The 72,089-nt window shown below is 48.5% G+C and overlaps 1 long non-coding RNA gene across 1 annotated transcript; it reads right to left on the bottom strand.

The window, feature by feature from the left end:
• Positions 1-51,586: 51,586 nt before the first annotated feature.
• On the bottom strand, positions 51,587-71,859 carry LOC119970699. The gene is made up of 4 exons (XR_005461661.1): positions 71,134-71,859; positions 61,625-61,663; positions 52,092-52,278; positions 51,587-51,711 (listed from the first exon to the last, which is right to left on the bottom strand). It is a non-coding gene; the product is annotated as an uncharacterized LOC119970699 (long non-coding RNA).
• Between the last annotated feature and the right edge of the window lie 230 nt (positions 71,860-72,089).

Raw genomic sequence — 72,089 nt, 5'->3', positions numbered from 1 at the left:
ACTATTGACTCTGGCTCGGCAAGTTCATGACTAACATAGCCTACTGTTCACTCGCTCTCTCTGCCTCACTGTGAATTGAAGGTATATCAATTTATTAGTCACCATGGAAGCCGCTCTAAAGCCAGACAGGCTTGAACTCAACGCCCGCCCGTCCGAAGCCAAGGAAATATTCGAACATTGGCTCCGATGCTTCGAGGCCTACCTTGACTCCTTCACAACGCCTCCCTCGGAGACTCTCAAGCTGCGACTCCTCCACGCCAGGGTGAGCCCCCTAAACTCAGTAATGATCGAGAAAGCGGCCACGTACGAGGCAGCGGTCGCAACTCTCAAGGCACACTTCGTGAAGCCCATGAATGAGGTGTTCGCCAGACACCTCCTCACTACTCGCCATCAATGTGCCGGAGAATCGCTGGATGAGTATCTCGAAACCCTGACCCTACTCGTGAGGAACTGCAGCTATCGAGATGTTATGGCGGAGGAACAGATGAACTCACAGATCCTGGACACCTAGTGGCGCTCGAACTAAATCAGACAACGCCTGCTGGAAAACGGCACATCCGACCTGCGGGTAATGGTAAAGCTAGCGACCTCGCTAGAAGTGGCCAACAGAACCTCAGCGCGTTCCCGGCAGGCCCGGCGAACCCCTCGTGGACACCCTCATCACGGCCACCGTTGTACCCGACTATGTCGCAGGCCTGTGCCGCGCGTCTGCCAGCCCAGCCCGGGAAACCGCAGTGCTACTTCTGCGGCCAGGGCCAACACCCCCGACAGCACTGCCCAGCCTGCACAGTGACATGTAGCGATTGTGGGAAAAAGGGGCACTTCGCTAGAGTCAGTCTGGGCCGGCCTAAGGCCCAAAAATCGAAAATACACCAGGCCCGACCCATCGACTCGCAGCCCCACAGACCCCGCAATGCGGCTGAGTGCCAGCCCGGAATGCCCCCATCAGATGCGTCATTGGCATTGTGTGACTGATGGGGGCGGCCATCTTGGCCAACGACCCCAGCACCGACCGACACGTGTGACCGATGGGGGCGGCCATCTTGGTCACCATCTTCGCCCCAGCCCGACACGACTCATGGGGTCCGCCACCTTGTGACTCCACCGACCACACAGACTACCCACAGCTGGGTCCGCTCATTTTAAGCTCTATGTCCTCCCCCACCTCTGTGCCCCCTACTGCTTGGATTGGACTTTCAATGTAACCACTGAAGCCTGACCCTACAGTTTGGTGGACCCTTGCCCCCCCCCTCACTCGACCTTCAAGGTCTCGCCCCCTTCACTCTTTGCGAATCTCACTCCTAACGGTAAGCCCATCGCCACCAGGAGCAGGCGGTACAGTTCGCTGGACATGACGTTTATCAAGTCAGAGGTCCAGCGACTGTTGAGTGAAGGGATCATCGAGGCCAGCAACAGCCCCTGGAGAGCGCAAGTGGAGGTCGTCCGGATTGGGGAAAAGAATCGGGTGGTTGTGGACTACAGCCAGACAATGAACCGATTCACGCAACTCAAAGCGCACCCCCTCCCCCGCATAGCGGAGATGGTCAACCAGATCGCGCAGTACCGTGTGTTCTCCACGATCGATCTGAAGTCGGCCTACCACCAGCTCCCAATCCGCCCGGAAGAGCGCCAGTACACTGCTTTCAAGGCAGCTGGCCGGCTCTTCCACTTCCTCAGAGTCCCCTTCGGCGTTGCGAACGGAGTCTCGGTCTTTCAGAGAACGATGGACCGAATGGTGGACCAGTACGGTTTGCGGGCTACATACCCGTACTTGGACAATGTGACCATCTGCGGACATGACCAGCAGGACCATGACGGCAACCTCAGATGTTCCTCCAAGCCGTCCAATCCCTCAACCTCACATACAACAAAGAAAAATCCGTCTTTCGTACTACCTGACTAGCCATCCTCGGATATGTCATAGAGAACGGAGTCCGAGGGCCCGACCCCGAGCATATGCGCCCCCTCACAGAACTCCCCCCTCCCCACAGTCCCAAGGCCCTAAAACGATGCCTGGGGCTGTTCTCCTACTACGCTCAGTGGATCCACAACTATGCGGACAAAGCCCGCCCACTTATTCAAACAACCACCTTTCCCCTGACGGATGAGGCTCGCTCGGCCTTCAGCCGCATCAAGGCCGACATCACCAAAGCCGCAATGCACGTGGTGAATGAGTCTATCCCTTTTCAGGTAGAGAGCGACGCGTCAGACGTCGCACTGGCTGCCACACTCAACCAGGCGGGCAGGCCAGTAGCATTCTTCTCTAGCACCCTCCACGCTTCTGAAATTCACACCCCTCGGTTGAGAAGGAAGCACAAGCCATAGTGGAAGCAGTACGGCGCTGGAGGCACTACCTAGCCGGTAGGAGGTTCACCCTCGTCGCCGACCAGCGATCGGTAGCCTTCATGTTTGACAACGCACAATGGGGCAAAATAAAAAATGACAAAATCTTGAGGTGGAGGATCGAATTCTCCACCTACAACTACGATATCAAGTATCGTCCTGGGAAGCTCAACAAGCCCCCAGATGCCCTGTCCCGCAGCACATGCACCAGCGCGCAAGGTGACTGACTTCAGGCTATCCACAATGACCTCTGCCTCCCGGGGGTCACCCGGCTTACCCACTTCATTAAGGCCCGCAATCTGCCCTTCTCCACCGAGGAGGTCAAGGCCATGACCAGGGACTGCCAAGTCTGCGCGGAGTGCAAACCGCACTTCTCCCAGCCAGACAACGCCCACCTGGTAAAGGCCTCCCGGCCCTTTGAGCACCTAAGCATTGACTTCAAAGGGCCCCTCCCCTCCACCAACCGGAATATATACTTTCTCACCTTCATTGATGAGTACTCCCGCTTCCCCTTCGCCATCCCCTGCCCTGACATGACCTCAGCCTCCGTAATTAAGGCACTGCACAGCATCTTCATACTGTTCGGTTTCCCTGCCTATGTCCACAGTGACCGGGGCACATCGTTCATGGCCGATGAGCTGCGTCAGTACCTGCTCAACAAAGGCATCGCCTCGTGCAGGTCTACGAGCTATAACCCATAGGGAAACAGGCAGGTGGAGAGGGAGAACGTGACGGTGTGGAAGGCCGTTCTTCTGGCCCTCAGGTCTAGAAGTCTCCCTTCCCCCACTGGCAGGAGGTTCTCCCTCATGCCCTCCACTCCATCAGATCGCTCCTCTGCACGGTCACGAACGAGACCCTACATGATCATTTGTTTATCTTCCCCAGGAAGTCCATCTCCGGCTTCTCGCTTCCGTCTTGGCTGAAAACTCTGGGACCAGTCCTTCTCTGGAGGCACATGAGGAGCCATAAGACCGACCCCCTGGTCGAGAGGGTCCAGCTGCTCCACACTAACCCCCAGTACGCCTACATCGCGCACCAGGACGGACGGCAAGATACGGTCTCCCTACGGGACCTGGCACCAGCTGTTTCCCTCACCAACGCCCCCCCCCCTACCTACATCCCCCCCTCCCCGCTGCCCGCCGCCACCCACAGCACCCCGTATGCTCCCCTGGGTTTCCTTTATTGTCCCGTGCTGACACTGCCGCCACCCATCACCCCCTCCCCTACCCGTGCACCCCAACCATCTCCGACACACCGGACTGAGGCTCAAGCTCCAGGCACAACGCCCCTGGAATCACCACCTGCGATAACTGTGCCTGCTGCACCGCCAGAGGTACAGAGGTCGAAGAGAACGATCCGGCCTCCAGATAGACTGAATATGTAATGCCCCCACGTCACCCCCGCTGGACTTGATTTTTTTAACAGGGGATGAATGTGGTGAATGTATTCACCATAATGCATTCATGATACCATAACCTGTGACCTATGACCCGGAAGTGGTGATATGAACTGCTTCCAGGTACTGTACTGTACTCCGCCCACACCAGGGCCATATATAGGCCGGCCTCTTGTGGGCGGCATTCATCTGTACTACTGACTCTGGGTAGGCAAGTTCATGACTAATAAAGCCTGTTCACTCGTTCTCTCTGCCTCACAGTGAATTGAAGGTATATCACACCATTGCAGCTGAATTCAGTTAATGGGAGAGACTACCGGTCCAATGGCCTCCCATGATTTAACCACCTCCCCAGCAAGTGGACATGCGGGCGCCGATTAGTACTCCTATTTAAAAACGTAAAGCTGGTGGAAGGGCTGTGAGTAGCCATCTTCACTCACAGGCGAAGAGGCCGGGGCACTGTGTTTGCTGCCCCAGTGCTCGGAAGGGGGTGGTGGAGGCACCAAGGGTCAGCCTCGGTTGGGGTAATCTGCCAATGGAGAGGTGCTCAGTTATGGAGCGGTGAGGGATGGCCGACCATGGCCTTGATTGAGGGGGGAGGGAGTGGCTGTTTCAGGGCCCACAGGCCAACACCTGGACTGCGTGATCCAGTTCCAGGGGCGACCCCACTCCCAGCGGCCCGTCCCACCGACCACTCATAATTCATATTGACAGTGGAAGCCTCTGGCCGCCCGGCTGAAGGCTATTACTAATTGGGAATGGGCAATTGTAGTTAAGTGAGCACCTCACATTTCTCAAGTGAATTCCCATGGGTAGATGTGCCATGTAGCATGTGGGGTTATTGCCTCGTGTCCAATCAAACCGTGATGCCTGGACACTGTACCTGAGCACTGCAGGAAACAACACTACGGACGAAGCAGCCAACACCCGAACACCCAGGGGCTGGGTCCCAGCACCGGGAATATTTCAGCAGCTGGAGGGTGGGTGAGTACACTGTGGAGGGGACCAGTGCCTGGTCCAAGTAGCTGGGGCTGGTTTAGCACAGGGCTGAAGAGCTGGCTTTTAAAGCAGACCAAGGCAGGCCAGCAGCACGGTTCAATTCCCGTGACAGCCTCCCCGAACAGGTGCTGGAATGTGGCGACTAGGGGCTTTTCACAGTAACTTCATTGAAGCCTATTCGTGACAATAAGCGATTTTCATTTCGAGTAATGTTACGTGCCGGTGTCTGGGGTACTGGGGTGAGGTCCGGTGACCAGGAGCCCTCGCTGCAATCGGGGTTGCATGGGCAGGGCGTGTCGGATGGTTGGGGGTGTGTGTGCGTGTGTGTGTCTGCGGGGGGGGGGGGGGGGGGGTGGCTGGATTGATAGGGGACATGGAAGGTCCTGCGGTGGAAGACACCACTGGTTGTCAGTCTCACACCCTCTACCAATTCCTTACAGATATTCCAATGTTTGGACAATATCTTGGACCCTGCGCAACTTGCCCTGGTGCTGCTACCAGACAGCCAGACGCCAAAGAAAGCGGTGGAAGCAGCGTCGACAGAGGCTTGAGGCGGCGGCCCATGTGCAGGGCCCTGCCCCACACTCTGTGACGACCCGGCCACCCACCAGGCCAGGGCGGTACGCAGAGAGGGAGGCGATGGCCTAAGATATACAGGCATCGCTGGTCTTTCGAACAAATGATGAACAGCATGTGCCGCAAGAGGCTCTGCCTCAACAAGCTGACGGTGCGTAAACTCAGGAACTTGGCATCACGTGGAGGAGGAGAATACCCGCTCCCGGTGGCCATTAAGGTCACCGCAGGCCTGAACCTCTATGCCTCAGAATCATTCGAGGGCTCGAGTGGGGACTTGTGTAGCATCTCGCAAGCTGCAGCCCACAAGTGCATCGTTAAATTATGAATATCCTGCTTGCAATGAAGTTACTGTGAAAAGCCCCTAGTCGCCACATTCTTTTTCACTCTGCTGTCAGCAAGATCTTCTTTACATTTAATTGAAAGGCACAAAGATTTGATTCTTTATGTGATCATCAAGATGGGGGATATTAATCGCTGAAGCAAATAAAATGATGGCAGATGCTGAAAATCTGAATTGAAAATTGAAAAGGTCACAGGCTTCGATTTTCTCAGCAGGGGACAAGTCCAGATTTTGGGGTCAAATGCAGACCCCGAGCTCCTGCAGCACCGCAGTGATAATTCCCCCTTAATTGGCTTCCTTTACGACTGTCTGCGTCTATACACTGCCAGCCCTAAACAGAGGGTTGGCCGTTCTGTCACCTTGGCAGTGCCACCTGGAGAAAACAGTGCGTTCCTCTGCCAGGGACAGACAGTCAAGCAGTCCCCCCCGCGGCATTTGGAAGGGGTTGTGTTGGGACCCCAGGAATGGAAATTGGTGATGGGGTGGGGGGGGGGGGGGGGGGGGGGGGTTAGCACCCTCCATCTGCATGGAACCTCTGATGCCCCCTCCGGCATGCCGCTGGGATGCCCTGTGACGGGGTGTGGCACCAGAATCAGCACAATACTGGCAGTCCGACAGGATGGCCTTAATTGGGCCTTTAACTTGCTTCATTGACTGCCTTGCATTTTACTGTCCCCTCACCCACCTGTCCCCCATGACCTTCTCTCCCCCCCCCCCCCCCCCCCCAACCCTCAACCCAGAGATGTGGCCTAATCGGCTGAGTACATCCAGTATTTTCTGTCATTACGGGGGATAAAATGCCAAGGCATGTAATGTCCTTCATTTCAAGCACCTACCATCTGCAGCAATCAGTTCCAGGGCAGAAACATCAACCAAGCGATAAAAGGTGAAGCTTTCTCTGCTCCGTCTGATAAATGCACCTCAGTCCCAGCGTGAGAAAAATGTTCTCTGCTGCACTTTTGTTTACAGGTTTCCCCATGAGCCACTCTCAGTAAGACAGCCAATTAAAGATGAATGAGAGACAGTTTTCGTTCCTGCTGGCTGCCCTCTGGGAACTGAACTAAATGCCACCCAAGACACAAATCGAGTTATGCTGTGTGACATTAGGAGGAAAAGGTTTTCATGCGTGAAATTCTTGGCTCTCCATTTTAAATGAAAATGCAATCTCACAGCACAATGCATTCTTTCGAATAGTAAAGAAATTTAACATGTGTGTGTATTCGTAATCATTACCACTGTCCCAAACTGCAACGTCAACTCAAAGTTATGATCATACTTAATGCTTTGTACAATTATAATGAAAGAATCAGAGAAAACTTTATACTGTATCAAACATGTGGTGTAAAGCAGGGGAGGCCGTAGCCTAGTAGTTTTGTTGCTGGACTAGTAATACAGAGACCCAGAGTAATGCACTAGGGACCCAGGTTCAAATCCTGCCAAGGCAGGTGGTGAAATTTGAATTCAATAATAAAAGCCTGGAATTAAAAGTCAAAAGGTGACTATGAAACCATCGTCAATTGTTACTAACATAAAGCCCATCTGCTTCACTAATGTCCCTTAGGGTTGGAAATCATAGAATTTACAGTGCAGAAGGAGGTCATTCAGCCCATTGCGTCTGCACTGGCCCTTGGAAAGAGCACCCTACCCAAGCCCACACCTCCACCCAACCCCCGTAACCCAGTAAACCCACCTCACCTTTTTGTACACGAAGGGCAATTTAGCATGGCCAATCCACCTAACCATAGCGGCCTCCCCGGACAGGTGTCGGAATGTGGCGACTAGGGGCTTTTCACAGTAACTTCATTGAAGCCTACTTGTGACAAAAAGCAATTATTATTATTATTATTATAACCTGCAGATCTTTGGACTGCGGGGGGGAAACCAGAGCACCCCGGAGGAAACCCACGCAGACATGGGGAGAACGTGCAGACTCCGCACAGACAGTGACCCAAGCCGGGAATCGAACCCGAGACCCTGGCGCTGTGAAGCGATCGTGCTAACCACTGTGCTACCGTGCTGCCCTCCTTACTGGCCTACAAGTGACTCAAGATTCGCAGAAATGCTCTCAAGGCTCTCAAAGATGGACAAATAATGTAGGTCCAACCAACAACAAACTTTTAAAAGTTTTAAATCATGCTACTTATTTATTTCTTACTTCCAATGCGGGGTGTTGGTTTAGCTCAGTTAGCCTGACAGCTGGTTCGTGATGCAGCGCGATGCAAACAACGGGGGCTCAATTGCCGTACCGGCTGAGGTTATTCATGAAGGCCCCGCCTTCACAACCTCGCCCCCTCGCCAGAGATGTGGTGATCCTCAGGTTAAACCGTCATCAGTCAGCGCTCCTCCTTTAAAGGGGAAAGCAGCTTACGGTCACCTGGGACTGTGGCGACATCACTTCCAATGCACATGCACAGCATTAGCAAAATGTCTAAGTTATTCAATGTTGTGGTGTTTTAGTCTTGAGGATTATGAGATACATTTCAGAATGAATAAAGTGTATGAAGATGGAAAACACATCACGATGCCGCATCAAATAAATACTTGTGGGACCGCAAAAAAAATGCAACCAGGAAATAGAAAGGGACAACAAAAAAGGAAAACACATAATGAAACAAACAGCCGAAGTAGGGGTCTGAAAACGCAACCTGCATGCTTCCGCATGAAGTCCTGTGGGGACTTCACATCCCATTTTTGTTTTTCCACACCGGAGTCCAGTTTGCAGTGCAGTTTGCTGTGTGAGAAGTTTGAGTCCAGAGACTGTCCAGTTGGAAGACCCACCTCGGCTCTGCAAAAGAGTAACCCAGCTCAAAATAGTGTTTACAGGCCCCTTTCTTCCCTCAAATTCCCCACCAAATCCTCATGGTAGACTATGCCCCTTCAGATCACGAATGCCACTCACCCAGTATGCACTATGCACATTCATCCGATTCCATGCACTTTTAAAACAATCATTTCCCTTGGGGAAAAGAATAAATCTCTCACCTTCAACAAAATTAAGCCTTCATATGAACGATATAGAGAAAATATGTAATTTGCCATGTGAAAAAATTAGGATTACAAATGTTACAGCTTGTGTCAACAAATAAGAAACAACATCAAAGGGACAATCTGTTATTCCAACTTATTGAAAGTGTCATTCATTCACAGATGAATGGAACACCGACTGTGCTGAAATCCATTAGCACCTGAAAGTCAGCCAAACATTGATAATGGTCACAGCCACAGACTTTCCTCTGGGAAGGAAAGAACAGCAGGTGCTCATTTCAATTCCAAAGCAGAGTGTATGTTAATCAATGTAAGGGGGCAGGTGGTTAGATATTTTTCATGTGTAACAGTTAGTTTTTAAAAAATCAGCCAAAGCCACTTAAACCACAATAGAAAAGATGACAGCAGAGGCTGACAGGATATTTTGTAACAATTTAAAAAAAAAAATGCTATTTATGTGGGCATCTCTGGCTAGGTCAGCATTTATTGTCCATTCCTAGTTGCCCATAAGATGATGGTGGCTGCCTTCTTAAATCGCTGAAGCCCATGAGGTGTAACTGCCTCCACAGTGCTGGTAGGGAGGGAGTTCCAGGATTTTGATCCAGTGAAAAAGGAATGGTGATATATTTCCAGGTCAGGATATTAAGTTGCTTGGCGGGGAACTTGCAGCTGGTGGTGATCCCAGGTATCCGATGTCCTTGTCCTTCTAAAAGGTAGAGATTGTGGGTTTAGAAGAAGCTGACTATGGAGCCTTGATGATTCCCTGAAATGCATCTTGTAGATAGGATACACTTCTGCTGCTGTTCATCAGTGGTGGAGTGAGTGAATATTTTGTGTCGGCTCTACCAACCATGCAGGCTGCTTTGTACTGGATTGTGTTGAACTTCTTGAGTGTTGTTGGAGCCACACTCATCCAGGCAAGTGAACAGTATTTCATTACACTCCTGACTTATGCCTTGTAGATAGTAGAGAGGCTTTGGGGAGACCAGAGGTGAGATACTCACTGCAGGATTTCTAGATTTTGACCTGCTCTTATAGTCACAGGTATTTATACAGAATCGCAGAATCATAGAATCACTACAATCCAGATGGAGGCCATTCAACCCATCAAATCTACACCAACCCTCCGAAGGAACACCCAACCAAGGCCCACTACCCCACACTATCCCCATAATCCAGTAATCTCAGATAAACATTTTTGGACACGAAGGGGCAATTCACCATGGTCAATCCACCTACACTGCACATCTTTGGACTGAGGGAGGAAATCGGAGCACCCAGAGGAAACCCATACAGTGACAGAGAGAAAGTGCAAACCCCACAGACAGTCACCCAAGGTTGCAATCAAATCCAGGTCCCTGGTTAATGGTAACCCCCAGGATGTTGATAGTAATGGATAAGATGGTAATGTCATTGAATGTCAAGAGGCGATGGTTAGATTCTCTCTTGTTGGGGATGGTCATCCCCTGGTACTTGTGTGGCACGAATGTTACTTGCCACTTTTCAGCCAAGCCCAGGTATTATTCAGGTCTTGCTGCATTTGAACATGGACTGCTTCATTATCGGAGGAGTCATGAATGGTGCTGGACATTGTACAATCTTCAGTGAATATCTTGACTTCTGACCTTATGATGGACGGAAGGTCAGAGAAGGACATTGAAGCAGCTGATGTTGGTTGGGCCTGGGACACTACCCTGAGGAAATCCTGCAGTAATGTCCTGGATCTGAGATGACTGACCCCAAACCACCAAAACCATCTTCCTTTGTGCCAGGTATAACTCTAACAGTGGAGGTTTTCCCACTGATTCCCATTGACTCCAGTTTAGCCAGGGCTCTTTGATGTCATCCTCGATCAAATAGAACATAGAACATAGAACATTACAGCGCAGTACGGGCCCTTCGGCCCTCGATGTTGCGCCGACCTGTGAAACCATCTGAAGCCTATCTGACCTACACTATTCCATTTTCATCCATATGTCTATCCAGTGACCACTTAAGTGCCCTTAAAGTTGGCGAGTCTACTACTGTTGCAGGCAGGGCGTTCCACACCCCTACTACTCTCTGAGTAAAGAAACTGCCTCCAACATCTGTCCTATATCTACCACCCCTCAATTTAAAGCTATGTCCCCTCGTGTTGGTCATCACCATCCGAGGAAAGAGACTCTCACTGTCCACCCTATCTAACCCTATGACTATCTTATATGTCTCTATTAAGTCACCTCTCAGCCTTCTCCTCTCTAACGAAAACAACCTCAAGTCCCTGAGCCTTTCCTCGTAAGGCATTCCCTGCATACCAGGCAACATCCTAGTAAATCTCCTCTGAACGCTTTCCAAAGCTTCCACATCCTTCCTATAATGTGGTGACCAGAATTGCACGAAGTACTCCAGGAGCGGCCGCACCAGAGTTATGTACAGCTGCAGCATGACCTTGTAGCTCCGAAACTCAATCCCCCTACTGATAAAGGCTAGCACACCATATGCCTTCATAACAGCCCTATTAACCTGGGTGGCAACTTTCAGGGATTTATGTACCTGGATGCCGAGATCATCTACACTACCAAGAATCTTGCCATTAGCCCAGTACTCTGCATTCCTATTACTCCTTCCAAAGTGAACCACCTCACACTTTTCCGCATTAAACTCCATCTGCCACCTCTCAGCCCAGCTCTGCAGCTTATCTATGTCCCTCTGTATCCTATAACATCCTTCAGCACTATCCACAACTCCACCGACCTTCGTGTCATCTGCAAATTTACTAACCCATCCTTCTACACCCTCTTCCAGGTCATTTATAAAAATGACAAACAGCAGTGACCCCAAAACAGATCCTTGCGGTACACCACTAGTAACTGAACTCCAGGATGAACATTTGCCATCAACCACCACCCTCTGTCTTCTTTCAGCTAGCCAATTACTGATCCAAACCGCTAAATCACCTTCAATCCCATACTTCCGTATTTTGTGCAATAGCCTACCGTGGGGAACCTTATCAAACACCTTACTGAAATCCATATACACCACATCAACCACTTTACCCTCATCCACCTGTTTGGTCACCTTCTCAAAAAACTCAATAAGGTTTGTGAGGCATGACCTACCCTTCACAAAACCGTGTTGACTATCGCTAATCAACTTGTTCTTTTCAAGATGATTATAAACCCTATCTCTTATAAACTTTTCCAACATTTTACCCACAACCGAAGTAAGGCTCACAGGTCTATAATTGCCAGGGTTGTCTCTACTCCCCTTCTTGAACAAGGGGACAACATTTGCTATCCTTGCTGTCAATGCTGCCTTGATGTCAAGGGCAGTCACTTACACCTCACCTCTGGATTTCTGCTCTTTTATCCATGTTTAAACAGAGACTGTAATGAGATCAGGAGGTGGCGGAACACAAACCGAGCAACAGTGAGCACATATTAGCAAGCAAGCATCACTAAATAGCATTGCTGATGACTCTGTTCGATCACTTTACTGGTGATCAAGAGTGGACATGTGGGCAGATGGTGTAACATCCCATCTGAAAGTCAGGAAATCAATAGGATTGAGAAAAAATTCAATGTCTCAGTGAACCACAGTCAGAAAGGAATGAAAGAATATCCACCACATTTTACACTCTCCAGTTTTGATTTTACGATCCTTTCGAAGAGCTAACATATCGCAACAGAAATACCAACAAGCGGAGGAGCAAAATGAGTTGCCGTTGATTCATTCTCCACCAATACACAAAGTTAATAAGGTTCACTGCTTTGTTTTAGTGGCTGAACTTTCCCTACATTGATAATTTTACTTTTATGACCTTGCAACAAACCACCAAGCTGGTCATAGTGGCTGGCAGGATCAACAGTGGAAAGCAAAGAAAAGCCAGCATTTACCAGGCTCCCGCTCTCCCGCAGCACATACATGTTGTGGGGGAATAGATACCGCCGTCCTAGTTCTGGCAGCGAATAAACAATTGAGATTATTTTCCTTTATTTTCTGCTCGCGTCCCATCCAATTTGGAGTGGGCTAGCACAGACTTTTTAATTAAAATTTATTTCACGAGATGTAAACGTCCCAGGTTACATCAGCAATGATCACCCATTTCTACTTACCTTTGAAACGGTGGTGGTGAGCTGCTTTTTTGAACTGTTGCAGTCCATGTGATGTAGGTGCACCCACACCGCTGTTAGAAGGAGCTTCCGGAATTTTGACCCGCCCACTGTTCAAGAACAGCAATATATCCCCAGGTTATGCTGGTGGCTCAGTGGGGAATTGGTGGTATTCCCAAGTATCTACTGCCCCTGTCTTTCTGAGTGGTAAAGGTCATGGGTTTGGAAGTTCCTGTCAAAGGAATGCAAAGAAGAAGGCCATTCCGACCACCAAGCCTATACTGGCTCTCTCTTAGAGGAAGTTAACTCATTCAATTCCCTCAACTTTGCCACGTAGCACTTTATTTTGTTTCCTTTTCATGAGCTTATCCAATTTCCTTTCAAAAGCTACAGTTGAATCTGTCTCCACCAACCCCTTAGGCAAGGCATTTCAAACCCTGACCACTTGCTGCCTGAAAGTAATTTTTACTCATGCTCCCCTTGTTTCTTTCGACAACCACTTTAAATCTGTGACCTCTGGTTCTCAAATCTTTCACTGATGGAAACAATTTCACTTCATCTACTCTTGTCTGGACTGTTCATGATTTTTAACACCTCTATCAAAGATTCACACAAACATTTCTGCTCTAAGGGGAACAATCTCAACTTCTCCAATGCAGTGATATAACTGTTGCCTGAAGTAAAAAACTCACCACTATTCTTAGAATTCCCCCTATATCAAAAAGGGTCAATAAGACATTCTAAATGGTGAACAGGGATTCTCACTCCCTGACTCCTATGCAGACTTAGGTGCATGCTATTCGGGTCAAACTATATTTTCAAGTTATCCCCCAGTATAACCCATATTTTCATAGAAGAATTTTATCTACGTACCACTTAGTAGCATCGATCCTGGGTCCCGCATTGCTAAGTAAGTAAAGTAGACTTTGTAATAACCACTGTTTCAGGTTAAAACTTCAAGTTATTTTATTATTATACTTTTTCTTTTAAAAGATGCAATCACTGTCTTTACAGAAAAGTACAAAGATCTTGCTTCTGGATTCGCCTGGTTGGTTGAAAGGACCTTCAGGTCCACCTTGACAATCTCTCTTCTTTAGCTTTTGGTCTTCCTCAGATGGATTCGCTGTTCTGTTCGGTTTCTGTGCTCTATCCTTCCCATGACCGAGGGCAGCTATGAGAGTTGACTCTGCTGGTTGTACCCTTTTTTAGGGTTTATATTCCCCTTCTAACAGTTATTAAGTTTATATGACATTATCATAAAGTTATTTTATTTTATCCTTGATTGTACAAGGTACCTTTAATCTGAATTATTTCTACACGACTATGTATTCATATTGAGCATGACTTCAGCACATCAAACTCTGATCATCAAACTCTAATGAAGTGCTTTGAGAGGCTGATCATGAAGCACATCACCTCCATACTCCCGGAACGCCTTGACCCACTTCAATTCGCATACCGTCGCAACCGGTCCACATCAGACGCCATTTCCCTGGCCCTACACTCATCCCTAGAGCATCTCGAAAACAAGGACTCCTACATCAGACTCTTATTTATTGACTACAGCTCCGCCTTCAACACCATAATCCCAGACAAGCTCATATCAAAGCTCCAAAACCTAGGACTTGGCTCCTCACTCTGCAACTGGATCCTTGACTTTCTGACCAACAGACCACAGTCAGTAAGAATGAACACCAACACCTCCTCCACAATAGTCCTCAACACCGGTGCCCCGCAAGGCTGCGTACTTAGCCCCCTACTCTACTCCCTGTACACACACGACTGCATGGCAAAACTTGGTTCCAACTCCATCTACAAGTTTGCTGACGATACGACCATAGTGGGCCGGATCTCGAACAACGACGAGTCTGAATACAGGAGGGAGATAGAGAACTTAGTGGAGTGGTGCAATGACAACAATCTCTCCCTTAATGCCAGCAAAACTAAAGAGCTGGTCATCGACTTCAGGAAGCATAGTACTGTACACACCCCTGTCAGCATCAACGGAGCCGAGGTAGAGATGGTGAGCAGTTTCAAATTCCTAGGGGTGCACATCACCAAAAATCTATCCTGGTCCACTCATGTCGACGCTATCACCAAGAAAGCACAACAGCACCTTTACTTCCTCAGGAAACTAAGGAAATTTGGCATGTCCACATTAACCCTTACCAACTTTTACAGATGCACTATAGAGAGCATCCTCTCGGGCTGCATCACAGCCTGGTATGGCAACTGCTCGGCCCAGGACCGCAAGGAACTTCAGAGAGTCGTGAATACCGCCCAGTCCATCACACCAACCTGCCTCCCATCCATTGATTCCATCTACACCTCCCGCTGCCGGGGGAAAGCAGGCAGCATAATCAAGGATCCCTCCCACCCGGCTTACTCACTTTTCCAACTTCTTCGATCGGGCAGGAGATTCAGAAGTCTGAGAACACGGACGAACAGACTCAAAAACAGCTTCTTCCCCACTGTCACCAGACTCCTAAATGACCCTTTTATGGACTGTCCTCATTAACACTACACCCTGTCTGCTTCATCCGATGCCAATACTTATGTAGTTACATTGTATATCTTGTGTTGCCCTATTATGTATTCTCATGTATTTTCTTGAATTCTGTTCAATTCCCTTTTCTTCCCATGTACTGAATGATCTGTTGAGCTGCTTGCAGAAAAATACTTTTCACTGTACCTCGGTACATGTGACAATAAACAAATCCAATCCAATCCAATCCAATGATTACATTGTTTCCTTTGTGATGTTCAAAGGTACTTTGATCCCAGAAGGGGTGTTACATTTGGTTTCTGTCATTTCAAAAGTTGCTTTATGACCAAATAGTGCCCCCAGCTCAGAACTTTGACTCCGATTTGGGGTTAACGTGTGTTCCTATTATCACTTTGTCTCCAGCTTCCCATATTCACCTGGTGTCAGCAGAATTTCACACTAAACATTTGTCACCCAATTCAATTGAAGATCCTAGCAATTCTTTTTTAGCTGCCTACTAAAATAACTAACTTCAAAGAAGGTGCAAAATATTGCTATTTTCCATATAACTAAAAGTTAAACCTGCATTGACTTAGAAGACATGCGTCAGTTTTACAGCTTGAATAGTCACAAGCTGTTTTCTTAACGCTTGTTTGATAAAGGCAATCTGCATTTCAAAACTTTCTTTTGCAGCTGCTGTTCACCCTTAATGGGATTTTTCCCTAAATTCGCTCATGTATTCTTCGATCAGGGATGCCAGACTTCCGTGTTTCAAATGGCATATTTTCCCATTTTTTTCATTTACAAGCCCCTAAGCCTGGGAATTGTCCTCAGAAATCTTTTCCGCACCCTCTACAAAGCTTCACATCTTTTCCAAAGTGTGGCACCCAGATGCAGAAACAAATTTCCAATTGAGACCGAATCAATGTTTTAAAAAACGTAATCACAATTTCCTTGCTTTTGTCCTAAGCTAATCATAGAATTTTGGACAATTTTTCATGGCCAATCCACCCAACCTGCACATTCCGGCGCCTGTTTGGGTACACAGAGTGTCCAAATTCAGAATGTCCAAATTACCTAACATGTCTTTTGGTATTTGTGGGAGGAAACCGGAGCACCCAGAGGAAACCCACGCAGACACAGGTAGAACGTGCAGACTCCACACAGACAGTGATCCAAGCCGGGAATCGAACCTGGGAACTTGGCACTGTGAAGCCACAGTGCCAACCACTGTGCTACCGTGCCACCCACTGCAGAAGGAATGAGTGGTTGATTTACAGCCAGGAGTACACTGAGGGTTGGAAGATTATTTTGTGATTGTGTTTAACTGAATTCAAAGCAATTGATGACAGTAAGCTAGTGGGTGGGTATCTCTCAATGGAGTAATGGTTAAGAAGGCCAGTGCCAGAAATCTAAAGGACAGCTAGTTAAGGAAACTAAAGAAATGAGCAGGAGTTTCCAAGAAGCCTGAAGTTAAAATAAAAGAAGAAGCTGGAACTAGAACAGCATGCTGTTCATTAATGCCACAGGCAGAGCTGGGACAGAGTTGGCTAATGAGAAGCCAGAAAGATATTTGAAGTGATTCTTAGGTTTGTGAGATCACTGTGTAATGATAGGTGAAATAATTGTGGAGCAATTGGTGGATGGGTCTCAGAGTTTGTGTAAAAGCATTTAAAACAAAAGAACACTGAAAGGAGAGTTGGAAAACCTGGAGGCAGAGCCTTGATGAAAATATCTGAGATGAAACATTGGTTTGGAAGAAAATCTTGAAAACTGTCTTTTTGAGAGCGGGATTTGGAAACAGTCGCATGACAATCACCTCGGAGGAATTTGAGAAGAAGTCGACGGCACGTCAATTGAGTGGCCTTTTGATTGCAGAATGGGGTGTTATCTGATCACAGTGAGCCTGTGCATTTAATGTGACTGTGTGTTGACTGAAAAAGGCATGGCTGAAGATATATTTTGTAGCCTTTGTTATCTTTAAGATCTGTGTACATTTGTGAAGGTAAGTGGGAGTGAAGACTAGTCCAACTTTTCATGTCTAATAATTTTTTTATAGTTGTTCAAAGCTCATTGGTAGTCCTGTAACTGTTACTCCATGCTTTCTAAAAACAAATGTAAAAGTTGTGATCTTTTGAGCCAGGGTTCCATTCTGGGAACTTCCCATCGAATAGTATCATCAACTGGGGTCATACACTCTGTTCTGTTTAGAATTGTATACAAATCCAATATAATTAATGGTCTTTGGAAATCAGGAGGAGTTGAATCATAGAATTTACAGTGCAGAAGGAGGCCATTTGGCCCATCGAGTCTGCACCGACCCTTGGAAAGAGCACCCCATTTAAGCCGACATTTCCAACCTACTCCCATAACCCAGTAACCCCACCTAACCTTTTTTAGACACTAAGAGCAATTTATCATGGCCAATCCAACCAACCTGCACATCTTTGGATTGTGGGAGGAAACCAGAGCATCTGGAGGAAACACATGCAGACACGGGGAGAAAATGTGCAGACTCCGCACAGACAGTGACCCAAGCCAGGAATTGAACCTGGGATCCTGGAGCTGCGAAGCAACTGTGGTAACTACTGTGCTACCGAGTGTTTGGTGTTGATTAGTGAGGCTCAAAGGGAAGAAGGACATACAGAAGATACTTACATAGATACAGAGAAGATAGGACCAGGAGGAGATCTTTTGTGCCTTCGAGCCTACTCCACCATTCATCATGATCATGGCTGATCATCCAACTCAATAGCCTAATCCTGCTTTCTCCCCATTGCCTTTGATCCCATTTCCACCAAGTGCTATATCCAGCCGCCTCTTGAATATATTCAAATTTGAGCATCAACTACTTCCTGTGGTAATGAATTCCATAGGCTCACTACTCTTTGTGTGAAGAAATCTCTCTTTATCTCTGTCCGAAATGGTTTGCCCTGAATCCTCAGACTGTGACCCCTGGTCCTGGACACACCCATCATTGGATCATTTTCCCTGCATCTACCCTGTCTAGTCCCGTTAAAATTTTATAAGTCTCTATGAGATCACCTCTCATTCTTTTGAACTCCAGCGAGGACAATCCAAACCTAGTCAATCTCTCCTCATATGACAGTCCCGCCAACCCAGGAATCAGTCTGGTAAACCTTCGCTGCACTCCCTCGAGAGCAAGAACATCCTTCCTCAGAAAAGGAGACCAAAACTGCACACACTACTCCAGGTGTGGCCTCACCAAGGCCCTGTATAATTGCAGCAACACATCCCTGCTTCTATATTCAAAATCTCCTTTATTTTCAATTAGTCGCAAAATCCAAAGTACAAATACAAATTATTTTGTACGTGTTTTTGGAAACGATCTGGCTGACAAACCAATGTCCCCAAAATTAATGTATGCACCTATCACAATTATTACTGACTACAGACACTGAAGCAGTTCCTTCCCAAATGCAGCAAAACCTGGACAAAGTCCATGCTTGGTCTGATATGCGGCTTGGTAATATTCACACCACACAAGTGCCAGGCAATGATAATCTCCAACAAGAGAGAATCAAACTATCGCCTCTTGACATTCAATAGCATTACCATCACTGAATCCCCCACTATCAACATCCTGTGGGTTATCATTTTCCACCATCTATTCAGCGCAGATCAAGAGTTTGATCTAATACTCTTCACTTGCCTGGATTTATGCAGCTCCAAGAGCTCGGAGAAACCAGCCCTCTGATTGCCATCTCATTATTCAATGATCAACATTCTCTTCTTCCAAAACTGATGCACAATAGCAAAAGGGTGTGCCCTCGATAAGGAGTACTGCAGCATCAAGGCACCTTCAACAGCACCTTCAAAACCTATGACTGTCACCGGTCAAAATCCTGGAACTCCCTCCCTCAGTACAGCGGACAAAGAAGGCAGCTCACTACCACCTTCTGAAGGGAAACCAGGAATGGGCAATAAATTCTGGCTTGGTCAGCGTCGCCCACATTTTAATATTAAAACATCGACCATCCAGAAAAGGACAGCAGGTACATAGGAACACCATCATCTGCAATTTCCCCTCCACACCACTTACCATGTGACTTGGGAATATATTGTCGTTCCTTCACTGTTGCTGTGTAAAATTCCTGGAACTCCCTCCTTAACTGCACTGTGATGTGTCTACACTATGTATACTGCAGCGAATCAAAAAAGCAGCTCACCTTCTCAAGGGCAGTTAGGGGTGGGATATAATTGCTGGCCTAGCCAGCGACACCCATATCCGATGAACAAACATTAAAAAGCACTTGTAGAATTTTGCTGCAACTTGTGAAGAGAGGATATTATTGGATGGGATTCTCCGGCCTCCAACTTGCGTGTTTCTCCGGGGCGCACAGTCTGCCAACGACAGGAGTCTCTGCTCCACTGCTGTCAATGGGAATTCCTATTGAGGCCACCCCACGTGCTGGAAAACCCACAGAATCGGGTGGGCTATTGGCAGAACCAGAGAATGGCTGGAGAATTCCGACCATTGACTCCCTCCTTCTACCCTCCCAAAGACATTGGGCGGCATTCTCCCTTCTGGGGACTAAGTCCCCACGCCGGTGGGAAAACCACTCCGGCGTCAACAGCCCCCGAAAGTGAGGAATTCTTGAAATCTTTGGCGGCGAGGTTGGCGCTGGAGTGATTGGTGACGCTCCAGATGGCGACGAATGGCTCACGACTGTGCGGACCGGTCGGCATATTTCCGCACATGCGCAGACTGGCCGGTGTATTTCCGCTCATGCGCGGGGGTTCTCTTCTCCGCGCTGGCCCCAGGGCAAAATGGCGGAGCCCTATAGAGCCCGGTGTGGAGGAAAGAAGGCCCCCACGGAAACAGCCCGCCCGCAGGATCGGTATGGTCCAGATCGAGTGCCAGGCCACCATGGGAAACCCCCCCCCCATCCCCCGAGGTCGGATTCCCCCACACAACCCCCCAGGACCACACCCGCACACTTACCTGTCAGGTCCTGTCGTGCGTGAGGTGAGCATTTCACACCGGCAGGACTGGCCAAAACTGGACAGCCACTTGTCCCATCGGGGCCCAGAGAATCGCCGGGGGGAGGGCCACTGTCAACGGCCCCTGACTGGCGTGGCGGGAATCCTGCCGGCCCCTGAAAACCAGCACCGGAGAATAGGGCATCTAGCATCGGGACAGGATTCACGCCTCCCCTGGGGATTCTCTGACCCGGCGCAGGGTCGGAGAATCCCGGCCATTGTAGCTTTCAAGTGGAGATTCAATGATATACATGAGGAGAAAGATTGATAGGTTAAAGTAGAATAAACACTGTTCACATTTTGGGTCTGGAAGTTGACTGAGATTGAGATTACAGAGAGACAGAACAAGTTCATAATTTTCTGGGTGACATTTTCATGGCCATGCTAAGGCCCTTGGCTTATGCATTCCTATTAAAATTTGCTCAACTAATCCTTTGATATCATGCTGAACTTTCATTCCTTCGCACATATGATTGACATGGAAAAGAAAATACAAGAGTCATAGTTCACTGAACAAACATTTACAATGACAGTTATCTATTGCCTGATCCTTAATGGTGTGGTTTCATTATTCCTGTCACAGAAAATCCCTTGACTTTTTAATCACTCATATCGCTTAATGTCTTACTTCCATGGAAATCTTCATTAGTCTCGAGGTCATTAGCAGCGACTGCGAATCATGTTGTCCTTAATAAATGTCTGTGAAAATACAGTGTTCCCACTTTGTTTCCTTATTTATTTCATTAATGTATTTATTGGTTAATTTATGTGCAATACCTGAGACCAATGCCTTAACCCTTCAGATTAAATTCACTTATAATGAAATTTTGCACCAGACTTTGGATTACTACCTTCATTCTTTACAACACAGCCCAATTTCAACCTTGTTGTGCTTGTGAAAAAGATCAATAAGCCTCAGGATGGATGGGCAAGGTTGTGCACAGAGTAGTAAGCTCATTGAATTGTCTTGAAGCAAGGGGGAGATGTGACTGCTTTTTAGTTCCTAAGATCACCGGTGGAACTCTCTGTTCCTGAGAGTAGGTGTCTATGTCAGAGCAGGATTCATGGAGCTCTACGACAGCCAAAGCTGGCACCGCACCTGGACCAATTCAACAGCCGTTGAAGAGCTGGTACCTGCGCCATGTGTGGAACACAATCGATTCCAATGACAAACGCTGCCGGTTCACCAGATTCACCGTTTACACTCAGGAAGCTGACAAGCTGCAGTCGCATATACACACTTCACTCCACACACACACCATCCCAGCTAACGAGATGACAGTGAGGAGAGCGGCACCCTGTTTTGCGGATGCTGAGCTCGAGACCTTGCTTGATACTGTGGAAGAGTGGCCAGCAATCCTTCATCCCAGCCCGGGATGGAGGCTGGCAGCCACCGTCTTTCGCCAGGCCTGGATGCAGATGGCAGAGGCTAAGTGCCGTCAGCAACATAACAATAACAATGATCTTTATTGTCACAAGAAGGCTTGCATTAACACTGCATTGAAGTTCCTGTGAAAAGCCCCCAGTTGCCACATTCTGCACCTGTTCTGGTGGACAGAGGGAGAATTTACAATGTTCAATTTACCAAACAGCACGTCTTTTGGAACTTGTGGGAGGAAACTGGAGCACCCGGAGGAAACCCATGCAAACACTGGGAGAACATGTAAACTGTGCACAGACAGTGACCCAAGTGGGAATCGAACCTGGGACCCTGGCGCTGTGAAGCAACAATGCTAACCACTGTGCTACCGTGCCACCCACCATGCTACTGTGCTGCCCATCCGGATCGGTGGACCAGAGCAGAAAGCAACTGCACAACCTTCCCAGGGCGGCCAGGGTGAGAAGGCAGCACTGTGCCCCTGGCACCAACCCCATCACACAAACCCGGAACCCCACCACCCACACCCAGAAGGCGGCTCAACCCCAACCTGCACCACATGCCGGAAACCATACCGGCCGCCATGGCTGGGTACCCAGGCCACTGACTTCACCAGCTACCCATCCCTTGAGTTGCATGCATCTTACTTTATAACACTGTTGTTTACCCAACCCCCCACCCCTGCCCCCACAGTAGAAGGACACCCATACCGCTGGGAGAAGAAGACCGGAGGTGGACTGTGGGACCTGCGGCCCTTCACCTCAGCAGATAGGTGGACCCTGATATGGTTGGTGGCCTGAGGAAAGGGTAGTTTCAGGGACGGAGATCAGTGCCGGGTGAGAAACTGGGGCCCCGCTGAGTTGCGGTTCCCCGTGACACGTATGTCAACCCTCCCCAACACTACGCCCACACTGCAATCACCCCCACACCACACTCACAGCACCCTCAACCCCATCCGTCACACCCACCAGCACCGTCACACCACCACACTCACACCACTCTCACACCCACCCCTCACACCCACCAGCACCCTGACACACACCCACACCCCCACTCCATCACCCCTACCAACACCTCTCCCCCTGGCCTGCGGTCTAATCATGTGTCTTGTCTTGTCTCTTGTAGGAGCTGCTGGTGATGGAGCAGGCCCTTCTAGTGTTCCCTGCCCCCAGCCACAGCCAGAGGCACATGTGCCATCCAGATGGGATTTGGGCTTCTGGAACAGACGGTCCCATCGATCGTGGAGGTGTAGTCACAGAGTCGGGGACTACATGAGGGGTTGTCGTCGAGCATCGAGCACCTGCAGGTACAGATGGAGGAGTCCAACCGCATGCAGTAGGAGGTGGTGCCGGACATGTATGTCACCCAGGCCAACACCGCACAGGTGACGTCCGTAGTGGAGGCCGTGGGGGGTAGGGTTTTGATCACAGATCAGCATGTCTGAGGCCCGGGCAATTTGTGCTGGCGGTGGCCGAGGCCCAGGACAAGGCTGCCCTCTCACAGGCAGCTGTGTGCCAGAAACACCTGCGCATTGCAGTGGTGCTCCTGAGCGTGGCCCAGTCACAGCGGGCCATGGCTGAGAGCGCCGACGGCATTCCCCAGGCGCTGGCCAACATGACACAGCCACAGAGGGAAGTGGCCCAGTCCCAGAAGGAGATGGCACAGTCACTAATTGATGTGGCACAGACCCAGAAGGTGGTGGCACCGGGGCTGGTTTAGCACAGTGGGCTAAACCGCTGCCTTGAAATGCAGTACAAGGCCAGCAGCATGGGTTCAATTCCTGTATCGGCCTCCCTGAACAAGGGCCGGAATGTGGCGACTAGGGGCTTTTCACAGTAACTTCATTGAAGCCTAATAATCATAAGCGACTTCATGATTATTATTGTTATGTGGCGCAGCTGTGATCCATGACCCCCCCTCTCTCCCTGAGCTGGCAGAACAGGCAGCACCATGCCAACTGGGACACTCCAGCTGCAGCCGGGCCAATCCAGGCCAGGTCACCCCACAAGTCACCCACCAAAAGGGATGGGTGGGTGTGGGATATGGTGTCCATGCCCTTGGTCAGTGCCCCCCATCCCAAGTCGGTGAATCTGGAGGAAATCAGAGTGGCCTCCCATGCCTGCCGCGCCCCATGTCCTGCCCATTCTCGCACTCCCTTAGATCCTTCCCGTCGGACGAGGTCTGGTGTTCATTTTCCTCCTCCAGTACGTCACCCCTCTACTGTGCAATTTTGCGGAGGATGCAAAATTGTGTCCCAGCCCCATACTCAAGGGCTTCTCCAGAGCGGTCCAGGTACCTGAACTGCATCTTCATATGCCGAAGCAGCACTCGATCAGGTTCCTGATCACTGCATGGGTGTTGTTGTAGTGGGTATCTGCGTCGGTCTGTGGCCTCCGGATAGGCAACATCAGCCACAACCTCAGTGGATGACCCTGTTGCCCAGGAGCCACTTGGCATCTGGAAAGAGCCCATGGCGTAGATTTTCAGGGTGACCTTTACAGCCACCAGATGCGAGTGTCCTCTGCCATTCACCTGCGGTGCCAGGTGTGCCATGATCTTGCAGATATGCTGCACTGTCCCCTGCTCGGCCGGAGTCTGCTACCGCATGCCCGTCCGGCAGGTTGGCGAATGACAGGTTTCTGCCGGTACACGCATGGTCTCATGCTGTGCATCCTTTGCACCTCCTCCACCTCAGCCTGTTTTGCAGCCGGCTCTCCATCCTCAGTGGCTGTCTCCTGTTCCTCCGGACCAGACCAGTGAGGTTCACCCCAGGCCCCCACCCCCCTATCCCACCCCCTTCCAGCCCCAGCAGTGCCCCCCCCCCCCCCCCCAGCCAGCCCGGCCAGTTTCAGGACTGGCAAGCCACGGGCGAGTCTCTCCTTTTCCTACCTCCTCTCTCTCAGTCATCAGCCAGGTCGCCTGTTTCACGACTTTTAAAAGCATAAATGAACCTCGCCTTTGGGAATTCTCCCCAGTGGAGGCGGAGAATCGCGGAGGCCCTGGCATGTCATTTTAAAATGGAATGTGTCCTTTCCAACTTTGTCCAGTTCATTTTTGTTCCACTGATAAGTTGCTGTAATTTACATTACACTATTTTCACCATGACAGATTGAGATGGAGGGCCTCCGCCGTGGTGCTAATCTGGGATAAAATAACTGCCCCCTTGTGTCTCTGACAGTGAAGTTGACTAAATGCTGAGCATTTCAACAATTTTCTGCTTTGATTTTGAATCTGCAGCATCCACAGAGTTTTGCTTTTGTGTTGAAGTTGACTGTGTGGCCATTTGGTGTACCACTTATTCATTTAGCAGCATGAGATGTGACCACAGGTAGGTCCCTGTGGCACAGGTTGTGTTCACAATGATACACAGGTGATTTCCCTAAGTGAATGAAATTGGGAGGGCAAGTCTACCTCTCACTAATAGGTATCAGGAGCAGTATCTAGAGAGATCTTTGAGCCTATTTTGGCTGTGGAATGTTACTTTTGATAATCTTAATGAGCAGCACAATATTAAAAAAGAACATTAATGGAGAACATTTTATTTTTATTCAGTGAGACTTCAAAGTGGTGCAAGGAGATACATTCCGGATAAACCATTGCTCAAGTTCAGACAATTGTACTTAGTTTGAAGGGAATTGATTAAGTGAACAAATCCATGGTATCGGCTGCATCTGATAAAAATGATCTGGTCATTTGATTTCAATGTGTAGGCACCTTTTAATTCAAAGATCCAAGAGCAAATTGAATGTGAAACACTTCAGGCCGGACAAAAATCTCGGAGGTCAGATTCTTGGAAAATGTGTCATTGGTTGATGTGGTGAATGTATTCACCATAATATAAGTTGTCTGTATAGTACTGTGGCCTATGGCCAGGGAATGCTAATATAATCTCCTTCCATATATTGTACTGGAACCCTGGTGGGCTTTGCCTCTAGCTCCACCCCCCGGGCGGTATATAGACCTGCCGCCTGTGGGTGGCGCTCATTGTTACAGCAGTCACAGGCAGGCAAGTTCTTGGATAATAAAGCCTATGTTCACTCATTCTCATCGTCTTGTAGTGAATTGATGGTACATCAGTTGAAAACCGGAAGGAGTTATTGTTAATGCATGATAAAGACCTGCAAGAGTTTTCAAAATCACAAAACGGTCCCATTTCTGGCATTACATAATTGATGGAATCATAGAATTTACAGTGCAGAAAGAGGCCATTTGGCCCATCGAGTCTGCATCGGCCCTTGGAAAGAGCACTGTACTTAAACCTATTACACCCTATCTTTGTAACCCAATAGGGGCTCGTCACAATAACTTCATTGAAGCCTACTTGTGACAATAAGCGATTTTCATTTCATTTCAGTAACCCCACCTACCCTTTTTGGACACTAAAGATAATTTAGCACGGCCAGTCCACCTAACCTGCACATCTGTGGACTGTGGGAGGAAAGTGGAGCATCCGGAGGTAACCCACGTAGACACCGGGAGAATGTGCAGACGCCGCACAGATAGGGACCCATGCCGGGAATCGAACCTGGGGCCCTGGAGCTGTGAAGAAACAGTGCTAACCACTGTGACACCATGCCGTCCCTTGACCATTAGATGTGGGAGCAGAAGTAAGCTATTCGGCCCATCAAACCCACTCCCCAATTCAATGCGGTCATGACTGATCTGATGCGGTAATCCTCAGCTCCACTTTTCCGCCTTGTGCAAATAACAATTTTACAGCCTATGAAACCTACAAAGCCTGCATAACTAACCATGGGCTTCGGGGTGCTTTCCCCCACAACTATCAGGGCATCCCTGCCTGCCCCCTCCCCCAACACAAGCATCAGTTTTTGAAACAAAAGGGTGGAAACCTCGTTACATTACCGGCGAGGGGCATGAAAAATAGGAAAATGGGAGCTTGCCGCCGGGATTCTTGTTTTCCGCGTCTCACGAGATTTTGGACCCATGTTGCCATTTACGCTGACATCTAATGCAGGCTCAAAATCGTCCCCCACAGTGAGCAGTGCAGAGAGAATTCAGCTCCACAAGACATCGGCATGGCAGGCTGGCCCTTGATAGCAAAAATGGAGGAGTGAGCAGAAATCCTGGCCTGCTGCTTCTTCCCAGGAAAAGCTACCAGAAGAAAATGGACACTGATTCAAATAAGGACATAGTAGGACAGGTGCAAGGTAGTTTTAAAGGAGTGCCCTGTAGGACAAGAGTGAGGTGGAGAGACAAGGTTAGCGAATGAATTCCAGAGGTTATGATCCAGGCTGTGAAAATCAGAATTGCGGCAATGCAATATTCCCGGAGGGGTGCAGGAGGTAAAAGAGATAGAGATTTGAACAGAAGAAAGAATATTTTCAAATCTGTTTTGATGGTCTGGGAACCAGTGTAGTTCAGTAATCACAGGGGGAACTTTGTAGGCAGGAAATAAATTATGGTCAGAGATATGTGGGTGAGCTCAAATTTAGCAAAACCCCAAAGAAATGCATCACTCGAAAAATAGTCGGGGAAAGATACCCTCATTTATTTGAAGGAAATATGATTTCACAGCATCAAACAGAGCCTTTTTCCGAAACATCTTCCTTGGTTAGATGGCCTCTCTGAAAAGAAAAGAGGGCAGGAGCTCAAAATAATTTGATTGTGACGACAGCCCAAAGCTATCGATAGTGCTGGCGCCACAAGTGATGGTTGAGCGACTGTAGAAATTAAATTGGCTCTTGGAAAAATAAAATACCTGACCTACAGTCAAACTGAAATTGAACTCCACCAGGAATTTTCAGTGCTGTTTCTGAAGGTGAGGAAATGGTCCTTCTTAAAGTTAAAGGCTCCCTGAGGACTATGGGTGTTGTAGCACCTGTGGCATCTACCCTGAATGAGAACACATTCCCATTGAACAATCCACATCTTTTCAACCTAAGATGAATTTGAACGCTTCATATGGATATAAAATTTGAAGGGCAACTTAACCTCAATGGAAGGCTAGCTGTGGGATGCATTAGATTGGTGTTTGTACTGCTATTTTGCAAGAAGCCTGAGGGGTAAGTGAGCAGATGCTTTGCCTTCCCATGAGGGAGGAACACATGGTTCGGACTATTTGTTACAAAGAATGTCACTGAGAAGCTTTCTGAATGTTACTGTGTTAGAACAATATTTGGGACAATCCTTAATGACTGTTGAACAATCAGAAGAAAAACTGGGTGAAATCGATAGATATCTGACATTCAAGTGTAGCTGCTAAATGTAAGCAATTTATTTTACCTTCTTCGGGTATTTGGTATTTGAAGTTGGATACGCTAAAAAATAACAAGGTAGATTTTCCCTTTGGCCCTGTGAATGCTCCGGAAATGTGTTCTATTTCCCTTACATCAGGATATAAGAACGTTAGAGATAGGAGTAGAAGCAGACCATTCAGCCTCTCGGCATGTGCTGCCATTCAATACGATCATGGCTGCTCTTCTACCTCAACCCGACATTCCTGCCTGCTGCCCATATCCCTTGATTCTCTGTGAGGTCAAAAACCCATCAATCTCAATCTTGAATTGGCCCAACAATCAAGAATGCACAACCCTCTGGGGTAGACAATTCCAAAGATCCTTCGTTGTGGCAGATATTTCCCATTTTGTCTGATTTGTCATTTATGGAACCTTACATTTCACAAGCCTCATTTCAGTTGCACAGTGGTTAATGCTGCTGCCTCACAGCATCAGGGACACGGTTTGATTCCGGCCTCGGGTAAACTTTGTACATTCTCCCCGTGTCTGCGTGGCTGCTCTGGTTTCCTCCCACAGTCCAAAGACATGCAGGTTTGGTGGATTGATCATGCTAAATTGCCCCTTAGTGTCCAAAGATTTGTTGGGGTTACGGTAATAGGGTGGAGGTGTGGGCCTAGGTCGAGTCTTCTTTTTTTAAAAAATAATTTTAATTCAAATTTTCAAATTTTCACAAAAAAGAAATCAATAACAGAAAATTCTAAGAACAAAAAGAACAGACCTCCCCCCCCCGTATATACAAAAGAGAAACAATAAATTAACGCCCGTCATTGGCAGAAAACAGATATTCAACCCAAAACAAAAACAAAGAGACAGCCCCCCTCCCCCCACCCCCTCCGGGTTGCTGCTGCTGCTGACCTTTTGTTTTTACCGTTCTGCCAGGAGATCTAGGAATGGTTGCCATCTCCTGAAAAACCCCTGCACTGACCCCCTTAGGGCAAATTTCACCCTCTCCAATTTAATAAACCCCGCCATATCGTTGACCCAGGCCTCCACGCTTGGGGGCCTCGCATCCTTCCACTGAAGAAGAATCCTCCGCCGGGCTACGAGGGACGCAAAGGCCAGAACACCGGCCTCTTTCGCCTCCTGCACTCCCGGCTCCACTGCAACGCCAAATATTGCGAGTCCCCAGCCTGGATTGACCCTGGATCCTACCACCCTCGATATCGTCCTTGCCACCCCCTTCCAAAATTCCCCCATCGCCGGGCATGCCCAGAACATGTGGTTTGCTGGGCTCCTTGAGCACCTAATACACCTGTCCTCGCTCCCAAAAAACCGGCTCATCCTTGTCCCGGTCATATGAGCCTAAGCCTCGCACAAGAAGAGGAGGAGTTCACCCTTTCTAGGGCATCCGCCCATGTCCCCTCCTCAATCTCCTCACCCAGCTCCTCCTCCCATTTACCTTTCAGCTCCTCCACCGAGGCCGCGTCTACCTCCTGCATCACCTGGTACGCTTCCGAGATCCTCCCCTCTCCATCCCATACCCCCGAGAGCACCCTGTCTTGAACCCCACGTGGCAGCAGAGGGAACCCTGCCACCTGCCGCCTGACAAACGCCCTTACTTGCATGTACCTAAAGGTGTTCCCCGGGGGGAGCCCAAACTTCCCCTCCAGCTCACCCAGGCTCGCAAACTTCCCGTCTATGAACAGGTCCCCCAGCCTCCTGACACCTGCCCTGTGCCAACTCAGGAACCCGCCAGCAATTCCCCCCGGAACAAACCGGTGGTTCCCCCGTATCGGGGACCCCATCGAGGCCCCCACCTCCCCCCTGTGCTGCCTCCATTGCCCCCAAATCTTGAGGGTAGCTGCCACCACCGGGCTCGTGGTATATCTCGTTGGAGGGAGCGGCAGCGGCGCCGTTACCAGCGCTTCCAGGCTCGTGCCCACACAGGATGCCATCTCCATCCTCTTCCATGCTGCCCCCTCCCCGTCCATTACCCACTTACGCACCATCGCTGCGTTGGCAGCCCAATAATACCCACAGAGGTTGGGCAACGCCAGCTCCCCCCCCCCCCCCATCCCTGCCCTGCTCCAAGAACACCCATCTCACCCTCGGGGTCCCGTGCGCCCACACAAACCCCGTAATGCTCCTGTTAACCTGCCTGAAAAAGGCCTACGGGATAAGGATGGGGAGGCACTGGAACAGGAACTGGAACCTCGGGAGCACCGTCATCTTGACTGACTGCACCCTACCCGCCAAAGACAGCGGCAGCATGTCCCACCTCTTAAACTCCTCTTCCATTTGCTCCACCAGCCTTGTGAGGTTTAGTTTATGCAAGGTCCCCCCAGCTCCTGGCCACCTGAACCCCCAAGTACCTGAAGCTCCTCTCCGCCCTTTTCAGTGGAAGCCTCCCAATCCCCCCCTCCTGATCCCCCGGGTGTCCCACAAACAGCTCGCTTTTCCCAAAGTTAAGCTTATACCCTGAGAAATCCCCAAATTCCCGGAGAACCCCCATCACCACCGGCATTCCCCCTACCAGGTCCGCCACATACAACAATAGGTCGTCCGCATAGAGCGACACTCGGTGCTCCTCCCCACCCCGGACCAGCGCCCTCCAATCCCCCGACTCCCTCGACGCCATAGCCAGGGGTTCAATTGCCAGCGCAAAAAGTAGGGGGGACAGGGGACACCACTGCCTCGTCCCTCGGTATAGTCGCAAATACTCCGACCTCATCTTATTCGTGGCCACACTCGCCATCGGGGCCTCATACAACAGCCTCACCCAACTAACAAATCCCTCCCCAAACCCAAACCTTTCCAACGCCTCCCACAAGTATCCCCACTCAACCCTATCAAAGGTCTTCTCCGCATCTAGCGCCACCACTATCTCCGCCTCCCCTTCTACCGCCGGCATCATAATAACGTTCAAGAGCCTCCGTATATTAGTGTTCAGCTGCCTCCCCTTCACAAACCCCGTTTGATCCTCGTGGATAACCTGCGGCACACAATCCTCTATCCTTGTGGCTAAGATCTTTGGCAACAACTTGGCGTCCACATTCAGGAGTGAGATCGGCCTGTATGACCCACACTGCAGGGGATCCTTGTCTCGCTTAAGAATCAAGGAGATCAGCGCCCGAGACATCATCAGGGGCGAAGCCCTCCCTCCCTCGCCTCGTTGAAGGTCCATCCAACATGGGGCCCAGCAGGTCTGCATATGCCTTGTAAAATTCAACCGGGAACCCATCCGGCCCCGGCGCCTTCCCCGACTGCATATTCCCTATCACTTTAACCAGCTCCTCAAGCTCACCTGCCGCCCCAGACCCTCCACCCGTCCCTCCTGCACCCTCGGGAATCTCAGCCGGTCCAAAAAACGCCCCATCCCCCCCTTCTCCGCCGGAGGTTCGGACCGATAGCCTCGGTAGTCTCGGTGCCTTCAGCACCTCCCAGACCATCCCCACTCGGACCTCCCCATTATCGTTGGCCTCTAGGTATCTCTCGATGCATCCTCGAACCCGCCCCCTCACATCCTCGTCTGCCAGCAGCCCCACCTCCAAGCACCACAACGGGCGCTGGTCCCTCTCCTCCCCCAGCTCGAGGTCCACCCAAAGTGGGGCATGGTCAGAAATGGATATCGTCGAGTACTCAGCGTCTACTACCCCCACAATAAGCGCCCTACTCAAAACAAAGAAATCAATCCGGGAGTAGGCCTTATGCACATGGGAGAAGTATGAAAATTCCCTGGCCCTCGCGAACCTCCAAGGATCCACCTCTCCTATCTGGTCCATAAACCCCCCCAGCACCTTAGCCGCCCCAGGCCTCCTACCCATCCTGGAACTGGATCGATCCAGTGGCGGATCCAGCACCGTGTTGAAATCCCCCCCCATTATCAGGCCCCCCACCTCCAAATCTGGAATCAGGCCCAACATGTGCCGCATGAAACACGCATCATCCCAATTCTGGGCATATACATTGACCAGCACCACCCGCTCCCCTTGCAGCTTGCCGCTCACCATCACGTACCTTCCGCCGCTGTCTGCCACCTCACTTGACGCCTCAAACGACACCCTCTTCCCCACCAGGATCGCCACCCCCCCCGGTTTTTTGCATCCAGCCCCGAATAAAACACTTGGCCCACCCACCCCTTCCTCAACCTAACCTGGTCCGCCACCTTCAGGTGCGTCTCCTGAAGCATAGCCACGTCCGCCTTCAGCCCCCTCAGGTGCGCGAACACGCGGGACCGTTTGACCGGCCCATTCAGTCCCCTCACATTCCAGGTGATCAGCCGGATCGGAGGGCCACCTGCCCCCCTCCCCCGTCGATTAGCCATCACCCTTCCGTAATCCGCCACGTGCCCGCGCCTCCCGCTCAGCCCGTTCCCCACAGCGACAGACCCCCATCCCGACCCCCTCTGCACGCTCCAGCTCCTTCTTGGCCATTCCAGCAGCAACCCGGTATCCCCCACCTCCCCCCCCCCCAAATCCCCCCCACCCCCACCCCCCCAAGCTAGGGCCCCCCTAGCTGCGTAACTCCGGTCATTGTCCTTCCGTAAGTCAGCCAACTCCTGCTGACCCCGGCTGCTCCCACCACCCCAATTACCCTCCCCAGTGTCACACAACCATTCCCCCAATGCCGACCCCGCCTCCTGCTTCTCCAGTGCGGGAGAGAAGCCCGCGCGCCCCATCACAAGCCCCACCCCCGACCCAAAACGCGGGAAGACAGGCACATAACCCAACAGGGCCGCGAACCCCACCCAAACCCGCAACCAGTGAAATAATAAAAATCCCAACATGATATGATAAAACACACAAGTAAACAGATAGCAGTCCCGAAAAGCAGAAAAGAAAAGGCAAGACAGCAAAAAAAAAAACGTTGTACAATAGAACCAAAAAGAGCGAAAGGATATCAAGGAGGACAAAGCCTCCGGCTGCGTACAACGTTCCCCAGCCCCCAGTCCTCATTTCAAGTCCAGCTTCTCTGCCTGGACAAAAGTCCAGGCCTCCACCGGGGAGTCAAAATAAAGTTGGCGGTCTTTATAAGTGACCCATAGGCGCGCCGGCTGTAACAGGCCAAACTTGACCCCCTTCTTGTGGAGCACTGCCTTCGCCCGGTTAAACCCAGCCCTTCTCTTCGCCACCTCCGCACTCCAGTCCTGGTAGATCCTGATCTCCGTCTTCTCCCGCTTCCTACTCCTCTCCCTCCTTGCCCAACGAAGCACACACTCACGGTCGACCAAGCGTTGAAAGCAGACCAGCACCGCCCTGGGCGGCTCGTTCTGCTCGGGCTTCCACAGCAGCACCCGATGGGAACTCTCCAGCTCCAGGGGTCCCCGGAACGACCCCGCGCCCATCAGTGAGTTCAGCATCAGGACCTCGTAGGCACCCAAATCCGAACCTTCCAGCCCCTCCGGGAGGCCCAAAATCTGCAGATTCTTGCGGCGGGAGCGGTTCTCCATATCCTCCATCCTTGCCAACCATTTCTTGTGAAGCGTCTCATGCGACTCCACCTTCACCGCCAGGCCGAAGAGTTTGTCCTCGTTCTCCAAAGCCTTCTGCTGCAGCTCCCGAATGTCCGCAGCCTGAGCTGTCTGAGTCGCCCCGAGTCTGCCCAGTGATGCCCTCAACAGCTCCAGGATCTCAGCTTTTAGTTCCTGGAAGGAGCGCAGCAGCATCTCCTGCTGCTCCCTCGCCCACTGCTGCCACGCTGCCAGTTCCACGCCCGTCGCCGTCTTGTCCTTTTTGCCTCGCACCTTCTTCTGCTGCAAAGTTGATTTTCTGGTCGCTCCACTTCTCGTCCAGCCCATCCACCTGCCGCCAAGCACAGAGGCTGCATTCCCACCCGGGGGAAAATCAGATCAGCGCCGTTGCGGGCCCTTAAAGAGCCCTTGGTGAGATCTTTTCACAGTTGTTTCCTCTGCTGCTAGAATTCAGCTTTCATTAAGGCCCTCAGGTCAGCTTGAGGCCTTTAAAGTCGCCCTTCCCCTGCCTGCATGCTGGAAGAGGCTTTTGTCTCTGCTGTAGCCCCAGCCAAATCTTTCACTGTTTCTGCAAGTCTGGTAACCAAGAAACATACCATTCCTGGGGGAAAATACTCCTCCAACATTCACCTATGCTTTTTCATCAAAATTCCATCCCATATTGCTTAAAAAAGAGCTCTTTTCTGTAACCTTGGGCAGGAGCTGCCTTTTGTGTGACCACTTACTCCATGGTGCACACCGGAAGTCCCTAGGTCGAGTCTTCTGAGGGATTGTGCAGACTTGATGGGGCAAATGGCCTTCTTCTGCACTGGAGGGATTATATGAGGACTCTATGGTTCATTTCCTACATTTGTGGTATTCGAGTCTCCGTCCCCTCCAAAATGGCACCATCGCATGGCGCGACACATGCCATTGGAACGGCGTTGGCACATCACCGGAAGGCTCTTCCCCGATGCTCCACCCTCGATGGGCCAAATTCCCAACTGGGCGGTGAACGTGTGGTCTCAGCAGTCGGGAACTCAGAGTGGCATCTGCGGAATGTGTCTAGCGTTCCATAGTTGGCCGGGAGCCATGCTGCCTGCCGGGTGTCTTCCGCGAGGGCTGGATGGACTGGTGGGGGATGGCCAGGGATAGCCAGTGATTGTCCTGTGGGGTTGTATTTGGTAGGTCATATCCATGCACGGCCGGCACCATGTTGTGTGGCGCAACCACTGTAGGTCATCGCCGCCCACATACGCAGCCATGGATCCGGCCATTCTCTGGCCGTTTTTGGCGCAGGAACCGGGAGTTTTACCCAGCGCTGCTGCTAGCCCCTCACCGTGGCAGAATCGGTGAGAGTTTGGCACCAATTTTTGCATCATAAATAGTCACAGTTCCCACGCTGGCAAAGGCACTTAGCCGCAAAAACGGAGAATCCAGCCCTATGTTCTATAATATAATAATCTTTACTGTCACAAGTAGGCTTACATTAACACTGCAATGAAGTTACTGTGAAAATCCCCTAGTCGCCGCAGTCCGGAGCCTGTTCGGGGACACAGAGGGAGAAATCAGAATGTCCAATTCACCTAACAGCACGGGCGTGATTCTCCGCACTCACGACGGGTCGGAGAATAGCGGGCGGCGCAAATTTTTACGGCGACGCTGGTCCGACGCCCTCCCGCTATTCTCCGAACCCCGCAAAAACTCGGAGTCGCCATTCCCGGCAAACGCCTCCATTACGCCCCCGACACGACCAGAATCGCTACAAGTTGCCCCCCCCGCTATTCACCGGCCCGGATGGGCCGAAGTCCCGACTTAATCGCGCACTGTTTACACGGCGTGAAACACACCTGCTATTTAAGTTCGTCAACCAGTCGTGCTGGCTGACGACTGCTTCCAGGAGGTTAGCGCACCGCTCAGCGCACCGCTCGAGTCTGGCCACAATGGGGAAGGCATCCCTGAGAATGGGAGGGGGGGAGTGGGGGAGACGGAGTGGGGGGAGTGGGGGAGATGGAGAGGGCAGTGGGGGAGATGGAGGGGGGGAGTGGGAGTGGGAGTGGGGGGGGGGGTTAGGTAGAGAGTGAGCGAGTGAGCCGTCCAACCCCGTAACAAAATGTCTGCCAGCATGCCATGGCGTGCCGGTCACGAGGACACGGCCGCTGGTTGCCCTGTGGCTTACGGCCACAGGCCACTGACACACCGGTGAGGAGGACATAGTTTACTGGCCGTTGGATGCAGAAAGTGACCAGGGGTTAGGCTGCCTGCGTGTCAGCTGCGCGACCAGGCCACCGGGACACACAGGTATCCCGTGGCTGGCGGCTGCCGAGTTGTCGACTAACCTCCGTCTAACATGTCCCGTTTCTCTGCCCCCCCACCACCCTTCTGTAGGTTAGCTCAATGTCTGTGAACAGAACGGCTATGTTCTGCGCAGTGGCTGGGGCCGCTGCACTGCATTTGGCGATGCAGCAGCATCCACACCCACAACCCGCAGTGGATGCAGGGCCAGCTGCAGCAGCAGAGGGAAGGACCGAGGAGTTGCCAGTCGTCGAGCAGCATGGGGGGAGGAGGAGGAGGGGGAGGAGGAGAGAGTGAGGGTGCAGCCACGGCGCCAGAGGCGACAACCAAGGCCGAGGGTGTACCATGTCCGGGTCTCTTTCCTAACAATGACGGACATCACCTGCAGGAGGAGACTCCGGCTGAGTAGGCAGACGGTGATACATATCTGTCACCTCGTGGCGCACCTCGCCCCACGTGGAACGGGGGGAGGACACGCGATCCCGGTTGCCATCAAGGTGATGGTCGCTCTTAACTTCTATGCTACCGGCTCCTTCCAGTCTCCGAGCGGGGACGTCTCCGGGATCTCCCAGTCATCGGTGCACAGGTGCATCCGGGATGTGACCGACGCCCTCTATGCCATCGCGTACCGCTACATCATCTTTCCCGAGGACCAAGCAAGTCAAGACTCACGAGCTCGTGGATTTGCCAGCGTGGCCGGGATACCGAGGTTGCAGGGGGCAATCGATTGTGTTCACGTCCCCATGCGCCCGCCTGCAGGGGACAGGGACGTGTTCACAAACAGAAGGGGGACATACTCCATGAATATCCAGGTGGTATGCGACCCCAACATGAGGATCATGTGCAAGGTTCCCAGGGAGTGTGCATGACTCCTACATACTGGCGCAGTCGTTCATCCCTGCGATGTTTGAGGGACGTCCCCCCCGGCTGAGGGGCTGATTGCTAGGCGACAGGGGTTATCCGCTGAGGTCTTGGCTGATGACGCCTATACGGAGGCCTCAGACCAATGCAGAAACACGATACAACGAGGCCCATGCAGCAACCAGGGGTGTGGTGGAGCGCTGCCTTGGCCTCCTGAAGATGAGATTCAGGTGCCTGGACCGCTCCGGAGGGGCCCTGCAGTACCAGGCCGACAGGGTCGCTCGCATTGTTGTGGTCTGCTGTGCGCTGCACAACATCGCGATGCAGAGGGGAGATGATCTGCTGCAGGAGGCGGAGGGAGAAGCCAGTGGCAGTGGTGCCAGCACAGAGGAGGAGGAGGAGGAGGAGGAGGAGAGGGAGGAGGAGGAGGAGGAGGCTGGTGGAGTGGCAGGCGCAGCACGCAGACACGACCCAGGTGCTGGTGATGTCCAGGAGGCGGCACGACAGACCCGGCGAGGACGGCGGGCACGCAACGCCTTGGTGGCAGCACGGTTCTCGCGTCGCATGTGACGTCCCCGCTGAACACCAAACCACCACCTGCATCGCTAGTCGTGCAGAGGGTCAACACACAACTTCTACCACCACAACCCCCCCCCCCCAACCCCCTCTCAGTGTACACTGCTCCACTTAGACATCACCCTTACCACTGGGTCCAGATGGTATGGCACAACATTGATGGCTGTGTCAGCGGGTGTGATCAGTGCCATGTGGAATGATGACAGCCCGCTCTGCGAAGAGCTGTGAGCTCAGAATCGTTAGAGAGAGTCTGACCCATGGCAATAGCTGAACCATCCACCTTGGTGGCCGCTGAGATCGTCACGGACACTCCATCACGTGCCCGCGTGGGCTAGCTGTGGGAGGGGGTGGGGAGAGGGGCAGGGACTGCACACCCGGCACCGAAGTTTCACCGCTCGTCAACCCCAGCGACACTCGGTCACCATTACGATTCCTGTGGCTGTGGAACAATCACACGGTATTACAAGTAAGGTGGAACAGTGCGTTTAATGTTAACAATTATTTACAGGTGCCCTAGCCCCGACAACTAAACTGTGCCCTTCACCCGTGCCAACTTACTCAGTGTCTATCTTAGTTGCCTTACGGGCCCTAACACTACGTCTACGTGAGTCCGCAGATGATACAGCAGGAGTAGAGGAGGACTGCTGCGACTCGCCCCCCTCGACTCGTTTCTCCTTGGCCAAGCGTTTCCTGGGGCGACCCGGCCTTGTTGGGCCAGCCTGCTCTGCGGGCGTCTCGGGTGACGTTGTGCCACCCTGCTCTGCCTGCTGCCCACCCGATGCACCAGGGATGGGACGGGGGGAGGCCATGAATTCCAGGACGTCCCGTGATGGACTTAATGGGACGGGCCCCGAAACCTCCTCCTCCCTCGGGGAACCCGGTGGCCCCCGGGCCTCACTTTGGGACAGAGGTGCGAGCGGGGAGGTGCCCCGTCGCACCACCGACACCTGGCGCTGCCAGTCCTGGAGGCCTGCAACGGTATCGACCAGGATCCGAAGGTTTGCAGACACGGAGTCCAGGGAGTTAGACATTCCCGCCAGGGACTGTGCGACCTCAACCTGTGTGTGCACGCCATCCAGCACATGTGTCAGGCGGTTGATGCTCTCGGTGACTGACTGCTGCGACTGGGCCATGACCTGGTGAGACTGGGCCAAGGCCTGCAGGGCGCCGGCAATGTCGTTTTGCCTCTGGCACATTGCTGCCTGTGAGAGGGCAGCCCTGTCCAGGGCCGAGGATGACGTGTGCACATTAACCCCAATGCCTTGCATAACCTGACCCATTGCCTCCACCGCGGATGCCATCCGTGCGGTGTCGGATTGGGTCTCTGCCAAGAGCGGCACCACTCCCTGCTCATGGACGCGTTTCGACTCCTCTAACAGCGTCTGCAGAGTCTGGAAGACAGCCCTCATCCCGTCATTGTCTCCCTGGGTTTCTTGAGGCATCGGCTGTGCGGGTGGGTTGAGAAACTCCAGGAACTCCGAAAACATCTGGGAGCCAGCTGCATGCTGGGCCTGGTCTGGCCTCCGTGCGTCCGGGCCCTCGGTTGCTCCGACTTCCACCTGCTGTACCTGCTCAGCTGTGATGTGCGAACCAGACTGTGACCCAGGAGACTCATCACTAAATAGGCCCGCCGGGGTGAGTGTCTCTGGGATGATGGATGTTGTGGGAGATAGCAGTGCCGCAAGCCCGATGTTGTCGCAATTTAGCGCCTCCTCAATGTTGTCGGGCCGCTCAGAGTCCGGAGGGTTATCGCTGGCCATTTCCGTGGCTTGTGGTATCGCCACCCTCTGGGTGTCCTGATCTGCAGATTGGGTTGGGGAGGATGGGACTCCCCGCTGATCTGGCACCCTCTGTCGTGCGGCTCCGGGTGAGGTGGGGGCAGATGCCTGTGTCCGTCTGCAGCCTGACGGCCTGGTCGTTCGGCATCACGTCCTAGGGAAGGGAATGAGACGGGTTATTTAGATTTGCTCGGCAGGCCGCTGGACGGTCCCAGTGGGCAGCGTGTGAAGGGACAGAGGATGGGGAGGTATCCCAGTGGGCAGGGTGTGTGAAGGGACAGAGGATGGGGGAGGTATCCCAGTGGGCAGGGTGTGTGAAGGGACAGAGGATGGGGGAGGTATCCCAGTGGGCAGGGTGTGTGAAGGGACAGAGGATGGGGGAGGGGTGGGCGTTTGTCAAGGAGGGTTGTCTCACTTGTTGCAGCTCCACCAACCTCGCATAGCGCGACATCCCGGGTGGCAGACCCCCCCAACAAGTTCCAGTGCCCTCTGCTCAAAGGTGGTGAGAGGGTGCAGGTTGGGCGAACACTCTCTGGTGCCGCTCACGGGTGTTGTGAGCGGACTTGGCCTGTTGGGGGAGGATACATAGGTAGATCATTACAATACGGCAGGTATCAGCAGTCCGTTCAGATACTGGCACAGTTTGGGGGTCAAGTTGTCATAAGACGATTGCATCTCTCCATGTGGCCAGAGCGCTGGGTCTGTGACAACTTTGTGAACCACCCTCAAATAACTCTGCCCCAATCCCCCTCCACCCCCCCATGCCAGGGGGGAAGGTGGGTGATTAAGTAAAGGGGGGGGGAGGGATGGTTGTGACCAGGGGGCACCTTCTTGGCACTTACCCTGGCAGCCCTGGTGAGGTCGTGAAGCTTTTTTCGACACTGCTCTGCTGAGCGAGGGGTCTGCCCCACAGCACTGACGGCAGCACCCACCTCACGCCAGGCCTGGCGTACCGCGCTGGCAGGTTGGCGATGCCCTCTCCGCGGGCAGATGATGCCCCTCCTCTGCTCGACAGCATCGAGCAGCGTCTCGACATCGGCCTCCACAAAACGAGGTGCAGCTCTCCTGGGCTCCGACATCATGGCCTACAGATTCTGTGCTCGCCCGCGCCTTTTTACTGCGTCGGGCGGCGTCACGTGGGCGTGATCTTGTCGTCGCCGCGTTCCGTCATCATCGCGCACGTGATTGACGCGGCCGCGTTCCTAGCCCATTTCCCGGACGTGAATACGTCGGGAAATGGATCCTTCCTGACCGTCGTAAAACGCGCCCGTTTTTTACGACAATTTCGCGATTTTTTGCGGGTGCGGAGAATTCCGCCCCACGTCTTTCAGACTTGTCGGAGGAAACCGGAGCACCCGGAGGAAACCCACGCAGACACAGGGAGAACGTGCAGACTCCACACAGACTGTGACCCAAGCCGGGAATCGAACCTGGGGCCCTGGCACTGTGAAACAACAGTGCTAACCACTGTGCTACCCTGCTGCCCCCTCACCGATGCTGTGGCCGGAAAACAGGATGCAATTCCATATTCCATGCCATGCAAATTGAACCATGGCATGGAGTAAGAGGGGATTCCTGCGGGAATCCTAATATCAGGCCGCCATCTTGAGCTGCCAGCTCAAAAGCGGAGTCCCGGCACCACTCATCCACGCAGCTACATTGGTCACGCAGCTCCAACCACCCCCCCCCCCCCCCCCAGCACCACAAAGTAGCTCTGACCCTTCCCGTACTTTAAATTGGCCCTGACCACCCACCACCACACAGCAGCACCCCCCCCCTTTGGATTGCCTAGGTACCCCCTCCTACCCCCAAGTACGGCAGTGACCCACCCGCAAACCCACAGGTCCCTTGTACAAAGGACACCTCCCTGAGGGACCCTCTGCCTAAAAGAACCCCTTCACAGACACCCCCTCCACACAGACCTTACCCCCACCCCCCCCACCCACACCTTAACAAAGCCTCCCTCCCCTGAGAAAAGAGATTCCTGTCTGAAAACTAGAGTACAGTCCAGACAGGGGCAGTGTTAGCGTTATAGTTGTAATACTTAGTTTGCAGCTGGTTCCCACAGATTCACTGTCTGCAATCCATTCATGGCCTTCATGGTTTGTGATTGAAAGCCTGTAATATCCTAACCATCTGCCGCTTTGACCCTTTCATATCCCTTCACGCTTCAGTGGCCTAAGTGGTGAAACCCCAATGTTTGTCAACATTGCCCACATCAACGAGATGCCAGTGCAGTGAAATTACACTTTTAGTGCAACTGCAGCTCTGTTCTGACCAGTGACTGGGGTTCTGCTCCCAGGGCTCTGTGCAAACTCCCTGGGCGGGATTTCCCTGTCTTCAAACTGCATGTTTCTCGGCGGCGCGAGACGACGTGTCGTTCACTGGTGGCGGGATTCTCCGCTCCCACCACTGTCAATGAGAGTTCCCATTGAAGCCACCTCATACCGTCGGGAAATCTACAGGCAGGGGTGCATTGCTGGTGGGACAAAAGACCTTGGCGCCAACGAGCGGCTGAAGAATTTTGGCTCCTATTAGGCCGGGGTTCATGCACTCCCACGTGATTAGCGCCGAGCCAGTCACATGGTCCATCAAGCCCACCCCCTTAAAGGGTCATGGGACCACAGCTTCTCAACTACCTTATTAACCTGTCCTGCAATCTTCAGGGATATGTGGACATTCACTCCAAGGTCTGTCACTTCCTTTATACCTCTCAGTATCCTCTTATTTATTATGTATTCCTTTGTCTTGTTTGACTTCCCCAAAAGCAGACCAAGGCAGGCCAGCAGCACGGTTCGATTCCCGTACCAGCCTCCCCAGACAGGCGCCGGAATGTGGTGAGTAGGGGCTTTTCACAGTAACTTCATTGAAGCCTACTCGTGACAATAAGCGATTTTCATTTCATTTCATTTCATGCATCACCTTATGGTTTTCTGCGTTGAATTCTTTTGTGACTTTTCTGACAACCTGACCAGCCCATTGATCTCTTCCTGCAGTCTACTGCCATCCTCATCATGATCATCCAGGCAGCCAATTATTATGCCATCTGCAAACCTGTTGATCATTCCCTGATATTTACATCCAAATCATTAATATGTACCACAACAAGCAGAGCACCTAGCACTGAGATCTGCAGAATTCCACTGGAAAGAGTTTTCCAGTCACAAAAATATCCATTGACAATTACCCTTTGATTCCTGCTACCCAATTTTGTATCCAGCTTGCTACATTCCCCTGGATGCCATGAGATGTTATTTTTTTTAACTAATCTGCCATATGGAATTTTATCAAAAGCCTTGTTAAAATCCATGTAGAACACATCAACTGTATTCATCAATCCTCCTTGTTACTTCTTCAAAAATGTCAATGATGTTGGGCCTCACGGTAGCATGGTGGTTAGCATCAATGCTTCACAGCTCCAGGGTCCCAGGTTCGATTCCCGGCTGGGTCACTGTCTGTGTGGAGTCTGCACATCCTCCCTGTGTGTGCGTGGGTTTCCTCCGGGTGCTCCGGTTTCCTCCCACAGTCCAAAGATGTGCGGGTTAGGTGGATTGGCCATGCTAAATTGCCCGTAGTGTAAGGTTAATGGGGGGATTGTTGGGTTACGGGTATACGGGTTACGTGGGTTTAAAGTAGGGTGATCATTGTTCGGCACAACATCGAGGGCCGAAGGGCCTGTTCTGTGCTGTACTGTTCTATGTTCTATGTTAGTTAGACACAAACAAATCCATAGAACATAGAACATTACAGAGCATTACAGACCCTTCTGCCCTCGATGTTGCGCCGACCTGTGAAACTGTGATCATCCATTCTGATGATCTTTGATTAATACATGCCTTTTTCAGTCACAGTTTATCCTGTCACTCAGAAGTGACCCCAATAACTTTCCTTATACACTGGTTAGATTGACTGGCGGGCTCAATTTCTCCCTCACTCCCTTTGTAAACATATGTGCAACATTTTTAGGCATCCAATTCTCCAACACCTTGTGGTAGTCACCACTGCTCTCCTGAACCTCACGTACAACAAGTGCGTGTTCCGCAACAACCGCTTAGCCATCCTTGGCTATGTTGTGGAAAATGGAGTTCTAGGGCCCGACCCCTCATGGAACTCCCACTCCCCCACTGCCCCAAATCTCTGAAACAAGGGTTTTTTCTCCCAGTGGGTCCTGAACTATGCGGCAAGGCCCGCCCACTCATTCACTCCACAGTTTTCCCCCTGACGGCTGTGGCCCGCTAGGCCTTCAACCACATCAAGGCTGACATCGCCAAGGCCACGATACATGCGGTCAACGAGACCCTCCCTTTTCAGGTCGAGAGCGATGCATCGGGCGTTGCTCTTGCCACCACCCTCAATCAGGAAGGCAGACCTGTGGCATTCTTTTCCAGCACCCCCCATGCCTCCGAAATTTGGCACTCCTCTGTCGAAAAGGAGGCCCAAGCCATCGTAGAAGCTGTGCGGCATTGGAGACATTACCTGGCTGGCAGGAGATTCACTCTCCTCACTGACCAACGGTCGGTTGCCTTCATGTTTGATAATACACAGCGGGGCAAGATCAAAAATGATAACATTTTGAGGTGGAGGATCGAGCTCTCCACCTACAATTACAAGATTTTGTATCGCCCCAGGAAGTTCAACGAGCCACCTGATGCACTATCCCGAGGTTCATGTGCCAGCGTACAAGTGGACCGACTCCAGGCCCGACACGATGGCCTCTGTCACCCAGGGGTCACCCGGTTCTTTCACTTCTTAAAGACCCGCATCCTGCCCTACTCCATTGCGGAGGTCAGGGCTTATCACCAGAAACTGCCAGGTCTGTGCTGAGTGCAAGCCGCACTTCTACCGTCCAGACCAAGCGCACCTGGTGAACGCCTCAGCATGGACTTCAAGGGGCCCCTCCCCTCCACCGACCGAAACACGTACTTCCTGAACGTGGTCGATGAATACTCCAGATTCTCCTTCGCCCCGATATGACGTCTGCCACAGTCATTAAAGCACTCAACAGCATCTTCACTCTGTTTCACTTCCCCGCTTACGTCCACAGCAACCGGGGTCCTCCTTTATGAGTGATGAGCTGCGTCAGTTCCTGCTCAGCAGGGGCATTGCCTCGAGCAAGATGACCAGCTACAACCCCCGGGGAAATGGGCAGGTGGAGAGGGAGAATGGGACGGTCTGGAAGGTTGTGCTGCTGGCCCTGTGGTCTAAAAATCTCCCGGTCTCCCGCTGGATGGAGGTCCTGCCCGATGCGTTCCACTTCATCACATTGCTACTTTGCACTGCAAGTAATGAAACCCCCCATCAACGTCTCCTTGCCTTCCCCAGGAAGTGCACCTCCGGAATTTTGCTCCCAATGTGGCTGGCAGCTCCAGGACCCGTCCTCCTCCGCAAACACGTGCGGCACCACAAATCGGACCCGTTGGTCGAAAGGGTACAGCTGCTGCATGCAAACCCGCAGTAAAGGCATGCCCCAATGGCCGCCAGGACACAGACTCCCTCAGGGACCTGGCACCAGCTGGATCCCCACCCACGACCCCACACCACTCGGCACCCCCCTCCGATTGCCCCGGTGCCACCCACCCTCCCCCCAGTGCACCTCGCTACAGCCCCCGCCACAGGACGATCCGTCCTCCCACTGGTGCCACCTGGGGATGAAGATGAGGACAACATGCTCCCGGTGTCACAGGCGACTGCGGCGCTCACAGCTATGTGTGAATTTTTCAAAAGACTGTAAACCTTAAATTCTCACATACTTGTAAATAGTTTTTCCACACCCCCACTGGACTCTTTTTTAACAGGAGGTGAATGTGGTAGTCACCACTTTTTGTATAATATGTGTATTAGAGGTAATACAGTAAGGCTCCTGTACTACAGGTACAGGGGTAGATCCCTGCCTGCTGGTTCCACCCAGCAGGCAGAGTATAAATGTGTGTGCACACCGAGCTGCTACCATTTCTAGTAGCAGCTGCGGGAGGCAACACATCTCTGCTTAATAATGCCTCGACAACTCTATACTCTCGTCTCGTCGTGATTGATAGTGCATCACACCTCATCAATAAGGATTGGATCATGATAAACAGACCCTCTATAATTTTCACCTTGGCCTCTTTTAACAGCCTGGAGGTACATTTCTTCCGGCCCTGCGATGTACCCACTTTCAAGGATGTTCATTCTATTAAAATTTCCACTCCCCACATGTTGATCACATTCAGTACTTCACTCTCCTCCTCCTTAAGTGCAACATCTGCATTTCCCCCTTCCTGCATGAAGACAAATGCAGAGTATTAATTAAGAATCATATCAATATCTTCCACCTCTACACACGGGTTATTCTTTTTGTTTTTTTGTAGGCCATACTCTTTCCTTAGTTATCCTCTTACTCTTGATGAATTTATAAAATGTCTTTGGTTTCTCTTTGATATTCTTTGTCAAGATATGAAGTCTGGCTGGGTCATTGTCCATGTGGAGTTTGCACATTCTCCCCGTGTCTGCATGGGTTTCACCCCCACAACCCAAAGATGTGCAGGATAGGTGGATTGGCCACGCTAAATTGCCCCATAATTGGAAAAAAAGAATTGGGTACTCTAAAATTTAAAAAAAACAAATTAAATCTCCAGCCCATTACCTTTAATCTATGCCCCCTGGTTATTGACCCCTCTACGTCAGGGAAATATTCCTTCCTATCTCCCCTATCTACGTCCTTCAACATTTTGTACACCACAATCAGGCCCCTCCTCAGCCTTCCCTGTTCTAAGGAGAACAGCTCAAGCCTAACCAGCCTCTCTATAGCCGAAATGCTCCAGCCCAGACAACATCCTGGTGAAACTCCTTGGCACCAACTCTAGTTAATCACATCCTTCCCATAGTGTGGTGACCAGAATTGCACACAGTACGTTTGGCATAACAAGCATTTTATGCAGCTCCATCATAACCTCCCTGCTCTTATATTCTATGCCTCGGTTAATGGAAGCAAGTATCCAATATGCCTTCTTAAACACCTTATTTACCTGTTTTGCTGCCTTCAGAGATCTTTGGACATGCACCCTAAGGTCCTTCTGGTCCTCTGTACTTCCTAGCTTTGTGTTGTTCATCATGTATTCCCTTGCCTTGTTAGTCCTCCAAAAATGCATCACCTCACACTTTTCATGGTTAAAATCCACTGTTCTGCCCACCTGTCCAACCCATTTATATCATCCTGTAATTGAAACCTTTCTTTCTCGCAACTTATCACACCACCAATTATTGTGTCACCTGCAAACTTACTGGTCATATCCCCCACATTTACGGCTAGATCAATAATGTGCACTACTAGGGCAGCACGATGGCGCAGTTGGTTATCCCTGCTGCCTCACGGCGCCGAGGCCCCAGGTTCGATCCAGGCTCTGGTTCATTGTCCGTGTGGAGTTTGCACATTCTCCCCGTGTCTGCGTAGGTTTCGCCCCCACATCCCAAAGATGTGCAGGGTAGGTCAATTGCCCACATTAAAATTGCCCCTTAATTGGAGAAAATGAATTGGCTATTCTAAATTTATACAAAAAAAAATAATAATAATAATGTGCACTATAAACAGTCAGGAACTCAGCACCGATTCATGCGGTACACCATTGGAAGATAGATGTCCAATCACAAAAACAACCTTCAACCTCACACTCTGCCTCCTGCCACTAAGCCAATTTTGGATCTAATTTGCCCTGGATCGCGTGGACACATCCCCTCTTGCTCAGTTTCCCATGTGGGACCTTGTTAAAACCTTACTGAAGTCCATGTAGACAGCATCAACAGCACTACCTTCATCGACACACCTCGTCACCTGCTCGAAACATTCAATCAAACTGGTTGGAAATGATGTCCCCATGACAAAGCCATGCTGACTATCCTTGATTAATCCTCGCTCCTCCAAGTGGAGATGAATTTTGTGCCTCAGTTTTTTTCACAATTATTCCCCTATCAATGATGTTAGACTCACTGCATCAGTAATTACCTGTTTTTCCCCTCCATCCCTTCTTAAATAATGATGCCATATTACATTTCACAGAATCATAGCATTTAGAGTGCAGGAGGCCATTCAGCCCATCGAATCTGCAGCAGCCTATGGAAAGAGCACCCTTTTTAAGCCCACACTTCGAACCTATCCACGTAACCCCACCTACCTTTTTGGACACTAAGGACAATTTAGCATGGCCAACCCACCTAACATGCATATCTTTGGACTGTGGGAGGAAACCATAGCACCCGGAGGAAGTCCACGCAGACACGGGGAGAATGAGCAGACTCCGCACAGACAGCGATCCAAGCCAGGAATCAAACCTGGAACCCTGGAGCTGTGAAGCAACTGTGCTAACCACCATGCTACCTTGTTGCCCACCTCACCTCTGCCCATACACCTCTCAGCATTCTGTAGTATTGAGTTCTTGGTGTCTGACATTAGCTTTTCTGTTCTTCTTCATATTACCTCTGAGGGCAGCACTGTAGCAGAGCGCAGTGGAGATTAACAAGAATCTGCCAGGGCTCGAAAATTGCAGCTATGAGAAGAGATTAGATAGACAAGGTTGAACAGAAGAGGCTAAGGGCTGATCTAATTAAGGTGTACCAACTTATTAGTGGCCTAGACAGGATAAACAGGAAAGACTTGATTCTCCTAGCTGAGGGATCAATTATCAGGTGGCATGGATTTAAGGTGATTGGTAGAAGGATTAGAGGGGACATGAGGTAAACGTTTTTCACCCAGAGGGTGGTGGGCACTTGGAATTCACTGCCTAAGTTGGGAGGAATCAGCAAGCGTCAGGGGGAGGGGGAATTTGGGTGGGAGGGTCTAATTAGTTTGGGTTAGGGGGTATTGGGAAATCAGAGAGGGTGTCAGAGAGAGGTTGGGGGTTTAGTCAGGGGTTTGAGGGAGTCAAACTCTAGGGGGGGTCAATTGTATATTTATCCAGGAGTTAAACTAAGAATTAGGCTAGACCAAGTGGTCTCCTACTCTGCTGTAAACTTTCTGAACGTTCAATAATTTTTCTGTCTAACATTTTCTGAGTAGCTGTTCAGGTGATTAAGTCAGACCATCAGAAGTCTAGGTCTCTAACCCAGAGTTGGAGATGGTTTGGGAGGGTCTCGAGGAGCAGGGGAATTACCCATCAGAAGTTCAAACTTCCAGGGAAATTTCCATGGAGTCTTGGGACATCTGAGGAGCCCCGGAGTGCCTTTCTGTTGGTATGCCCTGTCAGCCAACAGTCTGGAGACCAGAAGACCTAGGCCATAACTTTGGGATGTATTCCACCAGATTCAAATGTGGAGGAGGTGACAGGAGATGTTTATGAAATAGTCCAAGAAATGGCTGCTCCTTCTCCACATTGACTGAAGATCATCCTTGTGATGTCAACTTGGTTTTGCGGAACACTCTCTGTAAGTACACTCGGTGTGTTGACGAACAAACTCATGGAGAGAAGATGCTGGGCAATGTCATTTGTCCATTTTTCATTCTTACGAGTCATTAACTTGACCAAGCACTATTCTGAATTTTCTCCCTAAATATTGACAATGAGTGAAAACAATAAAACTTGATGGGTTTTTACTTAAAGTGTGCGATAATTCAAGATCTGCAAATTTTCTTTGCTAACGTGAGTTGGGATATTTCTATGAAGGATGAAGATATAAATATGAGTACACACATCATAAATGATTATATCATTTTCAGTGAACAACATCACGGTGGCACAGTGGTTAGCATAGCTGCCTCACCGCACCAGGGACCCGGGTTTGATTCCAGACTAGGGTCACCGTCTACATGGCGATTGCACTTTCTCCCAGTATCTGTGTGAGTTTCCTCCGGGTTAACCGGTTTCCTCCCCCTGTCCAAAGATATGGAGGTTAGGTGGATTGGCCATGCTAAATTGCCCCCAAGAGTCCAATGATGTGCAGATTTGGTGGGGTTCTGGGTATAGGGCGGAGGATTGGGCTGAAGTAGAGTGTTCTTTCAGAGGACCGGTGCAGACTTGATGGGTTGAAAGGCCTCCTTCTGCACTGTAGTGATTCTATGGAAACTGATTATGATCCATCCGAGTGAGAAACCCTGGATTGCAAAGAAATAATGGAAGAAAGTGAAATTACATTTAGTGTAGTGGAGCAAGGCAATCTTGACAGACTGTAAAATCAAGGTGAGAATCGAAATTCAGAATGCAAAAGATGCATATCGAGACAGACTATAACTATTTTTTGACAAATAAACCCAGAGATACATCAAAGTTTTTGCACAAAATGTCAGGCTTCACATTGAAAAAGAGAAATTACCTTTTTTTTCTCACAAAATCCTCGTGATGTTTTGAATGAATTGAACAGATTCTTTGAGCTGGTTTGAAAATGATTCATTTAAGTAACATACAATTTTGCAACAGGCTTCACTTTGTGAACTAGAATGATCCCCACAAATGGGAAGTAGAGAAGCAATTCAAGTGAGTGAATCCTCATGTGGCCCAGATCAGATCAGTGGAAACATTCTGAAGGAATGGGCTCATGAGCTGCCAGTTTCTTTCTCACTGGTCTTTCAGGAATCGCTTGATGCGCATCCTGCTCCTTACTACTGGAAATCAACCATCATTGGCCCAGTTGCGCAAAAGTCATGGCCTGCTGAGTTGAATGATTACCAGCCGGTTGCACTTACATCAAGAGTCATGAAGTGTTTTGAGTACATGGTCGCAAAACGTCTTTTAGATTCTCTTGTTCCACATATTTCTCGGTCACTGTTTGCCTATCAACCTGATAAGACAGTGGACAATTGCTGTTCTGACCCTGGGCCATCTGATCCAGCATCACACAGATAGGTTCGGCAACTATTCTCATGCTACCTTTGTTGATTTCTCATCGGTTTTTAGTACCATACAATGAAAGTTTATTGAAAATTGATAAACGTTGATGTTCATCCAACACTCCTACTTTGGATCAGTGGTTTTCTTACACAACAGGACACAATGGATACTTGTTTCGGGGATTTATTTGGAGCTTGTGTTAATAAATACTGGGGGCTGTATATTGTCACCTTTACTTTTCATCCTCAATACTATTAATTGTCAATCAGAATATGACAATATAGCGATCCTGAAGTCGCTGATAATATGGTACTTGTAGGTCGTAACAGGAACAACAAAGTAAACTACAATAATTCTGTGGAAAAGTTTGTAAAATGGGACGATAACTATTTTCTTAAACTGAATAAAAACAAGACAAGAATGAGTTGCAGACTTTAAGAAAAAGCCAGTTAGTGATATTGTTCCTGTGAGGATTCATGATGTGGACATTGAAATAATTAATAACTACATGTGTCAAAGTAGATTATCAGTTGTATTAGAGGGAACTGTACAATTATGGTGTCCAAGGAGCATATATTTTCTTTTTTTAATTTGTTCATGGGATGTGGGCATGGATGGCTGGGCCAGCATTTATTGCTCATCCCAAGGGCATTCAAGAGTCAACCATGAACCTTGGATCTGGAGTCACATGTAAACCAGACCAAGTAAGGACGGCAGATTTCCTTCCCTAAAGGACATTAATGAGCCAGATGGGTTCTTATGACAATGGTTTCATGGTTGTCCTTGGACTCTTAATTCCAGATGTATATTGAATTCAAATTTCACCACTAGCCGTGGTGAACCTGGATCCCCAGAGCATTACCCAGGGTCTCTGGATTACTAGTTCAGTGATAATATCACTACACCATTGCTTCCCCCTGATTATACTATCTCAGGAAATAAAAATCTGCTTGACTAGGTTCTGCCATCCTTTACCTCTTCTCTGTAGTTGAGAGTGCTATCATTTGTCAGTGTATCGCCTAATGGGAAAGCAGACTCTTTAAGGTTACAGAGTTTATTGAATCAGGCAGGAAGAGTATTTGATGTGCAGACCCTTTTTGATGAATTCTTCTCTTGAAGAATTTTGATGAAAGTAAAGAGTATTGTGAACAATGAGAATCACATCATATCGCAGTATTACTGCAGTTTCCATTCAGGAGAAAGGCTACAATCCCTCGGATTCAGGACAAATCAGTTCCTGCACTCATTTGAGCCTTTCTCTCTAAGAATGAATGAGTCTAGTAGAGGGCTCCTTTGGAGTGTTGGTGGATGCTCGATGGGCCGAATTGCCTCTTTCTGCACTGTAGCGATTCTATAATTCTATGAACAATAAAGAGAATTTGATGTATGGATGAGGACTCACTGACTGATTATTTTAATGCATTAGAATAGTTTTTATTCATATATTAATTAAAACTAAATCTCAGTGTATATATCATTTCAGTAAGAAGTCTTACAACACCAGGTTTGTTTGGGATCACTAGCTTTCGGAGCGCAGCTCCTTCACCAGGTGAGTGAAGAGGTAGGTTACACAATATAGACAAAGCCAATGATGCAAGACGATACTTTGAACGCGGGTCTTTGCAGGTAATTAAGTCTTTACAGGTCCAGACAGTGCAACTGGAGAGAGGGATAATTACAGGTTAAAGAGGTGTGAATTGTCTCAAGCCAAATTAGGGTTAGGGTTAGTTGGTAGGATTTTGGAAGCTCAGGCTTATGGTTGGGAGGGGGGGGGGGGGGGGGTGAATGTACTGAGAAATGAATCCAAGGTTCCGGTTGAGACCGTACTCATGCGTGCGAAACTTGGCTATCAGTTTCTGCTCGGCGATTCTATGTTGTCGTACATCCTGAAGGCCGCCTTGGAGAACATTTACCGGAAGGTCAGAGACTGAATGCCCTTGACTGCTGAAGTGTTTCCCGACTGGAAGGGAACATTCCTGCCTGATGATTGTTGCACGATGCCCATTCATCCGTTGTCGCTGCGTCTGCATGGTCTCACCAATGTACCACGCTTTGAGACATCCTTTCCTGCAGCGTATGAGGTAGACAACGATGGCTGAGTCGCATGAGTATGTATCATTTCAGAGTGCATTCCCTTTAGTTCACATCATCCTTCTTCGAAAGAGCTGTGTGGAACATAACGGAGTCCATTATTTGAACATAACTTTATCTTACAGGACTAGCATACAATAATGTCCCTCCCCCTGCACCTCCTCCCACTGCACCCCCAGGCCCTATCTGTATCGATCAGAAGTCATCATGGGCTGGATTGTCCGCTGTCGGGATTCTCCAATACACCGGCAGCGCACCCATGCCCGGGGATTTCCCGACGGCATGGGGCTGTCCACAAAGGGAAATCCCATTGGCCGGTTGGCGGGACAGACAATCCCGCTGCCGGTGAGGTGGGGTGGGTCGCTGCACCAGAAAACTGATGCTGCGGGACGGAGAATCCCACCCATGTCTTTGTAGCAGTGATATTTATGTACTGCATTCAAGATGCACTCACCTACAGGCAATACAATGATTTTCAGATACTTTGCAGGTCGTTTAAGGGAACTGTGGAAGCTCAGGGCCTATCCGGCCTATTGTTGGCTTCTTTTCATTGCGAGAGCATGATTTTCTTCAACTTCGTGCCTGCTTTTCAGTGCGATGTTTGTAACAATCGAACAGCTGAAAACCCTCTCATCTTATTCCTGAAATACATAATTGTATTGTACTTTATAAGTTATTTCTTCCACCATATAAAAGCATAACTCTAAATTCCTCTAATTTCTCCCTTCTCAGCAGTTCCCTCTTTCCTTTTGCTGATTAAAATTGATGCTCGTTGTAACGTGCTTTCTGTTCATAATTAACTACTTCTGTCATTGTGATTTTTCTCATCCCTTTTAACTACCTTATTATTCATCTAGTTTCACCAATTATAGCTAAAGAAAGAGGCATCACATTGACCCACTTTCTATTGGATATCCCTGGTTCAGGTTGTGCAATGATATCAATTTTAATTGGTTTGCACCATCCAAATTAATGGATTGGATCAGAATGGTGGGCCTGGTGTTAATAGAAGATATAACATTGACCAGAATAGCAGGGATGACTGATGTCAATGCTGAAAATTTAGTTTTACATTTATACATATATACATATATATATATATCGCTGGGTCAGGCAGGTAGCCATTTTGAGGAATACTGCTTCCACTCTGTGACGTTTACACTTATGTATGCAGTTTGTGGTCAGTGTAATAAAAATCTGACAATGGATATTTTCAAAGTGATAGCCATGATTTAACCGAAGCAAATCCAGTTTCCAAAGGTTGTTTGTGAATCAATAAGGCATAAAATAAATGCAAAGGATGCTGAAATTGAATAAGCAGAAAACTGGATTTAGTTACCTGCATTACTTGGTGACTTTTCCACCAGCTCAACCACCACAACCTCCATTTAGTGAAATCTTTAATTAAATGTTTCAAGGTGCTTCACACGAGCACAAGGGACAAAAATGCTAGGACAAGGGCAAGGTATGTTTTAAGGAGAGAGGGAGAGATGCAAAGGCAGTGAGATTTAGGGAGGCAATTGCAGAGGCCAGGACCAGTCAGCTGGCAAGTATGCTTGCCAGTTGTGGAGTGAATAGAAAAGGAATGCATAGGAACCTGAAATAGAGCTGGTTTCGGATGTAGGGCTGGAGGATGTTACCGTGATCGGAAGGCATGAAGCCATGGAAGGATTTGAACAAGAGGGATGAGTTTCAAATCCATTAGAGATCAGTGGGCACAAGAGACTTAGCTTTGTCCAGTCATCATAGCACAAAAGGAGGCATTTCGATTCATGCTTGCTTCCTGTAGAGAAGTTCAGGCAATTTCAACAAGCGGCACGATGGCGCAGTGGTTAGCATTGCTGCCTCACAGCACCGAGGACCCGGGTTCGAACCTGGCCCAGGGTCACTGTCCGTGTGGCACATTCTCCCCGTGTCTGCATGGGCCTCATCCCCGCAACCCAAAGATGTGCAGGGTAGGTGGATAGGCCAAGCTAAATTGCCCCTTAATTGGAAAGAACTTGAATTGGGTACTCTAAATTAAATATTAAATTCAGACAACTCCACTCATCCATGCTATCCTTGGAGCGCTGTAGGTTTATTTCCCTCAAATGCCGATTCAGTTAGCCTTGAAACCATTAATCATCTCCAATTCCACTCTTGTCGAGTGCAAGTTCCAGATCATTACCATTCACAAACCAACGTTTCTCAAGCTTAAAACATTAATTCTGTGTACCTTTACCATTGTACCATCAGTTGATGGAAACAGTTTATGTTTGTACACCTTATCCCTAACCTTGCACACCTTTATTAGATCTTCCCTCAATTTCCTTTGCTCCAAGGAAAACAGCCCTAGCTTCTGCAACTTAACCTTGAAGTACTCTCATTCCTGGAGCCATCCTTACAAATCCCTGCACTCTCTCAAGGGCCGGGATTCTCCCCTACCCGGCGGGGCGGGGGTTCACGGCGTAGCGGAGTGGCGCCAACCCGCGCCGGAGTGGTTGGCGCCACGCCGACTGGCGCCAACGGCCTTTGACGCCCAGTGGGCCCCGATTGCGGGCCAGGCCACCGTGGGGGCACCCCCTGGGGTCTGATCGCACCGCGCCGCCAATCCCGCCGCCATCAGAGGTGGTTGAAACAACGACGGCAGGACTTCGGACTATCGCAGGCTGGAGAATCGCCGCGGGGGGCGTGCCGTGATTCCCGCCCCCGCCAATTCCCGGGTGGCGGAGAATTCCGGCCACGGCGAGGGCGGGATTTATGCCGGCCCCAGGCGATTTTTAAAAGCATGGTGACCAGGATTGGATGCAATACTCTAATTGTAGCCGAACTGGAGTTTTATAAATGTTTAGTCAAGCTACCCTACTTTCATACCTCTATTATGATGCTGAAGATCCCATATGCTTTGCTAACTTCTTTCTCAAAATGTCCTGCCATCTTCAAAGATCTATGCACCCGAAACATTAGAATCCTTATTCACACACTCGACAGAACTTTAGGACTTAGCTGATAGTGCCTTTCCCTGCCCCTTTGTCAAAATTCACCATCTTGCATTTCTCAGTATTACATTCCATCTGTTAGTTGTCTGTCAATTCTGCCAGCCAATCTATGTCTCGTTGCAGTCAGTTGGTATCACGCTCGCTCTTTGCCTCACATCCCAGTTTGACATCATGGGCACTTTTTGAAATTGTATTCTGTACTCTGACATGTATCACAGAAAAATAAACTTTTAGCACAGACCCTTGAGGAATGCCAAGCTCTACCTGCCACCAATCTTTAATATAACCATCTACCAATACTCACTGTTTGCTGTCCTATCGCTATTTCTTTCATCCAAGCTGAGACTGACGCTCCTATTCCATGAATCTTAGTTTTGTTAACCAGCCTTTTTTGTGGTATTTGGTCAAAAACTTTCTTAAACAATAACACACACCACATTCTTTTCAAAAAAGAACAAAGAAAGGTACAGCATAGGAAAGGCCCTTCGGCCCTCCAAGCCTTCGCCGTTCATGCTGCCTCTAACCTAAAGCCTTCTACACTTTTGGGGCCCATGTCCCTTTATTCCCAACGTATTCATGCATTTGTCAAGATGCCCCTTAAACGTCACTATCGTCCCTGCTTCCACCACTTCTTCCAGCAAAGGGTTCCAGGCACACACTGCCCTCTGTGTAAAAAACATCCCTCATACATCTCCTCTAAATTTTGCTCCTCGTGCCTTAAACAAATGTACCCTGTAATTGACACTTCCACCCTGGGAAAAAGCTCTCCTCATAGATGATGCCCAACATACAAGGCAACATCCTGGTAAACCTCTTCTGTACCCTCTCCAAAATCTACACATCCTTCTGGTAATGTGGCCACCAGAATTGAACACTCTATTCCAAGTGTCGGCGAACTAAGGTTCGTTACAGCTGCAACATGACTTGCCAATTTTTAAATTCAGTGCCCGGCCAATGAAAACAAGCATGCTTTATGCCTTCTTGACTACCTTCTCCACCTGCATTGCCAGTTTCAGTGACCTGTAGATCTCTACATCCATATCCCTCTACCTGTCAAAACTCTTAAGGGTTCTGCCAATAAAAGTGTATTTCCCACCTGCATTAGACCATCCAAAATGCATTACCTCACATTTATCTGGATTAAACATCATCTGCCATATCTCTGCCCAAGTCTCTAATCAATCTATATCTTGCTGTTGTTATGGGCCAGGGTTTAGAGAACACCAATGTGTACGATGGAGTTCACCTAACCCACAACTTTTAATAGATTTTGTTTATGGGGAGCACAAGGGCCCACTCTACAGGTGTGATGCAACAGAAATCCACAGTACTTTTAAAACAAAACAATGTTATTCTATGAATCCAGTTAACATTTTATAAACACACAGTAAACATCTTAGCAACTATCAACTCAAATACTCCCCCAAAGAACACAGTACTCTATAAGTAACCCTTAATCCTTCCTGGAAACATCCAGAAGACAAATACCCTCTTTAACAAAGACAGCAGGTTTAAATTCTCTGCTGAGAGCAGTTATCACTTTTAAATTAACAAGTGATCTGAAGACATTTTTTTACATTCAGAGAGAGATCAGAATTACACCTTGTTTGGCCGGATGCAGCTCCAACTCTGAAAATGAAACTAAAACACAGACACACACAAGCTTTTAGCTCAAAGTGAAAGTAAAACGCCACAGACCAAAACCCAGCTCCACCCACACTCTGACATCATTTGACAAACACCCATTTCTTAAAGGTACACCCACTGCAGCTATTTGATAAACACCCATTTCTTAAAGGTACACCCACTACTGTTATTTGATAAACAGCCATTTCTTAAAGGTACTCTCACATGACACCTCCCCCCAAGAAAAAAAATAAACCATCAACTTCAAGATGGTTTCATTTTTGACCTTCTCACTTTTCTGTTATAAATATTGACAGTAAATATAGGTTTTTAAAAAAAAACAAAATGCGCAAACATTTATAATAACATAGTCCATTTCAGTTTGTGTTCCTCCAACTGAAATCTCTCTTGATTCACAGTCTCTTTGGACAAGGAGGTCTCTGCACGATCCATCCATTTCTCTACTCATCTGCATTTCTCTTTAAAGTCAGATACTTTAGTTCAATCCAATCACAGAGCCCCTTGTAATTCTCTAACACAGGAGCACTGGGGAACACAGCCTTCAGGCAGTCAAATGCCTGTTGACACTCCGCTGTCCACTTAAATCTGCTTCATTTTTAGGAAGCCCGTCAGTGGAGCAACCACACTGCTAAAGTTTGGTACAAATTTCTGGTAAAATCTACTCATGACAAGAAATCATATTATTTCCCTTTGCTTTGTGTCGAGGGTATTGGAAACTCCCCAATAACGTTCATTTTCACATCCCGTATGACCTTTCGACCCTGTCCAATTGAATGGGCAAGGAAAGTGACTTGCTTTTCCAAATTCACTTTTGGCTAGGTGTACCACCAAACCCGCCTCCTGAAGCCAATCGAATAACTCCATCAGATGCTTTAAATGTTCTTTCCACGTCTGACTGAAAATTACCAGATCGTCGATGTATACCGCACAATTGGGTAATCCTGAAACAACTTTGTTAGTTAACAATTGAAATGTGGCTGGGGTATTTTTCATGCCAAATGGCATAACTTTAAATTGGTATATACCATCGGGAGTCACAAAAGCTGAAATCTTCTTCGCCCTTTCGGGCAAAGGTACCTGCCAGTAACATTTAAGTAAATCCAGTTTGGAAATAAAAGCTGATTATCCCACCTTCTCAATGCAAGTTGGTTCTGGTAACTGCAGTAACATTTCTATAGTCCACACACAACTGTTAGGTATGTCCGGTTCTGGCACCATCACTATGGGTGAGCTCCATTGGCTGCAACCCACTTCAATTATGCCTGTTTTAAGCACACAATCAGTTTATTTGTTAATCTGTGCCAATTTTAAAGGGTTAAGTCTCTGGATGTTGTTTAATTGGAACAGCGTTTCTCACATCTCCATCATGTATAGCCATTTTAGTACTTCCCAATCTATCTCCACAAACTTGCCCATGTGATATCAATCACTCTTTCAGGTGAGTTCGTTTTTCCTCTGGAAGGTAACTCAACACATTATCCCAATTGTTAAGAACATCCTCGTTTTCCAATTTATTGAGTAATGCCAAATTCAAAATCATCTGGATTCAGTTCTTCACTTTGAGTTAAAATCATTAAAACCTCCTCCTTTTGCTCTCCTTCCCTTTTAAAGTACCTTTTAAGCATATTCATATGACACACTCACTGAGTTTTCCTTCTATCTGGCGTTCTTACCAAATAATTCACCTCACTTAATTTCCATTCAATCTTATAAGGTCCACAAAACCTATCTTCTAAAGGTTCACCGATCACCGGTAAACATACTAAAACTTTATCTCCACTGGCAAAACTACGAACTTTTGATTTCTTGTCCGCTACCCGTTTCATCACATGTTGTGCAACTTTTAAATGTTGTCTAGCCAATTCACCTGATCTATTTAATCGTTCCCTAAAATTTGATACATAATCTAATAATGTAAGTTCTGACTGCTCACTCACCAATTTTTCCTTAATCAATTTAAGTGGTGCTCTTACCTCATGACCTTTACATTAGTTCAATTAGTTCAAAAAAATTAGATCAAAAGGACTGAATTTGGTTGACTCATGAGGTGCATCCCTAATTGCAAATAGTACGAATGGAATTCCTTTATCCCAATCCTCTGGATAATCTTGACAATAAGCCCTCAACATTGTCTTTAATGTCTGATGCCACCTTTCTAATGCTCCCTGTGATTCTGGATGGTACGCAGTTGATTTAAATTGTTTTATTCCTAAAATATCCATAACTACTTTGAATAACCTTGAGGTATAATGTGATCCTTGATCTGATTGTATTTCTGTGGGTAGTCCATATCTAGTAAAGAATTTAAGTAACTCTTCCACAACGTTTCTAGCTGTAATACTGCGTACTGGAATGGCCTCTGGAAACCTAGTAGACACATCCAAATATAGTCAAAAGATATTTATTCCCACTTTTTGTTTTAGGAAGTGGTCCTACGCAATCAATTAAGATGCTTGTAAAAGGTTCCACAAATGCTGGAATGGATATTAAGGGTGCTGGTTTCCTCATTGCTTGAGGTTTCCCTATCACTTGACATGTGATGACTCGCCAAAATTTAACCACATCTTTATGTAGTCCAGGACAAAAATTTTTTTTTGCATTTTAGCTTGAATTTTTCTTCCTCCCAAATGACCTCCCGCTGGTACCTCATGTGCTACTTGCAATATCTCCTTTCTATACCCGACCGGCAATACCACTTTATGAACTTCTGCCCACTTCTCATCTGCCTGCATATGTAAAGGTCTCCATTTTCTCATCAAGACATCATTTTTAAGGAAATAACACTCTGGTATACACTCAGATTCCTATTCCGTGTATGCTTTCTGATACATACATTTTATTTCTATATCTTTCTGTTGTAATTCCTCCAATTTTCCTGAACCAAAAATATCCGCCTCATCCTCCACCTGTTCTTGTTCTTTTCCAACCATCCCATCAAAAATCGTTTCTGATAATTGAACTTCAACTTTATCTTCACCTTTTGATTTCTCCTCTTGTCTTAACCTGTGACTTTGCGACCTCGTTACTACACAATCCAGAAAAATCCCATCCTTCAACACTTCAGTTGTCTGATTTTCAACTGGCTTATCAACCACAGTAGGCATCACTCCCACCTGTGATTCAGCTTCCTCATTCCCCAAAATAAATTGTATTCCTGGACAAGATAGTTTCTCTCTTACTCCTACTACCACTTCACCACTTTTCATTGGACTTTCCACCCTTACCTTATGTAATGGAACACTGCTCTTCTCACCCTGAATTCCACATATTACCACCTTTTCTGGCAATATTCCTCACAAACTACAGAACTCCTCATCTCTTAACATCAAAGGTTGACTAGTTCCCGTATCGCTTAAAATTATGACTTCTTTACCTACTCCTTCTGGTACACATGAGTAAACTTTACCCACACAACTAAATTCTTTAAAGAAATCTGGCACCTTCTTAACAATTACTTCTTGATCAGGCTGAACAATCTTTTGCACCTCCTTCGCTTCACTTGGGCTTTCCTTTACCACTTTAATAAACCCCACTGACTTATCTTATTTTATCACATCAGCCTTCCCAGTGCTTTTCTTCAACCACCAACACTGACTTTACATGGCCTAGTTTATTACAGTGAAAGCATTTGATACTTTTCATGCCTCTTCCAGCCTCCTCGATTTCTTTTTTAATCTGAGGTACACTCTCTTTATTATCTCCCATCAGATCACCTTTACCTTTACCACTTGAGTATTTCTCTTTTCCCCAGTTCCTATCCCTCACAGGCTGAAACTGATGTCGGAAATCAAACTTTGATTTATAAACTAATTCATAATCATCTGTCATTTCTGCTGCTAATCTTGCAGTTTTAACCCTCTGCTCTTCCACATGAGTTCTCACTACATCAGGAATTGAATTCCTCCACAAGTGTAATTTCTCTGAGAGCTTCATACGTTTGGTCTATTTTCAAAGCTCTTATCCACCTACCAAAATTACTCTGTTTGATCCTTTCAAACTCCATGTATGTTTGACAAGGTTCTTTCCTTAAATTTTGAAACCTTTGTCTGTAGGCTTCATGCACATGTTCATATGCACCTAGATGGATTTCTTTCCATCCTCACACAACCCAGCTGCCTCTTCTGATAGTGATGCAAACATTTCAATAGCTCTACCTACCAACTGCGTTTGAATAGGTAATACCCACATGTCACATGACCATTTCATTTGTTCAGCTACCTTTTCAAGTGAAATGAAAAAGGCTTACACCTCCTTCTCATCAAACCTTGGCAATGCTTGGGCATATTAAATAGATCCCCACCAAGCTGGGGAGCAGAAGGGCCCACTCTGCGGGCGGGATTCTCCGACACCCCCGCTGGGTCAGAGAATCGCCGGGGGCCGGCGTCAATCCCACACCCGCCGTGTCCCAAAGTCTCCGGCACTGGAGTTTCGGCGGGGGCGGGAATCGCACCCCGGCAGTCGGCGGGCCCCCCCCCCCCCCCCCCCACCCCCCTCCCCGGCGATTCTCCGGCCCTTGATAGGCCGAAGTCCCGCTGCTGTCATGCTGGTCCCAACAGTGTGGATCACACCACCTACCTTACCGGTGGGACAAGGCGGCACGAGCGGGCTCCGGGGTCCTGGGGGGGGGGGGGGGCGCGGGGTGATCTGGCCCTGGGGGGTGCCCCAACGGTGGCCTGGCCCATGATCCGGGCCCACCGATCGGCAGGCGGGCCTGCGCCGTGGGGGCAATCTTTTCCTTCGGCCTTCGCCATGGTCTTCACTGTGGCAGAGGCGGAAGTGATCCCCTCCCCTGCGCATGCACGGCAGCCGCTGACGCTCCGGCGCATGTGCGGACATCCGCCGGCCGGCGAAGACCCTTCGGCCCCGGCTGGCGTGGCGCCAAAGGCCGTTCCCGCCAGCCAGCGGAGCGCCAACCACACCGGTGCGGGCCTAGCCCCTCAATGTTAGGGCTTGGACCCTGTCTCCGCACCTTTTTGGGCCGCCCGTTGCCGGAATGGTTCACGCCATTCCATCACGCCGGAACCCCCCCGCCCCGCCGGGTAGGGGAGAATCCAGGCCTGCGGATGTCATACAACAGAGACCTAAAGTACTTTTAAAACAAAACAATGTTTATTCTATGAATCCAGTTAACATTTTGTAAACACACAGTAAACATCTTCGCAACTATCAACTCAAATACTCCCCCCAAAGAATACAGTATTCTATAAGTAATCCTTAATCCTTCCAAGCAACATCCATAAGACAAATACCCTCTTTAACAAAGACAGCAGGTTTAAATTCTCTACAGTGAGCAGTTATCACTTTTAAATCAGCAAGTGATCTGAAGACATTGTTTCCATGGAGAGAGAGATTAAAATTATACCTTGTTTCGCAGGATGTAGCTCCAACTCTGAAAACGAACCTGAAACACAGATACACCAGCTTTGAGCTCAAAGCGAAAGTAAAAAGCCAGAGACCAAAACCCAGCTCCACCCACACAATGACATCACTGCAGCTATTTGATAAACATCCTTTTCTTAAAGGTACTCTCACATGACACCGTATCCTCTGACAGTCCTCATCACTATCCGCAATTCCACCAACATTTGTATAATTCACAAACTTACTAATCAGACCAGTTACATTTTCCGCCAAATCACTTATATATAGTACAAACAGCTCAGGTCCCAGCACTATCCCTATGGAATACCACAAGTCACAGCCCTCAGAAAAGTATTCTTCCACTGCTACCCTCTGTCTTCTATGACTGAGCCAGTTCTGTATCTATCTTGCCAGCTCACCTCTGATCCCATGTGACATCACCTTCTGCACCAGTCTGCCATGAGGGACCTTGTTAAAGGCCAAAATGAAGTCCATGTAGACAACATCCACTTCGCTACCATCATCAATCATCTTCTTCACTTGCTAGAAACATTCGATCAAGTTAGTGAGACATGACCTCCCCTTTACAAAACCCTGCTGCTTCTCACTAATACGTCTACTTGCTTCAAAATGGGAGTAAATCCTGTCTCGAAGAATCCTCCCCAATAATTTACGTACCACTGACGTAAGGCTCACCAGCCTGTAATTTTCTGAATCAACCTTCTCTGTTAGTTCATCAAAATTAGAAATCAATGTTGGCTCTCTTTAATTTATTTTCCCCTGATTATTATTTCATAATTCTAACCCTAACTGATGTCAAACTGGGTTGTGCATAGTTACTTGGAATGTCCTTATGTTCCTCTTGAATGACGAATGACGATGACAGATGCCCTGCCGGTGAGAGCGGAGAATCCCACTACCAGTGAATGGCCAGAGAATCCTGCCCCTTTCTAATAGCTTGGCTAAAGAAATTGGCTTTGTAGCACCCAATACCCTCCAATGTAAAACAAATGTTCTAATTAAGTGGAAAGAGAAGGGGCATTGGTGAACCTTTTTTTAATAGAATAGTTGGTTTCCATATTTTCCTTCAAAATAAACCATGGCCGGAATTCTCCAGCTGTTGAGATTCTCGTTTCCCGCTGACCCTCGCCCACAGGGTTCCCGGCGACATGGGTTGCCTTCAATGGGAAACCCTATTGGAAAGTGGCGGGAGTATAGAGTATAGAATGCTGCTGCCAGTGAACTGCGTACCACCGAGAAACACACAGCTCGGGTGGGGGGGGGGGGGGGGGGGGGGGAGAGAAGAATCCAGCCACAATTTTTAAAGATTTTTATTTCTATCAGTGCCTCTGCTGACACATTGCAAGCAGGTGAAATAAAGTGACCTGATTATTGTATGTTAAGAACTCCTGTCTGGCAACAAGATGAAAGGTGACATTCACTAACAATAAAGGTGCAGACACTTGTTTTGGTTCTTTGTGACATCCAGCTGACATTCACAGGTACACTCTCAACCAGTCATGTTGCAAGAGAATTTTCTGTGCAACCGGAGACCAGTCTTATTTTAAAGGTGGATCATGTTTCTTCAATCGATCATACATTCGTCGTTCATTCATCAACAGCCTCTGTAAAAAGTGAGCAGTGCAGAGACAGATTTCTAAAAATGGCTTTTAAATGAAGGTCAGATTAAACAAATTAACAGGGGAGATTGCAGCTTTGATTTTTTTTGAATAAAGAAATCAATAGGTGGTCAACAAAATAGCTCAAGGCAGTGAGTATGACAACTTCAAACTATCACAAGTCTATCTGTATAATCAGCCAGCTATTGTTAACAGAATAAGTGTGCGAAACGGCAGAAGAGGTGAAGGATTGTATTTTCACATAATTTATTCATTATTTACATTTGTCATTTGGCTCAAATAATCATTGAACAATTTGTTGACTTGAAAATAAGATCAATGATGCTGAATCCTAGTCAAATGTGATGAATAAAAAGATATTTTTGAGTGAACTTCTGATATGAAATCAATATGTTCTAACGTATTTTCTGGCCAAGGATTAAGTCATCATATTTTATCAAAGAGGTATTTCCCTATTTTTTAAATTGATTGGTCTTCATTAAAGGTGCAACTATCTTGCAATAACTGTTCTTCCCTGTGTCGGCACTTTGCTGCCTCTATTGAGACAACTTCCAAAAACATGGCGCTAACTTCCACATCTATTCTGACAACACCCACTTCTATCTCACCATCAAATTGCTCAACGCCTCCATCGCCTTTGCATTATTAGCCTGCCTATCTGACATCCAGTATTTATTGAATGAATCGCAATTACTTCTGATTTAACATTGGGAAGATTGAAGCCTTGTCAGTGATTCTATCAGTGGTCACTGTTCCAGGCTGAACCAGACTGCTCTCAACCTGGCCATATTATTTTTTAATATAAATTCAGAATACCCAATTTTTTTTTCCAATTAAGTGGCAATTTAGCCTGGCCACTCCACCTAATCTGCACATCTTTGGGTGGTGGGGATGAGACCCACGCAGACATGGGGAGAATGTGCAAACTCTACACGGAGACTGACCCAGAGCAGGGATCGAACCCAGGTCCTCAGCGCCGTAGGCAGCCAGTGCTAACCACTGCGCCACCATGCTGCCCTAGCCTTGCCATATTATTTAACTCTGAGCTGAGTTTCTCATCTCATATCCTCTCCATTACAAAGCAGAAGAATAGCCAGGTAGCCAAGTGTCAGGGGAAATTAGCCAAGGCATAAGAGGGAGGATAGACTGGGGGAGGGGACAGCTAAACCTAAGAGGAAAGAAAGGCAAAACCACAGGAGAAGGGGAGGGGGGAAGGGGCATAAGGGGGGGAGGGGGGTAGAGTGAGGAGACAGGGAACAATAGAGGGGAACCAGAGAGGTGGGGGGGGGGAGAGGAGGAAGGCAGGGAAATGATAGCTGGTAAGAGGGCACGGGAAACAATAGCAAACTTGGCATCTACAGGAACAGAGAGCAAGGAAAATCCGGGCGAAAGACGGGACGAACGGCTGAAGCGAAGGTGAACGTGAGACGACAACGGCAGTGAAATCCATCCAGGAAAAGCAAGTGACAGCACCAACACCAGCCCCATTCGCGTATTGCCCCCTGCAATTGTTTCTATGGCACCCAAATGTATATCTACCTCCCCAGTCCCCCCCACAAACAGATTCCTATTTATGTGCAAAAAATAATATTGCCAATTGTACAGAGTTGCTGCTGTCGAGCTGGTGCATAATACCCTACCAATTATTTTATTTTATTTCTTTCTTTTCTTTTTGGTATGTTTTGTGTGCTCTTCTCTTCTATATTATATATTATTCTGTGTACATAACGGTAAATATACTTTGTTCAAAAACCCAATAAAAAACATTCATAAAAAAACAGATCATCTACTTCCATCAGAATAATGTCATCCACCTCTGTCCCTCAGCTCATCTGAAAACTCAAACCATGCTTTTGTTACCTGCAGACTTGATAATTTCAATGATATCCTGTCCAACCTTTTAATTGTATCTGGATTGTATTTAATTGTACTTAGGCATTTACTGGGGATTCACCTGTGCTTCTGTCAATGGAATAGACAAAATCTGTAATGGTTGGATGAGGAGGTACATGGAGGACCAGGCTAGTAAGGTTCGACAAGGGGAGTGGGGACTGAGATAGACAGGCAGGGGGGAGCAGAATGGGGAAGCATTGGGAACTTGGAGCAAAGAGAGGACCAGAACGGAGACCTACAAGGACCACTCTGACAAGCCTAGGGGTCCCATTAAGGAGGGACACTCACCATGCCCACCATCATCTTAGCCATTTAATTAGCCATTTAAAGGCCTCAATCGATCGTGGATGGGTGAGATGCCACACCCATCACCACCCCCCAAACAACCGTTGGTAAACTGGTAAAATTGCAACAGGGATGGGGTGGGTTACACTTTGACCATAGTGCCCATTACATTTTACCAATCCCCATGCCCATCATCCCCAATACTGCCAGTGAAACTATCACTGGGTAAGTGGTGGGCGAGGAGACAGGAAAGCGATCAAGCCATGTGACAACGGATCTGAACATAGTCAAGGATAACGACATCCACTTTGGACCTAGAAAGGGTTGAGCTGAGTTCTCAAAAATGGTGAAATGCCCGAAACCGAGGTGGTCCAAAGAAACTAAATGGCCCATGTGCCTGGATAATTAAAATGTCATAGACAGTTACCAAATGAAATCAGAAAGGAAAAGAAATTCTGGCTTTGGTATATAAAGTTTGAGAATACAAGGAGTTAGACAAAATCAAAAGCTCTAGTTGGATCCCACATGGCGGATTGTGAGCAGTTAGTGGGAGAGAATAGTGCAGAGGTAATGTTGCCGGGCGAGCAATCTAGAGGACCAGCCATGGGTTCAAATCCCACCACAGCAGCTGGTACAATGTAAATTTAGTTAATAAAACTGGAATTAAAGAGTTAGTCTCGGTAATAGTGACCATGAAACTATTGCTGATTGACATCTGGTTCACGAATGCCATGTAGGGAAGGAAATCTGCCGTCCTTACCTGCTGTGGCCTACATGTGACTCCAGACCCACAGCAATGTGATCGACTCTTATCTGTCCACTCAGCTGTATCAAAACCACTACAAAGTCAAAATAGGAATGAAACCAGACAGGTCACCTGGCATCATCTTTAGCACAGGAAATGACAATGGCAAATCCAACCCTGTCAATTCTCCATCCAAATGTATCTTAAGAACTAGGAGAAGGAGTAGGCCACCTGGCCCATCGAGCCTGCTCTGCCATTCAATGGCTGATCTTTTGTGGACTCAGCTCCACTTTCCGGCCCGAACACCATAACCCTTAATCCCTTTATTCTTCAAAAAACTATCTATCTTTATTTTAAAAACATTTAATGAAGGAGCCGCAACTGCTTCACTGGACAAGGAATTCCATAGATTCACAACCCTTTGGGTGAAGAAGTTCCTCCTAAACTCAGTCCTAACTCTAATTCCCCTTATTTTGAGGCTATGCCCCCTAGTTCTGCTTTCACCCACCAGTGGAAACAATCTTTCCGCATCAATACTATCTATTCCCTTCATAATTTTAAATGTTCCTTCTAAATTCCAAGGAATACAGTCGTAGTCTACTCAACCTCTCCTCGTAATCCAACCCCTTTAGCTCTGGGATTAACCTAGTGAACCTCTTCTGCACACCCTCTAATGCCAGTACGTCCTTTCTCAGGTAAGGAGACCCAAACTGAACACAATATTCGAGGTGTGGCCTCACTAACACCTTATACAATTGCAGCATAACCTCCCTAGTCTTAAACTCCATCCCTGCAGCAATGAAGGACAACATTCTATTTGCCTTCTTAATCACCTGTTGCACCTGTAAACCAACTTCCTGTGACTCATGCACTAGCACACCCAGGTCTCTCTGCACAGCAGCATGCTTTAATATTTTATCATTCAAATAATAATCCCGTTTGTTGTTATTCCTACCAAAATGGATAACTTCACATTTGTCAACATTGTATTCCATCTGCCAGACCCTAGCCCATTCACTTAAACTATCCAAATCCCTCTGCAGACTTCCAGTATCCTCTGTACTTTTCGCTTTACCACTCATCTTCGTGTCATCTGCAAACTTGGACACATTGGCCTTGGTCCCCAACTCCAAATAATCTGTGTAAATTGTGAACAATTGTGGGCCCAACACGGATCCCTGAGGGACACCACTAGAGATTGCCAACCAGAGAAACACCCATTAATCTCCACACTTTGCTTTCTGTTAATTAACCAAGCCTCTATCCATGCTTTACCCTTAATGCCATGCAGCTTTATCTTATGCAGCAACCTTTTGTGTGGCACCTTGTCAAAGGCTTTCTTGAAATCCAGATATACCAGATCCATTGGCTCCCCGTTATCTACTGCACTGGTAATGTCCTCAAAAAATTCCACTAAATTAGTTAGGCACGATCTGCCCTTTATGAACCCATGCTGCATCTGCCCAATGGGACAATTTCTATCCAGATGCCTCGCTATTTCTTCCTTCCCTGCTACCGAAGTTAAGCTCACTGGCCTATAATTACCCACTCTCTGCCTACATCCTTTTTTAAACAGTGGTGTCCCGTTTGCTAATTTCCAATCCGCCGGGACCACCCCTGAGTCCAGTGAATTTTGTTAAATTATCATTGTTGCATTTGCAATTTCCCTAGCCATCTCTTTTAGCACTCTGGGATGCATTCTATCAGGGCCAGGAGACATGTCTACCTTTAGCCCCATTACCTTGCCCGTCACTACCTCCTTAGTGATAACAATCATCACAAGGTCTTCATAGCCTCATTTCTATCAGTCGCTGGCATGTTATTTGTGTCTTCCACTGTGAAGACCGACCCAAAAAACCTGTTCAGTTCCGCAGCAATTTCCTCATCTCCCATTATTAAATCTCCCTTCTCATCCTCTAAAGGACCAATATTTACCTTAGCCACTCTTTTTTGTTTTACATATTTGTAGAAACGTTTACTGTCTGTTTTTATATTCTGAGCAAGTTTACTCTCATACTCTATCTCACTCTTCTTTATAGCTTTTTTAGTAGCTTTCTGTTGCCCACTAAAGATTTCCCAGTCCTCTAGTCTCCCACCAATCTTTGCCACTTTGTATGCTCTTTCCTTCAATTTGATACTCTCCTTTATTTCCTTAGATATCCACGGTCGATTTTCCCTCTTTCTACCGTCCTTCCTTTTTGTTGGTATAAACCTTTGCTGAGCACTGTGCAAAATCGCTTGGAAGGTTCTCCACTGTTCCTCAACTTTTCCACCATAAAGTCTTTGCTCCCAGTCTACCTTAGCTAGGTTGTCTCTCATCCCATTGTAATCTCCTTTGTTTAAACACAAAACACTAGTATTTGATTTTACCTTCTCACCTTCCATCTGTATTTTAAATTCCACAATATTGTGATCGCTCCTTCAGAGAGGATCCCTAACTATGAGATCATGAATCAATCCTGTCTCATTACACAGGACAAGATCTAGGACTGCTTGTTCCCTCGTAGGTTTCATTACATACTGTTCTCGGAAACTATCGCGGATACATTCTATGAACTCCCCCTCAAGGTTGCCTTGACCGACCTGGTTAAACCAATCGACATGTAGATTAAAATCCCCCATGATAACTGCTGTACCATTTCTACATGCATCAGTTATTTCTTTGTTTATTGCCTGCCCCACCATAACGTTACTATTTGGTGGCCGATAGACTACTCCTATCAGTGACTTTTTCATCTTACTATTCCTGATTTCCACCCAAATGGATTCAACCTTATCCTCCATAGCACCGATGTCATCCCTTACTATTGCCCGGATGTCATCCTTAAATAACAGAGCTACACCACCTCCCTTACCATCCACTCTGTCCTTCCGAATAGTTTGATACCCTCGGATATTTAACTCCCAGTCGTGACCATCCTTTAACCATGTTTCAGTAATGGCCACTAAATCATAGTCATTCACGATGATTTGCGCCATCAACTCATTTACTTTATTCCGAATACTACGAGCATTCAGATAAAGTACACTTATGTTGGTTTTTTTACCTCTGTTTTGAATCTTAACTTCTTGCACGTGAAGGAGCCAGGGACAGTGGACGTGTCCCTGAGCTCCCACATCGCACACGAGGAGCATGACATGGGTCTGGGATCTCCTGCCATGTCTTAAACCTTTGGTTAACTTATACAACTACAATTCCAAAAAATTGAAAATAAATAAATAAATATACCAATGAAAAGAAAAAAAAAGAAAAACTACTTATCAGTCACTTACTAGGGATAAAAAGCACCTCCTTCCCTCCCCCAAAAGCTTCAAATTCCCAAACTCACTCTTAGCTGTGTCTCACTCTGGCTGTGTCTGCGCTGGCTCACTGGGAGAACTCACTGGGAGAACTCACTGGGAGTGAGTTACAAGTTGCTCTTTTAAATTGGCCTGAGTTGACTCCCCCCTCCTACCTGCTTTTAGATCAAAGTAGATTAAGGTGACTGACACTTAACTGCCAACCAGTTACGTGAGTGGGTGGGGCAGCCCTTGTTAACCTTCACTGTACAATTCTAGATTAATTAATTAAATTCCTGAAATTTAATATTATTTAATAAAATTTAAATTTAAAATTATTTAATAAATTCCTGAAATTTAAAAAGGAAGTCTTCCCGATTGAATTCAATTTAATTCAATTCCCACCTAGCTTCAAATTCCCAAACTCACTGTTCGCTGTGTCTCATTCTGGCTGTGTCTTCTCTGGCTCACTGGGAGAACTCACATGCAATGTCCCAGGCACCAATAACACCATCTTTGGGTATGTCCTGTCCCACTGGCGGGAGATAACATACCCTGCAGAGGTGGCAGCACAGTGGTATACAGTCGGGAGGGTGTTGCCCTGGGATTCCTCAACATCGACTCTGGACCCTTTGAAGCCTCATGGCATCAGGTCAAACATGGGCAAGGAAACCTCCTGTTGGACATCACCAAGTACCCTGCATCCACTGATGAATCAGAAATCCTCCATTTTGTACACCACTTGGAGGAAGCACTGAGGGTGGCTAGGGCACAGAATGCACTCTAGGTGGAGGATTTCAATGTCCATCACCAAGAGTGACTCAATAATGTGGCTACTGACTGAGCTGGCTGAATCCTAAAGGACATAACTGCTAGACTGAGACTGTGGCAGTTGGTGAGGAAACTTACAAGAAGTCACCAATCAACGGTTGCAGATCCATCTGTCCATGACAAAATTGACCATTGACAGGAGTCACCATCGCTCAGTCCTTGTGGCGACTAACTTTCATCCTCACATTGTGGATAATGTTGTGTGGCAGTACCCTGGTGGCAAATGAGGTTGATTTTGAACTGATCTCGCAATTCAAAACCGGCCGTTTTCGGCCAGTCTCGCCGGCGTAAATTAAACAAGGGTTAATTTGACAAGGGGGACCTGGCCCCTGTGGGGGGGGGGGGGGGGACCATGGTGGCCTGGCCAGCGAGCGGGGTCCACCGATCTTCGGGCGGGCCTGTGTCGTGGGGTCACTCATTCTCTCCGCGTCGGCCACTGTAAAGCTCTGCCATGGCCGGCACGGAGAAGAAACCCTCTGTGCATGCGCAGGAATAACGCCAGCGGTTCTGGGAACACGCTGGCACTCCTGCGCAAGCTCCAACTCATGCAGGCTGGCGGAGCCCTTTCGGCGCTGGTAGGCGCGGCACCAACCGCTCCAGTGCAGGCCTAGCCCCCGAAGATGCGGAGGATTCCCGAAGTCGGAGTGGTTCACGCCACTCTTTGGCGCCGGTACGGCCTGCCCTCCGCAAACCGGAGAATCCCGCCCATTGTCTTCACATTAAACCATTACAAATACAAAGTCAAAGAAAGTAAGTCTTATCTTAACACATTACTTGGTCATTAATCACACAAACAGCTTGTGTGTTACAGCTTTTCACATTTCTAGCAATTCCTACCCTAATTGCCATTTGTAGGATTTCTAACTTCTGTTCCTGGTGGTTCCTTTCAGTCGCGATCTGAAATTAAGGAATAAATACCCGTCGTGGGCAGTCACCACAAAGGTACCTAAAACACGATCTTCCTGTTTTAGTTAAGGGTCAATTGATTGGTCTCCAAAGGTTCAGAGGCGTCCCTATTTCCCCAGATTCTCCCTCAAAATCTGCCTTACTTTCAGGATGATACTTTGGCCTACTTCTACTAGTAATGGATGCAGGATACTCAACACTTGGCATTAAGATGTCCTGTAGACTTTTACTCAGGGTTAGTATTTTCCATTTACTAACATTCGCACCCAACTGAGTTTTATGTCCCCCCGATCCACAGAATATCCTTCCCAAAGTCAATCACACATAACTTTCTGAACTAAACTTGGCAGGTAACGTTCGTCCCACACATAGACCAAAAATTTCCAATATTTTAGTCTATAAGCTTCCCTTCTAACCTCCACTCTGCTCAACTAGAAGTTTCTAGTATTCTAGTCTCGCCTTACATAGGAATTTCTAGTATCCTAGGCCCTCACATTGAAGTTAATACCAACAAGAGGTCTCCTCCAAACCAGAAAGGATCGAGAAATGCCTAAGAAATCTCCCCCTAAATCACAAAGGGAGCTAGTTTAGCTCACTGGGCTAATTCGCTGGCTTTTAAAGCAGACTAAGTAGGCCAGCAGCACAGTTCGATTCCCGTACTAGCCTCCCCGGACAGGCGCCCGAATGTGGCAACTAGGGGCGTTTCACAGTAACTTCATTGAAGCCTACAATAAGTGATTTTCATTTCATATCACCAAGATATCTCCCCCTACACCAAAAAGGGTCTAGAAATTCTATGTGGAGCACAGGGACTCCCTTGTCCCTGACTCCTAGACAGACTTAGGTGGGTGCTATTTGGATCAAACTAATTTTTCAAGTTAATCACC

The sequence above is a fragment of the Scyliorhinus canicula genome, chromosome 8 (assembly GCF_902713615.1).
Source record: "Scyliorhinus canicula chromosome 8, sScyCan1.1, whole genome shotgun sequence".
NCBI lineage: Eukaryota > Metazoa > Chordata > Chondrichthyes > Carcharhiniformes > Scyliorhinidae > Scyliorhinus > Scyliorhinus canicula.
The sequence above is the reverse complement of the archived record's forward strand: the minus strand, read 5'-3'. Positions and strand labels throughout refer to the sequence as shown.